Source organism: Lissotriton vulgaris, chromosome 2_1 (genome assembly GCF_964263255.1).
Source record: "Lissotriton vulgaris chromosome 2_1, aLisVul1.2, whole genome shotgun sequence".
Taxonomy (NCBI): Eukaryota; Metazoa; Chordata; class Amphibia; order Caudata; family Salamandridae; genus Lissotriton; species Lissotriton vulgaris.
In genome coordinates, this window is record NC_141687.1 from 431,284,946 (window position 1) to 431,357,034 (window position 72,089).

The window sequence follows — 72,089 nt, forward strand, 5'->3', positions numbered from 1 at the left end:
TCATGCAATGGTTTTTCATTGTGTATCCTAAAAAAGGTGGAGAGAGTTATGCAACACCCACCTCCTTGCCTTATCCTGTAATACTTGTACTGTGCATCTGGCAGGGCAGGGACTGAGGCGGGGAGGGCAGTGCTTGCGGGTTGTAGTGAAAGCAGGAGTGGTGATCGCCAAGAAAGGTGGGTCGGAGCCAGAAGTTGGAAGCAAAGCAGGGCTATGTGGTGGGACGCAGCACAGGACACGGCATGGGTGGAGCCCACCACCACCTGGCACAATAGCTATACCGGAGCCATGCTGCTTGAACAGCTACAGTTTCTTCACTGCTCAGTTTTCTGGCTGCTCTCCTCTGCTTCCTAGCTGCTCCTCTCAGGCCCCATCCCCACTGCAGCAGCACACTTTCACCCTTATGTCCGGTATAGCGTGAAAAATAGGTACCAAGGTAGCCAATATATATTTACGGAATCGGAATAAAATAAAGAGTTTAAATGAAGTGGTTATTTGCACATCTCCAAAGGTTTGGGTACCCACACAAGCATGTGAATTGGAGGTAAGTTTTCAAAATGCAAAGAACGTCAATGTTTTAATAACACTTGTTCTTCTAGTCTGTGTTCCTCCCGATAAAAACACTACCTCACTTGTGTGGGTAGTCCGCAACAGGAAACAGCCCAAAACGCAACATGGACACATCAAATTCTTCCAGTGAAAATGGATCCTTTTGTTGCAATGTGCCTAGCTGTGGTTTTTAAATCCTAGCTCAGCCGGCACCTAGGGAAACCTAGAAAACCTATACAATTTTGAAAATTAGACACCCATTGAAAGCCAGGATGGTGTGACTTGTGTGGCTCTCCCTGAGTTCTCTTACCCAGAATACCTTACACATCTAAACATTTGTCAAAAAAACACATTTCTCTCACATTTCTGTGACGGAAAGTTCTGGAATCTGCCTGGATCCCCAAAATTCCACTCCCCCACATTCCCTGAAGTCTTCCAATAAAAATGCTACCTCACTTGTGTGGGTAGGCCTAGTGCCTGCATCAAGAAACGGGCCAAAACCCAACATGGATAGACCACATATTTACAGTAAAAACTGACCCTTTTTTTGCGATGTACCTAATTGTGGAATTTGAACCCTAGCTCAGCCACCACCTGGGAAACCTGGTAAACCTATACATTTTGGAAAAACATTCACCCAGGGGATCCAGAATGGGGTGACTGGTGTGGTTCTCACCAGGTTCTGTTACCCAGAATCCCTTGCAAGCCGAGAAAAAATACACATTTTCCTCACATTTCTGTGATGAAAAGTTCTGGAATCTGTGTGGATCCACAAATTTCCACCCCCCGCATTCCCCAAAGTCTCCCAATAAAAATGGTACTGCACTTGTGTGGGTAGGCCTAGTGCCCCTGACAGGAAACAGGCCAAAACGCAACGTGAAAACATCCCATTTTTGCAGTGAAAACTGACCCATTTTATGCAAATTGCCTAACCATAGCTCTGCCAGCACCGAGGGAAGCCTAGCAAACCTATACATTTTTGAAAACCAGACACACATGGGAATCCAGGATGGATTGACTTGTGTGGCTTTCACCAGGTTCTGTGCCCCAGAAGCCCTTGTAAACCTCAAACTTTCTGAAAACAAAACACATTATCGCTTATATTTCTGTGATGGAAAGTTCTGGAATCTGTGTGGATCCACAAATTTCCACCACCCCCGCATCTTCCGAAGTCTCCCAATAAAAATGGTACCTCACGTGTGTGGGTAGGCCTAGTGCCCCTGATAGGAAACGGGCCAAAACGCAATGTGAACACATCCCATTTTTACAGGGAAACCTGACCCTGTTTTTCATAAAGTGCCCCGCTGTGTATTTTCAACCCTAGCTCTGGCGGCACCTAAGAAAACCTAGCAAACCTATACATTTTGGAAAACTAGACACCCAGGGGAATCCAGGATGGGGTGACTTGTGTGCCTCTCACCAAGTATCTGTCACCCAGAACCACTGCAAACCTCAACCTTTCCAAAATAAAAACACATATTCCTCACATTTCTGTGATGGAAAATTAGGGAATCTGTGTGGATCCACAAACTTCCACTCACCCTGCATTCTCCATAGTCTCCCGATAAAAATGGTGCCTCACTTGTGTGGGTGGGTCAAGTGCCTTTGGCAGTGAAGGGCCCAAAACGTATTGTGGAGACATAAAATTACCAATCACAAAACGATTTGGTTTTGTAAGAGGTGTCACCTGGCTTTTGGCCCCGGGCTCAGCGGCGATCTAGGGACACCTACCATATCCACACATTTCTGAAAACTAAACACCCAGGGAAGTCCAGGGAGGTATGGCTTGGGTGGACCCCCAACATTTTCCTACCCAGAATCCCCTGCAAACCTCAAACCTAGCTGAAAAAAAAGTGTTTCTCAAATTTCTGTGTGGCAAAGTTGTGGGATCACTGGCCTGACACAAATTTCCTACTACCCAGCATTCCCCCAGGTCTCCCGATAACAATGGTACCTTACTCATGTGGGTGGGCCAAGTACCGGTGACAGGCAAGGGCCCAAAACGAATTCTGGTGACATCAAAATGACCTATAGCAAAACAACCTAGTTTTGCGGGGGGCCTAGGTTTTTTACCCTGGGCTCAGCGCACATCTAAGGAAACCTACCAAACCTACACATTTCTGAAAACTAGACACCCGGGGGAGTCCAGGGAGGAATGGCTTGCATGGACCCCCTAAAGCTTCCTTACCCAGAATTCCCTGTAAATCTTACATTTAGCTGAAAAAAACACATTTTACTCAAATTTCTGTGTGGGAAAGTTGTGGGATCACCGGGCTGACACAAACTTCCTACCACCCAGCGATTCCCAAGGACTCCCAATACAAATGGTACCCCACTAGTGTGGGAGGGTCAAATGCTTTCAACAGGCAAGGGCCCAAAAGGTATTGTGGAGACATCAAAATTACCCATCACAAAATGACCTGGTTGTGCAAGGGGGGCACCTGGGTGTTTGCCCCCGGGCTCAGCGACCATCTAGGGAGACTTACCTAAATACACTAGAAGCCCAGGGAGGTAAGGCTTGCATGGATCCCCCAGTGTTTTTCTTCCCAGAATCCCCTGCAAACCTTACATTTAGCGGAAAAAATCAAATTTTCCACACATTTCTGTGTAGGATCATTGTGCCCGCACAAATGTCTTACCACAGAGCATTCCCCTCAGTCTCCCAAGTAAAATGATATCTCATCCAGATTTGTGGGAGTCCATCGGGTAGCTTTAGAGAGGGCCGAAGTCTGGCACTGTTGTCCCTCAAATACTGTTCAGCATACAAATTTGTCTGCACACACACAAAGCCAACAGTGGTGGACCGCAGGTGTTTGCACCTTAATTCAGTCTGATAAAAGTTTAGTGTCCTGTGCATGCGCTTCCAGCACTTGCCACCGTTCAGTGACACTGGAGACCAGAGAACAGGAAATTCTTCGAAAGGAAGGTGCACCAGGAAATAAAAGTTTTTCAATTTCGCAAGATTGAGTCCATAATCTTCCTTTATTATTCGAAAATATTGCACAAAATATATATTTTTTTTAATCAGCCAACGCGTTTCGTTCTTGGATGCCTAGTAACTTCATCAGGGATGAAACAATCACATAAAAGACAATAAAAGTCACCTCATATAAAACATGTAAAATGACATTACATACTTACACATAAAAAGACATTTGGAACTCTATGTGTCTCATAGAGGTCACACCCTAAATTACAGGTAATTGGCACATAACACACCACACACAAATCACATTGAAGATAGTGTACCACTAAGCAACCAACACGTAGATATATATACAGTCATTGTGAATCCCATAGCGTTCCCAATATGTATAAAAAATCCATACCAAGTACACCCACCAATATACAGGTATTAATAACAAATAGAGTTAAGTACAAAATCCTATCCCACCTTACAAGGGTGTGCAGTGAAAGCTTACTTCTAAATAGATCAGCAGCATAGTGATAGAGAGGGTGGAACACAAAAGCAGCCTGGTTGAAATGTATGCACATTTTGGCAAGACAATTATGCTCTACCAATTGTCCACAATAATAAGGATTCCATGCCACTAGCATAGTGTTACGGGCAATATATTTATGTTTGTGGACAGTTCTCACCTTAAACTGTAGTGTAGCGTATTCACAATATTATAGTAATGGTTGTGGTAACATCCTATGGCAATCACCATATCACAGGGTTATATTCATACCGTCCACAGATGGAGTGAGGGGCCTGAATCATGCACCAGCTCAAAACATATATGGGAAAGAAACCTTTAGCCAAATCATGTAAAACGCCTCGCATTGCGAGTATAATAGATACACTCACAATAGGACCATCAATCAGTGAGTCGTACCCATCCCTTTAATCTCTCACCAATGCCGTGGATGCCCAGAATAAATGGTTATCCCAGTTATCCAACCTTCCACACAGGCATTGCAAATAGAAAGTAGAATTCATCAACCTATTCCAACATATGACAGCCTATATCCACAAACTTCCCGGCATGCCTCCTTAAATTTATGAGTAATCTAAAACTGGTTCACAATTGGAATGGCGTAATCAACTCAAGCCATCAGTATGTTCTGCTTGATGAAATTTAGTCAATATAATTAATTGTCGCATTTCCCCAAACATCATATCACAGGGCATGTTTATATAAGATCACCCTACCACCATTAGGCGTACTAGAGTAACTTGTTTGGTGCGATTCTGAAAAACAATCAAAGCTGACATGGATATATATAAACCAAACCATCTCTCTGCATCGCAAAAAGAGACATAAATCCAACCAATCATAGTTTATCCCAAAGTTTGTGCTCAGCCACATCGGGACCAAAAGTGTCTCATCCACATAGTCACACATAATATGCCAAAACCGGCTTGATTTCCAATCAGTGTTTCCCCCAAAGATCATGCTTGTCCACACAGGGACCAAATATATCTCTTTCATGCGGTCACAAATAATACTCTAAACAGCCTGATGTCCCCACTGCCGTGACCCATTCCAATACTCCTCCCCTTTACAGATATTGGGCCTCATTATGATATTGGGCTGGTATGGTAACCCCCCGACCATGGGTCGGAGGTTCTGCATGTCTAATTACAATGCAACCACACTTGGCGAAGTCGCAAACGTCCATTTCCCTACGGGAGTTTGTGCTGCGGCCGTAAAACGGCCGTAGCACAAGCTCCCGTAGAGTAATGGAAGTTTGAAACCTTGCACTGTGTGGGAGGCATCTCATGGTGCCTGCCATATGGTGCAGGGATTCACAGGGGGTCACCGTAGGTGCCCCTCGTCCCCCCAGTCGGAGGCGACAGGGTGGAGCGGGCCCTGTTAGCGCCCCACAATTTCGCTTTTCAACAGGCTTTCCATGATGGAAACCCCAACATGAAAATTCTATCGGAAACCGGCATCGTAATGGCATCAGGGGAAACACCGTCCTTTGGTATCACGTGCCAGTCTCCGACTTATGTAATCAGTGATACAAGTACACACTCATCCATACAGCCAGTCTCACAATCTCTGACTATCATGTAGAGTCATTTATATACTTCAACTCTCACATACACTGCCTTTTACATATGTCGTTACTAGGAAATGTACCACTGAGACATCCATTCACTCATCAACACACCCATACACACACTCACGCACCCATACAACTGTTTCCACATGCACTCTTGAACCCATACACCCAGTAAATCAACCACTCACACATCTATGCACAGAGTCTCACACCTCCCACCCTCCGACACACACACTCAAGCTCCCCAAAAAATACTCAGGCAACCAATCAATAACCTATATAGACACTCGTGGAGCTACTAACCAACTCATGCAGCAGCTTGCACAACAACAGACAAACTGATACATTCTCACAGTTTAGTCACTAACCCGTGTTTTCAGTAAGGCACATTTAATCACTCACTTATACAGTCACGCACCTACTAAATCCTCCATCCAGACACTTATTTATATTTATTTATTTTATTTTTTAAACTTGTAAGGCGCAGCAGCTACCCAAAAAGGGTTTCCCGTGCCGAGACACTGCACAAAAGGTAGCAGGGGGTTTCAGGTCATTCCAGTTATTGTTTGAACAACCAGGTTTTTATGTTCTTCTGAACCTAGCATGGTTTTCCTCTTTGCGAATGTAAGGAGGGAGTGCGTTCTAAAGGGATGGTCCTAAGTGAGCAAAGGATCTGCCTCCCATTCTTGCAAGTTTGAACCTTGGCACACATAAGTTGGCAGCTGATTGTGACCGAAGGTTGCGTTTGGGAGTGTAGGGATGGGGAAGTGCTAGAAGATATTTGGGTGCAGTACCTGCTCTGATTCTGAACATATAGGTCAGGGCTTTAAATCTAATTCTGTTTTCTACCCTGAGCCAATGCAGCTCACGATGGTAGCTTGAGACTGGAAGTTTTGGGAATCCTGCACAGTAGTCTAACAGCTGAGTTTTGGACAAGCTGCAGCCGCTGAACTACAGCTTTGTTGGATCCAAGGTATAGTATGTTTCCGTAGTCAAGCCAGGATGTCATGAGGGCATTGACTACGGTTTTTTGGGTGGAGATGGGCAGCATCCAAAGGATTTTCCTCAGCCACTTAATGATGGTAAAGCAAAGGCCGACGACTTTGCTGGCCTGTTGTTTCATGGAGAGAGAGCTATTAATGATGACTCCAAGATTACGTACTTGGGTGGCTGGGGCTGGGAAATTTCCCATCTGGTTTGGCCAGTGGGAGGGGTTCCAAAGGTCACGTTGTTTCCCTAGAAGGAGGATCTCAGTTTTTTCTCCATTTAGCTTTAGCTGGTTTCTAGTCATCCAGCTGAAGATGTTTTGTAGACCTAGTTTGAGGAGAGACAGGGATGAGGGACTAGATTCTGATAGAGAGAAGATGATCTGTGAGTTGTCGGCGTAGGTCATGAGAGTGAGTCCTGATTTATCCGCTAGGTCAGCCAGAGGTCTGAGAAACAGGTTAAAAAACAGGGGACTTAGGATGGATCCCTGGGGCACTCCGTGTGGGGCATTGAACATTTCGGAACATTCCGAGGAAGATGTAATTTGGAACGTCCGTTGTGTCAGGAAGGACCTGATCCATTCAAGTGCCCTACCACAGATACCATTTATTTTTAACGTCATAATGAGTTTTTCATGGGATATGGTGTCAAAGGCCGCACTCAAGTCTAGAAGAATGAGCGTGACCGTTTGACCATCGTCAAGGAGTTTCCGGATGTTTTCGGTGACTCCCAGTAGAGTTGTTTCTGTCGAGAAGCCAGCACGAAAACCCGATTGAGACGGATGGATACACCCACTCATTCTTCAATACACCTTGAAATATATATAAAACATATTTAAACTTTACAGAAACACACAGTCACTGGATGATGTCATCAGTGATATCCTCAGTGATGCCATTTGAGATATCATCAGTGATGTCACTGACCATGTCATGAATGATGTAATATGTGACATCATGAGCAGTGCATTGCGAGTGCGCAAGTTATTGTTAGCTGCACTAACTATAACGGCCAAATTTCTATGGTTTTGTAAGAGTGAAATGTCCAGTTAACTATAACATCCCTGAAACCTATGTTTTTTTCAGTGAATCTATATATAGATGTATATCACACAGATTAAAAATAACTTGGAGACACTCTGAAATCGCATTTGACCCCTGAAGGATCATGACCCCCCAAATCACAGTACCATCCACCTACACCAGATCGGGCAGCATTTCAAATAAAACAGGTCTTGTGGCTTTGTCAAGGGATCACCACATCAATATGTAAGGCAAGCCTTTTGGCTTTGTCAAGGGGTCATATAACTAAAAAAGAGTAACTGTGGGTCTGAGCAAAAAAACTTATAGTATGCCTAAATATGTTCTGACTTGCTGCCTATATGCATCCTATGTGTCAATATGGTATGCAACAGGGTACTCACACAATGTGTCAGGTTACCATCAGTTAACCATCCTATACCGCCCTTTCCATCATTTGGGCCACTTCACAGAGTGGAGAGACTTTGTTGCAACTACTTCACTAGAGTCTAGCTGTGAAGTGTTGAGGACTCACAAAGTTGTTAAATAGGTAAGGGTTGGTTACTAGAAACAGTGCATAAAAGAAAAGTGAATGAGAAAAGTGCTCAATTAAAATTGGAGAGTGGACGCAAAAATTAATTTATTCTATAGCCGAACACTTCCAATAGATAAAAACATAGTTGGTGCAAAGGGTCAATGGGTTCAACAAATAACTACTGACAAGATGTTAAGGTCGACATGTTTCTGCAGTTTTATGATCCTCACAATGTATCTACTGCTTCATCGGGACCATTTAGAACTTTGCTACTGCTTCAAAAATATATGTAGGTGAAAGAACGAAAAAAATTATAAAGATATAACCTGATTCGTCCTCTCAGTTCTCCTGTGTAAAGGGAAGGTGTCCAGGCGCAGGAGACATCAGGTCAATGACACAACAAAGACATACAAAGGGTAAAGATAACAGTAAACTCATTAGTACAGGTCATTTCGACATCACCCAACTTAAGCTTGTGGGTACTCCTCCTACCTCACCTTAAGTGCGAGAGGAACGTGCTTCTCCTAACCTGGCTACAGCTCAGGTTCTAGGGGCACCGCTCTGTTAAAGAGAGATATGTGTAACAAGAAAGAAGTGCTACACGACAGCTAAAACAATTTTTTTTAATTTATACATTGGCTTGACTCTGTCTATAGTATATGTGATACTGCACGCTATTGGTATCAAAATCACAGCGAGAGAAATAACCAAACATTGATCACAGTACATTATGGTCAACTGTCGTTCATGGTACAAGAACTGCTGGTATTTACATATTAATGTCACAAAAAACTGTTAACAGAGAGTGACATGTACGTCAGGTAACCATGGTCTCTTAAAGAAATTGCCAGGCTGGTCACTGTTAGAAATATAGACCGTACGTTCAAAGCAGAGTAATAAACCTCCACAGCTGCGTGAAAGCAAATACAGATATACTTTATATGGTTAGATTTCGTGAATAAGTCTAGCGAGTCAATACAAGCCCCTTTACACTTAATTAGAGTATGTGAAGCATTGACTACCGGTTTTATTTCCTGGACGGTTAACGTGTTGTTCGTACATCAACTCGCCCGATATGTACAATCTAGTAAAACCGGGAAAAATATATATGTCAGGCTATTCAAAGCCACCATTCACACAAGCGATACTCAGAGTTAGAATCCAAACATGCAACAAGGACAACCTCATAGTACCCACGTATCCATTGGTACTCCGCGCTGCCATCTGGGCTGTTTGGGGAGGTACCGAGACGTTGCTGGTGGCCATACTTGTTTATCGATACTGCGATCTGGCCCACAATTACTCTTTTGTAGTTAAAAATTCTGACTTCGTCAGAAGCGGTCGCTCTCTTCTGCTCTGCTCTCTCCTGACTACGCTGGCTGGGTATCGTTAGCGCTGCTCTGCTGACCTTATTTAGCGCTTGACCATACCTGCATTATTATTTCATTATTTTCATGCGCCCGTTGTATCTGGTCGATAGTGCCTGCATTGCTTCACTGATTCAGAGTGCCTGTGTTTAGCTCGCATTACCGCTTCGTTTGTTTGTTTGTTGCTGTGGGCCATTGCTTCTGCGCTCCGCTCCTCAGGCGCCCCGTTACCCACCACATAAATAAATAATTCAGTCTCCCCAACCCGGTCTGCACTTCCCTTTTAGCCGCCATTACTACTGTAGTTGTTGTGCCCGGAGCCCGCCCCCTCCACCACGCACCCGCCTCCCAGCTGCTCCTCCCTCCCACTAAGAGGCAAGGCTTCTCCCTGAACACCAAAGCACTGTGACCGTCCTGACTTCGTCAGAAGCGGTCGCTCCCTTCTGCCCTGCTCTCTCCTGACTACGCTGGCTGGGTATCGTTAGCGCTGCTCTGCTGACCTTATTTAGCGCTTGACCATACCTGCATTATTATTTCATTATTTTCATGCGCCCGTTGTATCTGCTCGACAGTGCCTGCATTGCTTCACTGATTCAGAGTGCCTGTGTTTAGCTCGCATTACCGCTTCGTTTGTTTGTTTGTTGCTGTGGGCCATTGCTTCTGCGCTCCGCTCCTCAGGCGCCCCGCTACCCACTACATAAATAAATAATTCAGTCTCCCCAACCCGGTCTGCACTTCCCTTTTAGCCGCCATTACTACTGTTGTTGTTGTGCCCGGAGCCCGCCCCCTCCACCACGCACCAGCCTCCCAGCTGCTCCTCCCTCCCACTAAGAGGCAAGGCTTCTCCCTGAACACCAAAGCACTGTGACCGTCCTGACTTCGTCAGAAGCGGTCTCTCCCTTCTGCCCTGCTCTCTCCTGACTACGCTGGCTGGGTATCGTTAGCGCTGCTCTGCTGACCTTATTTAGCGCTTGACCATACCTGCATTATTATTTCATTATTTTCATGCGCCCGTTGTATCTGCTCGACAGTGCCTGCATTGCTTCACTGATTCAGAGTGCCTGTGTTTAGCTCGCATTACCGCATCGTTTGTTTGTTTGTTGCTGTGGGCCATTGCTTCTGCGCTCCGCTCCTCAGGCGCCCCGCTACCCACCACATAAATAAATATTTCAGTCTCCCCAACCCGGTCTGCACTTCCTTTTTAGCCGCCACTACTACTGTTGTTGTTGTGCCCGGAGCCCGCCCCCTCCACCACGCACCCGCCTCCCAGCTGCTCCTCCCTTGCCCCTCCCCCTCCACTATCCATATATGTCAGATGCTATTGCGTGCAGCGTTCACGAGCAGCGATCGCGCCCCTTGCGCGCCGAAGGTGCGCCAAAGGTAAGCCCGTCTACGCCCGTCCGCGCCTGGACCGCACCCAGCGCCAGACCCCCTGGTCCCCGCCACTCCCAACCCACTAGAACCACTTATGATGCCGCTACTCTCCTCGCCCTCAACCCCGGACGCACACCACAATGCTGCGAAGCTACCTCAGGACGTACCCACGGCCCATTCGCCTGCCTCTCCTGCAAGTTCAACTGCTTCAAGACCCGCACCAAACCCACTTCCTCCACACACATCTCCGAACCCAACCGCCTGAAATGCATCCTACTGAACACCCGCTCGGTCCACAGACATGCAACAGAACTCTGGGACCTAATCGACACTGCGTCACCTGACATCGCCTTCCTTACTGAAACATGGATGAACGCATCTTCTGCTCCCGACATCGCCATAGCCATACCGGACACTTACAAGATTATTCGAAAAGACCACACCAATCAAACTGGAGGAGGCATCGCCATCGTCCACAGAAACACCATCAAAATTACAACCAGCTCCGACGACAATCTTGCAACCGCCGAACACCTCCACTTCCAGATCCACACCGACCCCAGGACCACCCTTAGGGGCACCCTCATTTACAGGCCTCGAGGCACCCGCACTCAATTCAGCGACGACATCACAGACTTCGTCAGCCAGCACGCCTTCGCCTCCGAGAACTACATTCTTCTAGGAGACCTCAACAACCACCTTGAAAACCTACTTGACAGCAACACCACCACCCTTCTGGACAACCTGGCCAATCTCAGACTCAAACAACTTGTTGACACCCCCACTCACACAGCCGGACACACGCTCGACCCTATCTTCACCTCCAGCAAGCACATCTCCTTCGTCGCACTACAGCTCTCCACTGGACGGATCACAGCTGTGTTCACTTCAGCTACATAACCACCCTGTCCCACAAACGTCCACAACCCATTCCCCACAGAAACTGGAACTAAATCACCACCGACCAAGTCCTCACATCACTCAACCATAACCCTTCCACCCTCTCAATGGACCCAGACCAAGCGGCCACCAACCTCAGGCAATGGATTACCCACAGTGCGGACGAATTAGCACCCCTGAAAAAGCACCAGTTGAAATCAGCCAGCAAAAAGGCTCCCTGGTTCAATGATGAACTTAAAAAATCCAAGAAGCTATGCCGCACCATGGAGAAGAATTTGGAGAAAAAACCCAATCTCAGACAACATGGCCTCCCTCAAGACAGCCACCCGCAAACACCACCAACTGATTCGATCCGCCAAGAAATCAGCATTCAAGGACCATCTCGACAACAATTCTCATAACAGCAAGGAACTCTTCAATATCGTCAAAGAATTCACTAACCCCACCGTAGCATCCAACGACATCACTCCCTCCCAAGACCTCTGCGACGCGCTATCCTCCTTTTTCTACAACAAAATTGCAGACATCCACAACAGCTTCGAGAATACTCCCAGTGATCAACCCACCCCCTTCAGATTCCACTCCTCCAACTAACAACCTCAGTGCCTGGAACCCAATAACCACCGAAGACACCATTCGCCTCATGAACTCAATCCACTCTGGCTCACCTTCTGACCCCTGTCCCCACCACATCTTCAACAAAGCTGACTCCATCATCGCACCCCAACTCCGCGATGTCATCAACTGCTCTTTCAACTCTGCCACCTTCCCAGAAATCTGGAAACACGCCGAACTCAGCGCCCTTCTGAAAAAACCCACAGCAGACCCCTCAGAACTGAAAAACTACCGACCCATATCCATCCTCCCTTTCCCGGCCAAAGTCATCGAGAAAGCCGTCAACAGCCAGCTCGCCGCCTTTCTTGAATCCAACAACTCCCTTGATCCATCTCAATCCGGATTTCGAGCCAAACACAGCACCGAAACCGCCCTCATTGCAGCGACCGACGACATCCGAGCACTCCTGGACAACGGAGAAACAGTGGCCCTCATCCTACTCGACCTCTCCGCCGCTTTCGACACAGTCTGCCACAGCACCCTTATACAACACCTCAGCAACATCGGCATACAAGGAAAAGCCTTGGACTGGATCATCTCATTCCTAGCTGGGTGAACTCAGAGAGTCCGACTTCCCCCATTCTACTCAAAGGCCACCGAAGTCATCTGCGGCGTACCTCAAGGATCCTCACTCAGTTCCACCCTCTTCAACGTCTACATGAGTCCTCTCGTCTCTATTGCGCGTCAACACAACCTCAACATCATCTCTTACGCCGACGACACCCAGCTAATCCTTTCCCTCACCAAAGACCCCAACACCGCCAAAACCAATCTTCACGAAGGCATGAAAGAAGTAGCCAAATGGATGAAACAGAGCCGCCTAAAACTCAACTCAGACAAAACGGAGGTGCTCATCCTAGGATCCTCCCCCTCAGCTTGGGACGACTCTTGGTGGCCTTCTGCTCTGGGCACAGCACCCACACCCACAGACCATGCACGTAACCTTGGCTTCATTCTAGACTCCTCTCTCTCAATGTCCAGACAAGTCATCGCCATCTCGTCCTCCTGCTTCAACGTCCTTCGCATTCTCAAAAAGATCTTCCGCTGGATCCCCCTCGAGACAAGAAAGGCTGTCACCCATGCACTGGTCACGAGTCGTCTGGATTATGGCAACACACTTTACGCCGGAATTACAACAAAATTACAGAAAAAACTCCAGCGCATCCAAAACGCGTCAGCGAAACTCATATTAGAAATTCCGCGCCAAGATCACATACCAGACACCTAAGAGACCTCCACTGGCTTCCCGTCAACAAGAGAATTACTTTCCGCCTTCTCACCCACGCACACAAGGCCCTTCATAATCTAGGACCCGAATGCCTCAACACTCGACTGTCCTTCTACAAACCCACCCGCCAACTAAGATCATCCAATCAAGCCCTCGCCGCAGTCCCGCGCATCCGAAAATCCACCATGGGTGGCAGATCCTTCTCCTTCCTGGCTGCCAAGACCTGGAACTCACTCCCCACCCACCTCCGCCTTACTCAGAACCACATCTCCTTCAGAAAAGAACTGAAAACCTGGCTATTCGACAAATAATGAACCCCCCTCTCTAGCGCCTTGAGACCCTCTGGGTGAGTAGTGCGCTATATAAATGCCCGAACTTGAACTTGAACTTGTTTATGGGGCTGTAACTGGTCTTGGGTCTATAAAGATTCCCTTGGACCCTCCTTTCAAAAATTGTTTTGTTCTTTGTCAAGGGGTCACCATTTTAAAAAGACAAGATTAAAAAAATGCAATCATGATACCATGATAATACTTAAGTGCAATCAGTATAGCTAATAAATGACTCACAGTCAGACATATATGCTCAACAAAATATTGTAAATTAATAAGAAATTTGCCTGTGTCTCTTAAGCACGCCTTTAAGCCACATAAAATGAAGCCATAGAACCCACCCCTAGAGGGCATTGTACTCTCAGCTGAAGAATAAAAACTTCAGTCTTAGAAGCACTTTGAAATAATGGTAAAAATCCAAGGGGGGTCATAATTTCCTTGACCCCGCAAAACTAGGATCACTTTTGGAAATTCTTTTATGGGGTCTGCCGCACTTCTACAGCCCCCAAGCACTCCCTTAAAAATATTGTGGCACCTCTACTGTTCTTGGGGCACGACTACAAATAGGAAAATAGGCAATTAATCTCTCTTCTGAGACATTATGGGGTGTCTCAGCCAGGAAGCAGTGAATATTTCATGAATTTTAGAAAGAGACGCTTATCTTTTGCTTTTTTTATCTTTTGCTTTTTTGTTTTATTGCTTTTTTCAGTGAGGGGGTACCCAGTCACATTGGCATGGCTCCCATGTTTGGGCAGCGTGGGGTGCCCACTCCTGTACTGCCCAGCCGGCACCCTGCCTGGCCAGCTTTGTCCCCATTATTGTGGGAGCTGACTTTTCCCTGCCTGTGCAAGAGGGCAGGGCTATGTGGTTGCAGTGGCTGCTCCACTCCCCCAAACATGGGCACAAAATGCAGGGGTGAGGCAATCACCAATATCGCGGGAAGGCAAAACCGTCCTCCCCCTTCCTTCTCTGTGTGTCAGAGGCCTGGAATTGGGAACCTGGGTCCTCTTTAGTGAATAACCAAACCAGGGGATGGGGTGTCTGGGTCATAGAGAGTTCTGAGGAGAGGCACCCATGCTGGAAGGAAAACATTTCTCCTCTTTATGCCTGACTCAGGGAGGAGTGAAAATTTGGTGCAAATCCCTGTGTATCTATATTTGTAGGTAGGGATTAGTCTAAAATTGAATTTTCCATGCATCACCCTTGAAACGCCCTATTGATGCAAAATAAAGCAAAGTAGCGCATAGGACACCTTTGCGTTGATTTGGAATAATATCCGACCCGACACAAAGTGTTAGAGTGGAGTTTACTATTCAATGCAAATCAGGATTTGCATTGGATAGTACATCCCACTTTAACACTTTGTGCTGGGTTTGCACCTCACAAGTGACGAAAACTTGGTGTACCCAGTAAGCATGAGTGAGTGAGAACGAATGAGATTAAGAATGAATGCAAGTGAGTGAGTGAGTGAGATAGAATAAGAATGAGTGTAAAGAGTATAAGAGAGTGTGTGGAAGAATGGATAATTGGGTGTGAGTATGAGTGAGAGAATATGAGTGTGAGCGAGAATGTCACGTGATGCTTGTGAGTTTGACTTTGGCCCAGAAAGTAATAATTGTCCTATAGAGATGTCCAAGGTAAAATACTGGTGCTGGCATACTTGAAGCAATTCTTAGCATGACAGACAGCTGTGACAAAATTGCTGGAACTGGCGGTAATTCTTGGCATAAGGGGCACCAATGGTAAAATACTGGTACTAGTATACTAGATGTAATTAACATCATATAAGGCTCCCTTGGAAAAATACTGGCATACTTGAGAAGATTCTTGACATGTACACCCTAGTGAGAGAATGCTGATACTAGCACAATGGAGGTCATTTTGAGCATAAATGTGGACAACCCGGCATATAGGAGGATGGCAACCTTGACAGAACGCTGGTTTTGTCACACTGACATGTGTCACTCATGGTATATGACCGTCAAAAATTGCTAAATTCTGGCCCTGGCATATTTTATATCAATTTTGATATAAGGGGTTGCCCCTGGAATATACAGGCACCAATGACAAAATTCTGGCCCGGGCACAATGGAGGTAATTTTTGATATATGGGGTAACCCATACTACATTTTGAAAAGAATGGGCTCAACTCGTAGGGAACGTCCGGTTTAATTGGCTTGACAGACCATGAAGGGATTTGAATATTTAATTAATGCCCTTTCAGCGCATATAAGGAAACCTAGGGGGTTATCATCCAAAAGGTGCCAGGTATAGGCGTATATATGACTTGTAAAAGAGAGAAAACAACCTGGCTATCAATTTTTGTACCGCTGTTTATTTAGGCGGACAAAAGGCAAAGACAATTAAGGGCCAGATGTAGGTAGCCAATACCAGTATGTAACGGCTGAAAATCGGTATTTTCGGCCATTACCGACCGGTATTGAGCATTTGGGATGTAGGAGTCCGAAAATCCTCCGAATCTGTAAATTTACCGAGTCGGTAAAGTTACCGAATCGGTAAAATACAGATTCGGAAAATGTACCGAATCGGTAAAGTTCCAGAATCAGTAAAATACCGATTCGGAAAATATACCAATTCGGTATATTTACCGATTCGGAAAAGTTACCGAATCGGTAAAATTCCGAATCGGTAAATAAGAAGTAGTAAAATTGAATATTGAGATGTAGGTAAGTACTAAAATACCGAATTTGGCTCAAATTCGGTATTTAAGAGTCGGTATTTACCATGGATTGGAATCAGGTGGTAACCAGGTGCAACCCATAAAAATGGACCCAAAATGCAATTCTTCTTGCACAGTGGCGGCATTTTATGTCATTGCAAGACGGCTACCGCTACAGGAGGAAGGAGAGAGGGAATGGCAGAGAGAGGAGCAGGTCTACAGGGAGAGGATCACCCTGTTCATGCTCACAGAGGCAGAGATTCTCCAGAGGTACAGGTTGGACCCAGACACCATCTTGGAACTCATCAGGGACCTCCAACCACTGTTGGAGCACACTACCCCAAGGGCACATGCAATTCCACCACACGTGCAGGTGCTGTGCAGCCTACACCTGCTTGCGTCTGGTAGCTACCAGTGTGTGGTTGCTGCGGTAGGTGGGGTGACCCAGAGCAGCCTGTCAAGGTTTTTCCACAAATTCCTTGACGCCATGTTACAGAGGATGGACCATTACATATCTTTTCCTGCAACCCATGCGGAACTGGTCCAAACAAAATCAGACTTTTACCAGATGGCACGATTCCCCAATATCATTGGCTGCATTGATGGCACGCACATTCCCATTTGTCCCCCTGCTGCCACCGAATACATATACAGGAATAGGAAGTCAACGCACAACATCAATGTGCAGGTGATTTGCAATGCAAAGTGCGCGATCACTGACCTTGCGGCAAAATTCCCTGTGAGTACCCACGACTCCTATATATTTCAAAACAGCGGCATCTATGCACGGCTGACTGCAGGGGAATTTGGTGAAGGATACCTCGCACAGTGTGCGACCCCCATAACACCTATTGCATTTAGAAGTACATGTATGCATGCAAGTAATGTGTTCCCATTTCCTTTTAGGAGACAGTGCATATGCCCTCCGCTCCTTCATACTCACCCCCTACCTCAACCCCTCAACAGCCAGCCAAAGGAGATATAACCGGGCCCACAAGAGCACAAGAAATGTAGTGGAGCGTACGTTTGGTATCTGGAAAAGTAGGTGCAGGTGCTTGCACAAGAGTGGAGGTGCAAGGCAGTATACCTCCATCACCTGCTCTAAGATTATTTCTGCCTGTGCGATGTTGCACAACCTTGCTGTGAAGAAGGGTACTGAGGTGGAGTTGTCAGACTATGAGGATCATGACGACGACATTGCTGTGCCTGAAACACAACCTGCTGTAGTGGCAACACCAAGTGATGGCAGATACAGACGTTATGAGATTACACACAACTATTTCTGAGTAAGTAATGAGACACAGACAGGTTGTGTATGGGAAAAAACGTAATTTAATGTTGCCACAACGTTCAAGCACGGAAGTGCAACAAAACAAACATTATAAATGTGGGGACTGTATGTCCCGGGTTAATTCACCCATGCCCGGTAAAGTCACTTTCGCCCGCACTTGCCTGAGCCACTAGGGTGTTTCTCGCTCTGGTCGGCATTCTCTGCAGCATCAGCTGGGTGCCTGCTACTCCTCCATAGCTCCAGAACAGCGCTTGCCATGCTGCTCCGGCTGCTACTGTCTTCAGCCTCTGCCACGTCAAGGGCTGGATTCTGTGCAGTGTGTGAAATGAGCATAGCCTCCAGTGCACAAGTGATTCTGGCCATGCCCCTGGTGACCTCAGCCGTTTCTGGGTCAAGGCCTCCTGCATAATTAGGCCCCTACGGCAAAGCAGGGGTGTGGCAGTGGCCAGACGATTGATGGCCGTATTGTGGACACGGGACTCCCTGCGCCTTGTGTGGGACAGACTGTCTAGTTTTATGCAGAGCTGTGTTATTGAGTTGGTCATCTGCTGCATCCCAGCGGCAATATCCGCATTTGTTTTTGCAACCTCCCTATTTGTCACTCATGCCCTTCCCCATGTCTCCTATTTTCTCATTCAGGACTCTGAATTGGCGATGGCAGGCTTGGATGGATCTGCCCTGCATTCATTGTGTGCGCACCCTGCTCCCTTCCAGCCCACGGAACACAGTGCTATCTCCACGTCCACCTGCACTGCTGGGAGTGCGTTGTGATCTGCGCGCTGTGACTGGCTCATTAGTGGACTGCAGTGCTGCAGAACCCACATGTACATTGGTATGAGCCTCACCCTCACCCTCTGCTGACTCCATGACTGGTAGTGGGGCCACGACACGCCTCCTGACTGGTGGGGTTGCAGGAGTGGACAGGAACAGTGATAGGGAGGTTTCTGGTGAGAAAACCAGGGGAGGGGATTGTGACAGCTGTGTTGAGTGCAGCATCTCTGGGGTCTGTATTGTGTCATCTTCTTGGGAGATGCCAGTCGTGTCACCTTCCTCTTGCAAGGCCTGTACTTGGCTTGGCCCTGCTCCATCACTCTCTTCCCTCGCTGGTGCAGTCCCTTCTGTTGCTGTGGGTCGACTTGCTGATTTTGCACCTAGGTATAAATAAGCGTATATCAACTGTGTGCTACTGTGTCACAGTGACTACAATAAATGCTTTACACATTTCACTTTCATTTATCTGCATTACTTTCAGTGACTTGCTGATGTCTGCGCAGTTACACACGGTCTGACATTAGCTGACTACATTTCCCATAATGTATTGCTCCTGTATAGTGCTAGCAGTACTGGACTGGGGTTGGCTTGTCCACAAAGGGTAAAGGGAAGCAGGTTGCTATGGGGTGTCATGCTGCGCATACGTCTTACCTTTTTTTGTTGCTCTGGCTGAGCTGTCAACATCTCCAAGTCCCGAGACGCTCTCTGGCTCAATGGTTGAGGCCACCAACTCCTCCAGGTCAGTCAGGGGGCGCTGGGTTCCTGCCTCCATCCGTGACACCAGCCTGCTTCTGTATTTCAGACATCTTCTTCTTGGTGAGGCTCCTGGTGTCATAAAATCGTTTTTTTTAAATCCTCAATATTCCTGGGTGTGACTCTGCATTGACTTTTTCTGAAATTGCCATCCAGATATTTCGTTTGGCAGACTCAGGAACAGTGAGGGAGTGCCTGCCAAAAAGTTTGTTGTGCACTCTCACAACCTCCTCCACCAGTACCTGCAGCTCCATGCTGCTGAACTTCATTTTTCTTTCAGCCTCCTGACTTTCACTGCTGCTTGCCCTTTTGATTTAGAAGTAGTTTCAAAAACACTCTCCCTGCTGCTCTGTGTCTCTGCTCTGCTCTGACTGCCTCTCCAGAACCTTCTAATTACTTGCAGCTGCCTGGGTAGCCACTTCTTGGTAGGGAGGGGGGGGGGGGGGTTGTTGCACCTGATTGGCTGTTTTCTTAAGTTTCACTTTTGCTTGCTTTTCGATTCGGTATTTACCGAATCGGTATTTCCCATTCATTCCTATGGGCTTTTTGGCCCATAGCAATGAATGGGAAATACCGATTCGCAAGATACCGATTCGGTAATTACCGATTCTGTAAATTCTGAATGTCCGATACCGAATTTTACCGATTCGGTAAATAATACCGATTTTTCCCCTACATCTTATTTACCGATTCTGGAATACCGATTCGGTAAAAATCGGTATTTAAGAATCGGTAAAATGAAGTTACCTACATCTGGCCCAAAGTTCTTATGCTTTCAGTGTTTAAATCACAATCTTTAACGTGTTAAACACATCGTTTATAGACATTTAACTCATGTCTAGGTTGAATACATCACAGATACACAATACATGAAATACATAAAAAGTGTTTGGTTAAAAATAGACAAATTTCACAATACAAATGTGCAATCAAAAATCATCAACAGCATAAATACACATAATACAAGAAATTCAAAAGAATTACACCAGTAGAAGATTAGTACAACTATTGATACAGAGCAATTCCTTTCAGCGCCGATGGCAAATGTAACAACTTTATGTGAAAAAATGTGATATTTCCTCTCATTTTTTCAAAATTTTCTCAGAGGAGATACCCCCTAGAAGAGGTCTGACTTACTCCATTGCTCATTCACTAAGTTCAGTACAAATATTCTGCCCTGGAACTCTCAAAGTTCAAGTCACCACCATAATATACATGGTATTTAAAATAGACATTTGTCTGTGTTAATCTAATCATGCAGCTATTTGGATCTTCAGCAATGTCAGTTGTGAGGTTAAGGTCACGTTACATGCCTCTCTGGACCAAATCAGGGTCAAGGGTCATATGATGTTATGTGTGATGTTATTAAGGTCAAATGGTATACGATGTCAATTCTACTACCCTTGAAATGTTGGTGAATCAACACTTTAAAGCTGGACGGACACATTCACAGATGGGTTGACTGGACGAGTGGGCCCGGTAATAAAATCGAACTGTGCAATTTTAGCTCGTTTTTAATTGAAAACAAACCATTACAAATGTATAAAAGGAGAGGAATAATGAAATTCAAGTGAAAATGTTTAACTTTGCAAAATGTTAATCCAATCACATCAAAACCGGCTAGGACATGGTTCCACCTTTGTCCTAGTACAAGGCAAGTTCAAACGCGTATGTGTGGAGTAGAAAAGAACTGTGTTGCATATATCTATTTTTGGTCTTATTTAGTAATAGCACCACTGTATTTATTACCTGCTACCCGTTCATTTATAGCTAAGGCCAAACCTGGCACAAATGTTGTCAGCAAATAATGCACAATAACACTCCCGTCAGACCCCTGTTCTGGAGTGCAGGTTTTGTCTGACAATGCCATTGAACCATCAGCCTCACACCCATTATTAACACAAACAAAACCAACACAAACAAAGTACAAACGTCCCCTAGCACAATTCAGGATGAATAGGGGCCGGCATTCTCCGTAGTGGGCAGAAATGCAAACCCTGATGAGCTTGCATTCCTGGTGTGAGTGTGTGTATATAAAGGCTTCGTCTATGGGCAGCGAGGTACCACATCCAGCAGCCAACATGGGAAAGGTAAGACTACGGTTTTCGTCCTAAAGAGTCCAGTCCAGAACCGTGTGTGTGTGTGTTAGTGCGTGTGTTTTTGGAGCGAGTTACAGTTAAGTTTCACAAAATTAAATTAAGTATACAGAAACACATTTGTATAAGATTAATGAATACAGAACGTAGAGAAAACTCTGCCTGCTTACATGTGTGTACTTCTGGAAATCTAAGGTCGGCACAGATATCTTGGAGATTCTTCTGAGTTTTTTGTGAATATCATGTAATGGACTCAAATGTAGGTTCATCTCTACTAAAGCAACTACCCCACATGTAGGATGGAACCCGATGTGTGCTGTATCATATGTGGCCTAACTACGTGCTTATTCAAACCACCATAGAATGGATGGTCAGCCTGGAGATGATTGGGTGAAGATTCTCTTGAGGGGACACGTGATTATAAAGCACATGATCCACGTTGTATTTAGCTTGTTACACATCGTGGCTAATAAAAAGTGAAGGTTAAATAGTGAGTTTATTTATAAAAAAAAAATGGCACCGCTCAGGGGGTAAATCTGTGACCACGTAATTTAAATAGACTAAAATGACTAAAATGTAATTTGGTTTTGAGACGAAGGGCGCATTTAGAATATTCAGTAAACATATTGTTGCCTAATCTTCCTAAATGGACATATTTTTAAAGACATACATTCCTAAACGCACATTAGGAAATTCGCATAGTTGTAAAAAACTGAAGGTTTACAAAGGTTTGCCATAAAGTAAAGTTTAATTATTTTTAAAAATGATTGAAAATGATTGGGAGACATTTTTCTGACTATAAGCCTGTAAATAAAGTCTTTTATAATGTTCAGGCTTGGGGTTTAAAGAAATCAACGCAAAATGTACAAACATAATGGGAGGAAAAATGAATTAAATTAAAATTAGCTACATAGTGTACAGGTAGTTTATGTCTATTAGATTCACTTATCGTCTTTCATATTTGTGTTAGCAAAGGGAAGAATCAAAATACATTATCATTTTTAGATTGTTCACGACGAAGATAGACTCTGTCTAAATGGGACAACATAGTGAAATCATTAATGCAAAAGTGAAAATGTTTGAAGGAATAAAAGCACAGTTGAAAAAATTAAAGAATGTAAGAGCAAAAGCACAAATGGATATATGAGGCAGCATCTCAAGGTGCTTTCGGGTTGAAACAGTGGTGAAATAATAATGTTCAGAAATTGCTTTTCTGGAGTTTCTTTCTAAATAGAAGGTAGTCACTGTTTGTTAGAAATTGAGTTTCTGGTTGGCTAGGGTATGCACCTAAGCCAGGCAGAACCCACCACTCGAGTCAGGGCAAGGGAGATACACACACAAAATAACCCCTGCTCACCCCCTTGGTAGCTTCGCAGAGCAGTCAGACTTATCCAAGAGGCAATGTGTAAAGCATTTGCGCAGCACACACATTCACTAGTGACACATTAGGCACACCACAAAAAGAAACACCACACAAGGTTAGATAAATAATATCCTTTGTATTGTACATAAAAGACTTCAGACCATAGTCACATAAATCACTTTGCCATTCAGGCGGTTGTAATTACGTCATTTAGATCAAAAATCACTTGGACATATGGCAATGGTCATAACTGCATCGGTAGTGCAATCTTATAAACACTTTATAGGTTGCAAAGGTTGCAAAAACACCATCACTGCACATACATGGCAATTCCTGACGTAATGCCTGTTATTCGGAAAAATGCAAGGCATACACAACATAAATCCTCACATCAGTGCATGGGCACCAAGCGGCTAGAGAATGCACAACAGCAGAATAACTCCAGGCATATCCACATTACCACGTGTCACAATGAACAACAGCAAGAGTGATGGGTTCTGGCTCATGTTCTGGCTCATGTGCATACCCTAGCCAACTAGAAACACCATTTCTATGGGTATGAAACGTTCAAATGTGCAACTGAGGAAGTTTGGGGCTTCACCCTGAACTCATGCTTGTGTCAGGAAAAGTGCTCAGAAAGTGACACAGGCTTTAGTTCTGCAGTGGAGTCACTTCATAGCCAGAGTGATGGACTGCTGGATAATCTAAATAGTTCATTGAATTCCACGTCACATTAGGCAAGAGTTTTGGTCTACTGGTTTGGTGAGGTAGATAAATGGGTCTAGTGCTTTCTTTTCTGCTTGTCCATATTACCTTCTGCTAATGGTGAAATAAAAGCATAACAGGGGGAAGTAGTTTTATCGATTTACAGCTGAATCTCAGCATCTACTTGCTATTACTGCAGAGGGTATTTACACACAAACGTAGTGCCCTGAAAAACATGTTCTGCCCCTGATCGCAAGTGAGCTGTGTGGGGCTGAAGGATTGACCACACCCATTCCTATGCAACCCAGCCAGCTCCATGCCTGGCCGGGTTTGTCCTCACTGGCGCGGAAGCCAGCAATCTCATGTTCCTAGCCCGTGCTTTAAGGGCTGGAGTATTGTAGTTGCGGTGGCTGCACCACTCCTCCAGACATGGGCACGGGAAGTAGGGTTGAGTGGCTGATTACAAGTAGACTGTATGGGGTTGAAGGATTGACCACAGTCAATAAATCTCATTACCCAGGAGGAGGTATTTACTAGGTGTACCACCTCCTTTATCTACATTTTCAATTACAAAATCAGTATTTAAATCACCAAAATCCTCATGTTTTGCCTTCTTTCTCAGCCTTTTCTCATAGTATATTTCATCAGGTTGCACCTACAGAAATTTGTCAGGGGAAAACAGGAGTCTTGTGATAATTATCACATACCTTGAAACTCCGAACCCGGCGCAAACTATTTTACAGACACTCATGAGGATTGTGGTGGTGCTCAGTCAGTTTGAAGTAGTTGCAATGTGTAAGCAGTGTCAATCCCTTCTCACCTCGAACAGTTATGAATCACACAAGGGGGGCAGATTTCCTATTGGCTTTCATTGCCCTTGTGTGATGCAAGTCAACACTAGGCAACACAAGCCCTTAAGTGGGATTTACTAAACCCTGCAAAGCCACATTGCGTGGTTCTGCATGAGTCAGTAAATGTAAGGTAAAGCAAGGCAGCACATTTCGTGCCTTGAGTGACATTGGGGGAGGTAGGTGTTCTATGGGTGGATCGTGGCCATTCTCGTGCATCCATCCATGGATTTTGGCACATTCCCAGATTTACAAACAGTTGTAAACTTGGGAATTCGTGAAAATGGTACACACCCAGACTCAGTCATAACAAGAAGAAATATCTTTATTTCACCACAATTTCTATGTGGGTTGCATTCAGCATTACACATAGATACAAGAAAATGCCTTGCGTTATTGTTTTTGTGCAGGAAGGTATTCCTTTCTGCTCAAACAAATCCTACACCTAACACAGGTACCACTGCACCAAAGTGCAAGGGTGCCTGCACACTGTTGGCCAACATTAGGAGATAGCAGAAAGGCACCATATCTTAGTTTGTTGTGGAGCATTTCTGATGTCACCCTTTCTCACAATGCAGCACAGGAGATTGCCTTGCTGCACTGTGTTGCGTGAAATGTTAGTATCGCTGCCCCAAGGTTTCCAAACTAACAAGAGAAACCTTTGCAACATGAACTGTGTTTCATAGTGAAAACTTGCATCAGAACCAGCAAATAACATTCCAATTTTCTGACTGTGAACACCACTCTTGCCTGATGAACAGAGCGATCTGTGATGCAACTAAGGTCCAAATCCTACTATCAATTTCTCCTGCAGATCATCTTCTACGAGGACCGTAACTTTGGTGGGCGCTGCTATGAGTGCAGCTCTGACTGTTCTGACCTGCACTCCTACTTCAGCCGCTGTAACTCCATCAGAGTACAAAACGGGTGCTGGATGCTCTATGAGCACCCCAACTACAAGGGGCATCAATACCACTTAAGAAAGGGCGAGTACCCCGATTACCAGCGGTGGAATGGCTACAATGACTCCATCAGGTCCACCCGGATGATCCCAGAAGTAAGTTTAGATTTTATGCCATTACATGATTTGCTATTTCATGATTGTGTATCAAGTAATGATTTTCTTATGCATTAATTTCTTCACAAATGGCATTGGCAGATTCTATTTTGAGCAGAAGTACCAAGCTGTTATCATATGCATTTTTTCTTGAAAGATAATATACTACTTTATTAAGTACCCCAGCACAAAACCCAGATCGAAACCATTTTGCACTGGTTCCTGTATTTGGATTAATGTGGCCTCATAGATCTTCCATGCCGAAATTTCTCAAGTGGTTGTCATAAACCGCACCTAACCTCTGTATGCAATAAAATGAGCTTTTCAACAAAGAATAGGTTGCAAAGATACCAGTGCACATTGAGAGAATGTGTTGTCAAGGGCTTGTTACAAAGGTCCAATTCACGTAATAACACATCTTGCAAAATTGTCCTCCTGAACAATACATTTGGGATTGTACCTGCTTCAGAAGTGAATCAAGCCCAGTTATCTTAATGTGCTCTCTAGCAAAAAGAGCTTCCATTTGACATGCAAGTTATACGGTGCACCCAATGAGACCATCTAAAATACCAGAATAATAAGTAATTTCCTTCTGCACATCTGTGATTGGCGTTTGGTGGAAGGGACCTTGTGAATGATAATTATTAGCATCTTAATGCATCAAATCTCGGGTGAAATTCTTGGATTCTTCTGCTGAACCTCGCAGACCAATGTAAAATGTGAATTGTTTATGTATAGGATTGAATCAAAATAAGAGTTTTATTATTTTGCGTGCAGCCTACAACATTAAAATGGATATCGCCTCCCTGTTTGTGAAATTGCAGATGTCTAGAAATTACAGATTTTTTACTTTTACTAAGTTTGGAAAATGTAATAAAGAGCACAAGCTTTTTGTATCAGTGAAGGTTTAGGATTTATTGTTAATAGAAGCTGAAATTCTTTCATCTTACCTAACTGTAATGTTTTCATAGGTTTTCTCAGTGAATTTCTAGGGATTTTCCAATGTAAAGATATTATTACCATACCGAGCCATAATGGCATCTTTGTTTTTTCCAGTGAGTTTCTGTAGTTTTTTAATATTATTTAGCCAACGCTCTGCGATGCACAGTCTTCGGCCACATACAGCGCAGGTTTGCGGTACATAGCTTGAGTTAGCTGCATGGCCTGGCCTGCGCCTGATCTGCAGCAAAAGGCCAAGTCCCTGCTGGGCACATCCTTCAGCCCTTCATTTCATCCACAGCCATGTATTTTTGCCCAACCCCTCTGCTGGTGCCCAACTCCCCACCAAGCCCTGTGCCCAAACCCTTTGCAGGCACCTATGGCCAGGCCCTGCAACTAAGCCCTCAAGGGCCCCCAACCCATCCATACACCCTTAAGATGGCGAACCTCCGACGACACACAGCCTTTGGCAATGTGCTTGGTTGGGTTGTTCTTTACATATGTTTATTATATTTCTCACCATCCAAAATTATTAGTGATTCAGTCATATCCCTTCTGGATCTTATTTCACTTGTTGATAAATAACTGAGTTGGATGGCTCTTAACAATTTCATCATATAGTCCTTAGCATGTTACAGAGTCACGAACACATTCCTTACTCCTCCTAAGTACCTCTGGCCCATGTGGGCTCTCAGATAATATGGCACCATTAATCACATTTGGTATAATTTGTCTCTCTACTAACACACCTGTGTATAGACATTTAAGTTATTGTTTAATTAAATGTCACGTGCTTGAATACAATTCCAAGTATAGTGCTTGAGATAGAGCAAATGCCCTTCAACATCACCTTATCAATCATGTGGATCATGTAGTCATCAATTATGAAGAAGTGTGGCTCACTGGTTAGAGCAGGCAGACCCTGAAGCAGAGGTCAGACCCGGGACCAGGGTTCAATTCCCGATGGGCAGGGTCTTGAGCTCAAAATGTCCACAGACTCGATAATTCTCGCTTCGGTGCCTGACCTAATCATGGGTTCACACTCTGCAACTCTGGGCATTAAGCTTGCTTAATCTCCACAACGGCCCCCCAGCGGCGGGATGCCTGGCTTTCACCTTGGGGATACCCTGTAGGGGCTATCTCACAGGGAAAAACCAGGACGGGTTCCCAAGGCAAGCGCGGAGATACCCCTTCGGGGGTCGATTCAGGCGCTATATAAGAAATATAATAATAATAATAATGTGGAGGAGGGACAGATTCGATTCCTAAATTCAATCAGGGTTCTGTGTAGAATGAGCGAGGCTCACATTATCAACCAGGTATATTCGCTTATCAGCATGTGTCCATGCCATTTGAAACATAAGGACATACTGTCCTTGCTTTAGAATTGTCTTCTTCGTTTCCACCACAGTTATTAAAACTGATTTATTTCCAGCATGTGTTTTCAATTTTCAGTCTTCAGTGAATATGTTTTTCATCCATTTCTGTGCACTGATGTTCCCAATGAACTTAAGTAGAGGAAAGGCCAGGGCTTGACAGAGGCCACTTAATGTGGCTTTCAAAGGAGCTTGGAAGAAAACATACAACAGGGAAACTGGGAGGAAATGAAGATAACAATAACAGAGACATTAAAATGGGGCACCAGAAGAAATAAGAATAAGAAAAAGTGCCATAATACCTTCCAAAGTCCAGCGATATATTTAAAAGGTATTTTCTTGTTCTATTTCGTTCCCCAGTATCAGGGTTCATTCAAGATCAGGCTTTATGAGAGAGACAACTTTGGGGGTCAGATGATGGACTTCACAGATGACTGCCCAAATGTTAATGAACGGTTCCACTTCAATGACATCCACTCCTGCAATGTGCAAGATGGCCACTGGATTTTCTATGACGAGCCCAATTACAGAGGACGTCAGTACTACCTGAGGCCAGGAGAATACAAGAGATACAACGACTGGGGAGCCATGAGCCCCAGGGTTGGTTCTTTCAAAAAAGTAAATAATATCTAAAGTGCTGAAAGCCTTTGTTGTAATTTCATCGAGAAATAATGAATAAAATATTTTAATAAAAGAAGTGGTCTCTTTTTATGTTTCAAAAGTATAGTTCTTTGAAAATTTTTAAAATACAAATGTGTATTCTTATATCAGACAATAGATTGGTGAAGTAGGGGAGAATCACCTGCAGGGGGGTCATTAACTCCTCACTTAAGCAGCGTGAGCGGGGATCAGATATGGCCGGTTTATCTTGTATCCGACACTCTGGTCTCCATGAAGCTAGAAAACCAACTTCTTGCAGTCGAAGGAGGAAAGGTGGAGAGTGGAGAGATGGTGGATTGATGCACTGATCGGTGGATGGAGAAGTGGACGGAGGCATGTATGTAAAGGGTATGGAGAGATAGGTGGATGCAGAGGTATATTGAGAGGGGTGAAGGGTTAGATGACGAGAAGGAAGGACAATAGGTGGCTGCAAAAAAAGATGACAAAAGTGTGCCATTGATGGAAAGAAAAGAGAGTGACATAAAAAAGAAGGAAGAGAATATGGATGGATGGGTGGATGTGTAGATATATTATAGGAAAATGATAGATGAAAAAAGAAGGCAATACAAAGACAAACAAGGATCAGATAAGGATGAATGGATGGAAAAGACAGGAAGAATTATGGATGGATATATGGGTGGAAGGACGATTCACTGTCAGACGGAATAAAGTAAAGAAACCGATGGACACATTGAAGATAAGAAAGATTGAAAAAGACAAAAAGATGGAGATAGGAAAGGTAAAAACCGGAAAGAAGGATGTAGAACAGGAACGAAGGAAGGAAATGTAGGAGTTTCAAAATTCCCTCCATAGGAGCAAACTTACCTTAACCCTTACCTCTCATCTTGAAACATGGTTCAAAGTGTGGGGTATTTCGTGTGTGTGTGTAAGTGTGGATGTGTGTGTGTGTGAAATTCACTTACAAAACCAAAGGGTATAGGGGTGTTGTAGTATGGAAATAAAATTTGAAAAAATTGAGAAATTTACAGAAAAAACTGAGATTACAGGGGCATTATAGTTGCGCTCACATTTCACTCAAACAAAACCAGTGAAATTCAAAAGGTATAGTTACCTGACCTAACTATAACTTACGTCCCAACAATGCACTGCTTATTACCTCCCATACTACATCACTTACGATATGGTCAGTGACATCACTGATGACATCATTGGTGGCATCACTGATGACAACATCCAGTGAGTGTGTTTTCTAAGAATTTATGATTGTTAAACATACATACTAAGCTACTACAAAAGTTTAATTAGTATACTAGGTGTAATATTAATGAGTGTTACTACTTTTAGCATATAATATGTAAGTGCCTGTGTGTATCTGTGTGTGAGTGGGTGTCTGAGTGGCTGTATGGGTGTATAAGTAAGCGTTTGAGTAACTGTGTGTGAGTGGGTAGCTGTATTGGTGAGTGAGCGGGTGTGACAGTTGTTGTAGAAGTGAGCGAGTGTGTGTGAGTGACTGGGTGAGTGAGTTGGTGTCTGACTTGCTCTATGAGTGAGTAACTGGGTGTGTAAGTGTGCTGCATAGGCGAGTGGGTGGCGCTTTGCAGGGAAGTTTGGTTAAGTGAGTTGGTGTGTGAGTAGCTGTATTGAAGAGTATGTGTCTGCCTGAATGGCAGGATGGGTGAGTGAGCAGATGTGTGACTACTTGTATGGATATGTGAATAGGCATGTAAGTGTGAGTGAGTATGTGATTGGTTGTATGGGTGAGTGAATGGCTGTTTTGAAAGGTGTTATCTCCTGACTTCAATGTTATTCATGCCTGTATTGGTGAGTAAGTGGGTATGTGAGAGGCTGTATATGTGAATAAGTGAGTGTGTAGTAGTTTTATTGGTGGGTGTGTGGCTGTGTGAGTTGCTGTATGGATAAATATGTGAGTGTGTAAGGAGCTGTAAGTGTGTGCCTTTGTGAATGGCTGCAAAGGTGAATGACTAGTTGTATGGGTAGCTAGATGGGCGAGTGACTAAGTGGGAATATGAGTAACGTTATTGATGAGTACGTGGATTTATTTTTTAATTTTTTAATATATGTTTATTGATTTTCAGCAAAGAGGAAATCAGAAATAGGCATATCAAATATTGCAATAGGAGCCAAACAAGATCAAACCCCCTCCCCTGCTCCCATCCCAAAACTGAGACAAATATAATGCCAACTCGATGGGATATAGACATTTGGCATAGACACACCATACAGTAATAATAAACGCCCTTACCTGTTGTTGTCTGGCGAAAATAATCCACCTCCCGGATTCCCTTGCTGCCCTGTAGCTGTGCCCTGCGTGGGTGATGACTGTTGCTGCCCCTCAGATCCTGCCCCCGCACCTGACGCGGACCGCCGGCTACCGAACTACATCATCCAGGAGGCAGCGCGGTGTGGTCCGCGTGAGGAGGAGGGGGCAGGCCATAAATTCCACGGCGGGCTCCCGCGGTGCGGGACGACATTACCTGTTGTTGTCTGGTGAAAATAATCCACCGGCGGATTCCCTTGCTGCCCTGTAGCTGTGCCCTGCATGGGTGAAGACTCTTGCTGCCCCTCAGATCCTGCCCCCGCACCCGACGCGGACCGCCGGCTGCCGAACTACATCATCCAGGAGGCAGCGCGGCGCGGTCTCGCGTGAGGAGGAGGGGGGCAGGCCATAAATTCCACAGGCGGGCTCCCGCGGCACGGGACGCCCTTACCTGTTGTTGTCTGGTGAAAATAATCCACAGCCCGGATTCCCTTGCTGCCCTGTAGCTGTGCACTGCGTGGGTGAAGACTGTTGCTGCCCTTCAGATCCTGCCCCTGCACCCGATGCGGACTGCCGGCTGCTGAACTACGATTTACAAAAAGGGGGTGGTGATGAACAGAGTGTCTGAGTTAAACAGACCACTCTTACCCAGTCCAAAGATCAGGGCTTGATCCATCACCGTTATTTATCTCACTGCCCCATCCCAGTTCAGAACCTGGCTATATGCAAATCAGTCTGTCCCTGGCCCAGTGCATCATGGGAACAGGGCAGACTAAACTACCAAGCCAATTCTTCACCAGAAAGGAGACAAGCTACCGGGGACCGGTTTCTGGCATTTCAGCCTTCTTCGGCCCGGCTTGCTTGAATCCTGATGGAGCAGTGAGAAAGGGACTCATGTCTGTGTATACCCTGCCACACCTATAGTGGCCAAAAACGATTTACAAAAAGGGGGTGGTGATGAACAGAGTGTCTGAGTTAAACAGACCACTCTTACCCAGTCCAAAGATCAGGGCTTGATCCATCACCGTTATTTATCTCGCTGCCCCATCCCAGTTCAGAACCTGGCTATATGCAAATCAGTCTGTCCCTGGCCCAGTGCATCATGGGAACAGGGCAGACTAAACTACCAAGCCAATTCTTCACCAGAAAGGAGACAAGCTACCGGGGACCGGTTTCTGGCATTTCAGCCTTCTTCGGCCCGGCTTGCTTGAATCCTGATGGAGCAGTGAGAAAGGGACTCATGTCTGAGTATACCCTGCCACACCTATAGTGGCCAAAAACGATTTACAAAAAGGGGGTGGTGATGAACAGAGTGTCTGAGTTAAACAGACCACTCTTACCCAGTCCAAAGATCAGGGCTTGATCCATCACCGTTATTTATCTCACTGCCCCATCCCAGTTCAGAACCTGGCTATATGCAAATCAGTCTGTCCCTGGCCCAGTGCATCATGGGAACAGGGCAGACTAAACTACCAAGCCAATTTTTCACCAGAAAGGAGACAAGCTACCGGGGAACCGGTTTCTGGCATTTCAGCCTTCTTCGGCCCGGCTTGCTTGAATACTGATGGAGCAGTGAGAAAGGGACTCATGTCTGAGTATACCCTGCCACACCTATAGTGGCCAAAAACGATTTACAAAAAGGGGGTGGTGATGAACAGAGTGTCTGAGTTAAACAGACCACTCTTACCCAGTCCAAAGATCAGGGCTTGATCCATCACCGTTATTTATCTCACTGCCCCATCCCAGTTCAGAACCTGGCTATATGCAAATCAGTCTGTCCCTGGCCCAGTGCATCATGGGAACAGGGCAGACTAAACTACCAAGCCAATTCTTCACCAGAAAGGAGACAAGCTACCGGGGACCGGTTTCTGGCATTTCAGCCTTCTTCAGCCCGGCTTGCTTGAATCCTGATGGAGCAGTGAGAAAGGGACTCATGTCTGAGTATACCCTGCCACACCTATAGTGGCCAAAAACGATTTACAAAAAAGGGGTGGTGATGAACAGAGTGTCTGAGTTAAACAGACCACTCTTACCCAGTCCAAAGATCAGGGCTTGATCCATCACCGTTATTTATCTCACTGCCCCATCCCAGTTCAGAACCTGGCTATATGCAAATCAGTCTGTCCCTGGCCCAGTGCATCATGGGAACAGGGCAGACTAAACTACCAAGCCAATTCTTCACCAGAAAGGAGACAAGCTACCGGGGACCGGTTTCTGGCATTTCAGCCTTCTTCGGCCCGGCTTGCTTGAATCCTGATGGAGCAGTGAGAAAGGGACTCATGTCTGAGTATACCCTGCCACACCTATAGTGGCCAAAAACGATTTACAAAAAGGGGGTGGTGATGAACAGAGTGTCTGAGTTAAACAGACCACTCTTACCCAGTCCAAAGATCAGGGCTTGATCCATCACCGTTATTTATCTCACTGCCCCATCCCAGTTCAGAACCTGGCTATATGCAAATCAGTCTGTCCCTGGCCCAGTGCATCATGGGAACAGGGCAGACTAAACTACCAAGCCAATTCTTCACCAGAAAGGAGACAAGCTACCGGGGACCGGTTTCTGGCATTTCAGCCTTCTTCGGCCCGGCTTGCTTGAATCCTGATGGAGCAGTGAGAAAGGGACTCATGTCTGAGTATACCCTGCCACACCTATAGTGGCCAAAAACGATTTACAAAAAGGGGGTGGTGATGAACAGAGTGTCTGAGTTAAACAGACCACTCTTACCCAGTCCAAAGATCAGGGCTTGATCCATCACCGTTATTTATCTCACTGCCCCATCCCAGTTCAGAACCTGGCTATATGCAAATCAGTCTGTCCCTGGCCCAGTGCATCATGGGAACAGGGCAGACTAAACTACCAAGCCAATTCTTCACCAGAAAGGAGACAAGCTACCGGGGAACTACATCATCCAGGAGGCAGCGCGGCACGGTCTCGCATGAGGAGGAGGGGGGCAGGCCATAAATTCCACTTCGGGCTCCCGCGGCGAGGGACGTGCGCTGGCTCGCCCGGGCCAAGGGCGGGCCCGTCCTTGCCTGTCAAAGGCCGGAGGAGGCCGGGCAGGGCTACCCCCCTTGTATTTGAAATCAGGACACCTTCCAAAGGGACGAATGCTAGACTTGGAGAGGTAATAAGCGGTGTTATATGCACACTGTGGACGCGCCCTGTACTGATAGCAGGATAATCGGTGGAAACAAAGTTAGAACATATTAGTTTATACGTGGATTTGGAGGCAGTTCTTTGTAGACTTTACTCCAGCTCTAGTGCTTTGCGCATTGTATGTAATGTAAGATTTGATTAAGTCTAAAGTATATCCACGCTGTTTTTTGCAGGAGTTTTAAACACCACTAAGTATGAGTAAGCGGAAGGTGATTCCCGGGGTAGAGGGTGGGGTTAAGGGGACTCTTGATGCATTTCTTCAAAGAGCAGTGTCGCGGTTAGTCCACGAAATTCAGCTCACTGAAAAAAGATTGTCGCTAGATACACTGCTAGATCATAAGCGATCATCCATGGGCTCCATAGCAAGGTCCAAATCACCAAGTAAAGGTATCACCCAAGGCCAATCAAAACAAGATAGTGGTAGTAGCACCAGTGCCACAGTTCCTGCTTTCCACATGAGACAGGAGGATGGCTTACCTATGAACCGTAATGATCCGCCCATTCCTGACTCTGACCCCGATTTGTCCCACATTATCACTGAAGAGGTAGAGGGGTATCCCAACCCAACCGCACCAGTGATCAGTGGGTCAGAATTGGGGGAATCAGAGCTAGCAGCTCCTAGGGCTAAACTCGGTGAAGGAATCACAGCCAGGGAGGATGGAGAGGTGGTTACAAGATCAAAAGGTGCAATAAAAGCTGCATGCACCACACAGTTGATATCACCTTTAGCTGATTCAAGGACTCGGGCACAAGAGCGAGGGGGAACAGGCCGAATCCGCCAAAACCCAAACCAAAACAGAGGGGTGCGGTTAAGTCGAGTAGGGTGAAAACATCTGTGGGATCCATAGGCAGTACACAGTGCTCAAATTGTGGGAAGATGGGGATTGACCAGGGAGTGGAAGATTTATTATGGCCTAAGTTAGAGCTTCTTTTTACCACTCATTTGGGACCGGTGCTGGAGAAAATTAAGGTTATCGAGGAAAAACTCTCCTTGTTATGTGATCAGGGCAATAACGTGTCCGGCAGAATCATGGGGCTAGAGGAGGGGGGAGCAGAGGCCACATTACAGCCAAAGCCCACTACTAGTTACGACGGCCAGGGAGGGGGGCATTGTGAAGGTGAGCAACTTGATGAAGACAGTGAGGGCAATAATAAGGTGGGCACAACGAACTGGACCACTCTAGGCATAAGTAGAATGGGGCCAACTTATACGTCTTGCCCTGACACAGCCTACAGGTGCCCGGAGGGAAGTAGGGTAACAGACAGTGATAAAGAGCTAATAATGGTCGACTCTGTGCAGAGCACCAGGAGCCTACCGACATTGGACCTCCCCCCAGCCTCAAGCCCCTATACAGTAGTTTTAGCAGGGGTTCCCACTAGTGGGGATGACAGGGAAGAAACCCAGCGCACCCTAATTAATAAGACAGCCCATTGGTTAGTCAAAAATACAGGTTTTAATATCACACAACACAGGCATATTCTCATGGCAAGGAGGGTGGCATGGATCAGAAGTAGTAGGAAGAGTTTTGCGGGCGATTGAGTGATCTTAAATTTCAGACATCCAGAGCTAGTCAAAGAGCTCCTTTATAGTCAATCGAGGGGTCAATACCAAGGGGAGGGAGGGTCTAGTACTAGATTGCTCCCCCTCGCTTTTTTCTATAGGGATACGGTACATAGGAACATGCAAGGTGACCATAGGTGGACCCGGATTGCACCACAAGGGGAGGGTCAGATAGTTCCACTTACTAATCGATCTGCACCTCTCCATTGTGCTACAGCCCTAAACAAAATAGATTGACTGACAGGGGAGTTGTCAGATGAGAAGGAAGTCATGCGGGAGGGGTCGCCCCAAACAGGAGACCATGAGGGGTCAGGCCTTTTACAGCTAGATGATCCTAATGCCAACGCGAGAGACACAGAGCCCGGTGGGAGAGGTCCAAGGGAAAATGCTGGTAAATTGGGTAAACACCCTGCAATGCATAATAGCCCACCAATTGATATGGCAGGTAGCCAAACAGTGGGAGAGATTAAGATAATATCCTGGAATTTTGCGGCTTTGGCCTCAAAAATTAAAAATCATAATTGGCTAACTTACATAAAGAAACATCACATAATCCTCCTACAAAATACATGGGAGGTATATAGCAATACACAGGTAATAGAAGGATACAAAATGTGTTTTGTCCTAGCACGTAAGTCAGCGCCGGGGAGGGCAAAGGGTGGTCTAACCATCTATGTCGACCTTAGACTTTCAGGAAGATGGGGTGAACTAAGTTGGGCCTCGGATTGCATACTGGGAATTACGTATCGCAATAAGGGTTTTAATTTAACTCTAGTTAATTTTTATAACGCCATTACCCCAGGACAACCCCTCCTATGTCTAACTGAACTGGGGGCTCGGCAGGAATGGAGGAGCAAGGGGTATTAAGTTCCCAGCTAGTACTAGCTGGGGACTTTAATTGTCATCCATGCCCCTTTTTAAGAATGAATGAGGGGGAACTGGTCGGCCTGCCCGATGGCAGAGGGGTGGCACCTGAATCCCACAGGGGAGGGAGGAGTGCTGAATAAGATCTTGGGTAGTCATGCACTCATACACACCATGGATCTGATCGGTGGGGAGGAAAAGAGCACGGTCACCCCAACTTTTAAAGGCAGAGGGAAGGGTTCTATAATTGATTTTATTTTTGTTACAACCATGTTAAAATGTCAGCTCATAAGGTTTAAGATAGAGGTCAACATTTTTAGTGACCATAACCTGCTCTTCCTGTGTATTAGAGACCCAAACTCGGTAATTCAACCCCACCGAAGGGAGGCCGGAGGTCGGAGGTCTAATCAAAGCCACCGACCAGGGCAGGAGACTAAGGTGGCTCAACACTGACAGTGAAGCATTCTATAGAACCTTATTGACACAGGATGAACCCAATGTCTGGAAGTGTTTGGACCCAGAGGTCGAGGGGGCAGACCTGATCAAGGCATTTGAGGGTGCGGCACAACAAACTTACTTAGGGGTAGAAAGACCAATAAGGAATGCAGCGCCCCCGGGTAGTTTGATCATGACTGCACGCTCGCCCTGAGGGATCTGAAGTCAGTCCTGAAATGTGTACCCAAGGATAAAGTGAAGGTATCGAGCTGTAGGGCAAGGTACAATAAGACACTGAAAAGTTGCAAGACCACACTGCAGAATCAAGCATGGGAAAACCTGAGAGAAGCGGAGACTTATTAATGAACCATGCTTCCAGGATTTAAACAAACCCAAGCTGGCCTGCCATATTCTCCCAGAAACTTGGCTTGAGCATTATCAGGGCCTTTACAACCATGGTAGTATTAATGATTTGACTACAGTAGAACTAGAAAGTGTCAACCCATCTCAGATAATATTTTCGTTAGGAGAAAAAAAGGCTGGGATTGAGGGGCTATCCTGTAATAAGGCGCCAGGCCCTGAAGGGATTCCCCTAGATCTCTTCCTGAGCCAGAAAGAACTCTGGGCGCCCATACTCACAAGAGTAATAAACACTGCAGTACAGACAACAATGCCAACATCCTGGTCTATGGCCACAATAGTCCCCATATTAAAAAAAGGGAATAGAAATAGCCCACAATGTTACCGGTCGATCTCACTCATTGATGTTACAGTGAAAGTTCCAGGTAGGGCCATTCTTAACCGATTGATTGACTGGGAGGAGGAACATGAGATCATCACGGACACCCAGTATGGGTTTAGGCATGGCCGCTCCACTACAGATCAATGCCTCAATTTATATCTACTGGCAGCCAAGTACACTGTAGCCAGTGAGGGGACGGTGTACTTGGCTTTCATGGATCTCACTGCGGCATTTGATCGAGTAAATGGAAGAAACTGTGGGAATTATTGGATACTTTGGGAGTTGACCCTGGTTTGGTAAATATATTAAGAGTACTGCATCAGAATACCTCTGCCCAGGTCAGATATGATGAGGAGGGAAATGTCACTGACCACTTCACATGTTCAAGGGGAGTGAGGCAGGGGTATATCCTGGCCCCCTTCCTTTTCACTTTATATATAATATGGCTTGACTCAGGCACTGGCAGCTTTAGGGGTGGACTGCCCGCAGATAGGTAGGAGAGGTAGGAGAGGGATTCCCGTGTTATTGTACGCGGATGACGCAGTACTCTTGGCCCGCACTGCACGTGGATTGCAGCGCCTCATAGACGGCTTTGTCCATTTTATGGCTAGTCTAGACTTGTCACAGAACCTCACTAAATCATATGTTATGGAGGTAGGGAAAGGACCATCCAGAAAAACTAAGTACACAATAGGCACATATGGATTGGAAAAGGTCAAGTCATTCTTATATCTGGGGATCTTGTCTGATAGTCGCCTCAGCTTTAAAGCCCTCGTGGAGAAGAAATGCCACACACTAATCAACTCAACAGGGGCAACCATGAACTTTGCAAAGAGATTAGGCCGATGGTCCCCGGAACAAATTTTGAACCTCTACAGTTCTGTAAGTTGTGCCAAAGTCATATACGGGAGTGAGGTCTGGGGCTTTATAGACTCACATAAGTTACAAATAGAAGAAAATAAATACTTGAGGCGAGTATTGAAAGTCCCACAGAGCAATCTTCCTACGTGGTTCATGAGGAACTGGGAATAATCCAGCTGTGTGACAGGCTGCAACGGAAACCCCTTGCATGCTGGATTAAAATATGGACAAACCCAGAGGCGGCGCTAAGCCAGCAAATAATATTAGACTGTATGGCACGGGCCCAGGGCCATAACATTCCTTGGCTTAAATATATCAAGGAAAACCTGACGGCCATGGGTTAACCTTTCACTCACCCAACAAAACTGTTATCTAAGGACAAGGGCCGCATTAAGTTAGAATTTTTAAATAGAGCCATATCAAATAGGGAAGCCAGAGAGCTGACCAAGCTATCAGTGAGAACTCACCAGTTAACAAAGTTGTGTCTGGGCCTGGAACCTTATCTGTGCCTTATTTATAATCCCCAAGACAGATTTCTTATGACCCGTTTCAGGCTAAATTTGTTACATCACACTTTGGCGGTTTCAGCAGGGTATACAAAGCATCTGGAGAGTAAGGGTCCTTGCAGCAACGACCAACGGTCCCTACAGGACACGCTCCACTTGGTTTTACTATGCCCATTTTATGCTTACCCTAGGCGATTATTTTTAAAGGTATTTTAAGGAAAGCCAAGTTTAAACAAGCTAAGGTGGCCCTATTGTTTCTGAAATTGTCAGCAGAGCCTTTAACGCTTTTTTGTACAGTACATTTTTTAAGATTGGCGATGAAACTTAGAACTAGTAGAGGGGAGAAAAATGGCCTGTGTGCCTAATATTTGTTACTTTGAGAAAGAATGGGTATCCCTCAGGTATTTATTACTGACTTTTTTTGGTCGGGATTCTGTATCTGCTCATTGCACTATATCATGGATGAATTATTTTTAATTCTTGTTAGTATCATAAGATGATCCTTGAGCTGAATCAGTTATACTTTATGTATTATAGGTAATTAGAATTTTAGCATGGTTTTTAAAATGTTTGAGATACTTTTTTTAACACTGTACTTTTATGGTATTGTTTTATGCCGAATAAAGTATATTTTGATTTGATTTGATAAATAAACATCAGATACCTCAAAGACCTGGAAGTGGGCATGCAGCAGAGCCATACTGAATCCACCAGCAGTGCAAATGACCATAGATATACCCTCACCGTGGATCTCTACCGAGTAAATCCTGCAAGCCCGGACAGGGAGCTGGCACTCACCCATACCCAGGAAATCAGTCTGAGTCTGAACAAGTAAGCAAATAGGTCGTAAGTGGGGCCCAGAAGTCTTTTGGACGTGAAGCTTCAGGAAGTTTCTCCTCATAAGTTTGAAGTTGAGTTTTACAATATAGCAGATCCTGGAGCCACTTTTTTTGGTCGGAGACCCTCTCGCCCCCCAACACTGCGCCACAGCTCTCTTTGCAAACAGGGTAGACCGTTCAATTATACGCCTATTGGCTGGTATGAAACATTTTACATATCCTAACAAGCAAATGTCAGGGGTGCATGGTACTAGTTCCTGGATGACCTCCGCCAGCATCTCCGTCACTTCCTCCCAGAATGTAAACACTCTCCCACACTGCCATGCCACGTGCATGAAATCCGCATCTGTCATTCCACACCGCGCACAGTTGGTATTTTCTCACGAAGCCCATATTTAAAAAGCAAATTTTAACAGGAGGGGGGAGAGAGAGAGTCAGTGGATTCAGTCTCCCGGGTCATATGAATAAACAAAGTGGAATCCACTCAGAGTGATAGTGATCCCTAGAGTGATGGGGAACACACAGTGTTGTTTAAATGCCCCTCACACACCAACAGGCCCCTTGGTGTCATGCTTCATCATCGGGGCCTTCGCACCCCTCTACGGGATGCGGCGTGCTACGACTCGCGGATACGCAGGAGCACTTGAAGTGAGCTATGTGTGGGGGTGTGTGTTTTATACAAAGGTGTGAGTGAGGTGAGGTGAAAAAAGTGAACGGTTAAAAAATACCTGGCACGTGGGAAAAAAATACTTTATTAAATCCCCGGCTGGTATTATTAAAATAAAAGTGCAGGGCGTGGTTTAAATAGATACGTATTAGAGTATCCAGACCACTGTATCAAAATGTCAACATGTTTCGGAGGTCAAAGCCCCCTTCTTCAGGACAAGGGTTAATGTACTTACCCTCCCCTTACTCACATGTAAAATGTAAAAGTGTCAATAAAAATTACCACAATCGCCTGCCTTCCCTCAACGCGGCTCCGATCGGAGCCGCGTTGAGGGAAGGCAGGCGATTAGCTGTTGCAGTAACCGTTTTCTGAATAGAAAGGAAGGATTCCCCAATATACGCTTAGGCTCATGAAGTCCTGTAATTGGGAACTTTAAGTTCTTCCGCCAATTGGGCGCAACGACATTCACTAACATATAACATTGTTAGGAACATTACACATTGTGGTAATTTTTATTGACACTTTTACATTTTACATGTGAGTAAGGGGAGGGTAAGTGCATTAACCCTTGTCCTGAAGAAGGGGGCTTTGACCTCCGAAACATGTTGACATTTTGATACAGTGGTCTGGATACTCTAATACGTATCTATTTAAACCACGCCCTGCACTTTTATTTTAATAATACCAGCCGGGGATTTAATAAAGTATTTTTTTCCCACGTGCCAGGTATTTTTTAACCGTTCACTTTTTTCACCTCACCTCACTCACACCTTTGTATAAAACACACACCCCCACACATAGCTCACTTCAAGTGCTCCTGCGTATCCGCGAGTCGTAGCACGCCGCATCCCGTAGAGGGGTGCGAAGGCCCCGATGATGAAGCATGACACCAAGGGGCCTGTTGGTGGGTGAGGGGCATTTAAACAACACTGTGTGTTCCCCATCACTCTAGGGATCACTATCACTCTGAGTGGATTCCACTTTGTTTATTCATATTTAAAAAGCTGCATCGGGTGTAATATAGTTGGTGCAAAAACTTAAAATGTATTATTCTCAAGTTGCAATTAGCTGTCAAATGGGCAGCAAGAGCACAGCACGCATTCCACACATCAGAAGTGAGGGCTCCACCCAGAACCACCTGCCATTTCACAAAAGAGGGGTGCTCTTGCTGTTCTCATTTGTGCATCGATGCATTATAAAGTCTGGTGATGAGACCCTGTCACTCTGCACTCGCCAGCATCGTCTGTAAAGCCCGTAGAGTAGTAGGTTCAGCTGGGAAATCAGGGTACGCAGTCCTGATGGCCTAGCTCACACGTACATATGTAAACCCAAACATAAACCCCCTATTCACACCTTTTCTGCACCTCCTGTAGGGATTTAAAACTGCCCTTCTCATACAGATCCCCAATCCGTGTAATTCCTACCTTGGCCAATTCTCCTAGGGCCTGTGGTTCGCTCGCAGCCAATATATCCGGATGGGAGGCCAGAGGCAACAATGGGGCATAGAGATACGTTAACTGCGCTCGTTCTGACAGCTGTCGCCAGGCCCAAGCAGTACAAAGTACAGGATTGATCCCCGACCGAAGACCTCCTGCGCCAACAGACAGAGTCGCTGCCTGCACCGCCATCGGGAGCACCGCATCTGCCTCTACGGTCACATGGGGCTGATATTGCTACGGGAAGTGCCAATAATGAGTTAACTGAGCTTGAGCGCAGAGATAATACAGTCGAAAGTCCGGAGCCTCAAAACCCCCCATTCAAACGGCTGCACCAGTAGATCCCATTTACACCTTGACCTTTACCCTCCCCAGACGAATGTCGTCAGGACAGACTGGAGAGTTTTTAAAAAGGCCATGTTCAATTTGATCTGGATATTGATAAAGAAATACAATAATTTGGGGAGAAAGGTCATTTTTTACAACTGCAATTCTATCTGCTAGCGAAAGGGGCAAATGAGCCCATCGCTCAGCTTTTTCTGTGATACATGTGATCGCCCGCCCATAATTGTCCAATATCACAACTTCTGGACCCCCAAATATTTTACAGGGTTAGACGTCCAAATCAGCGGGAATTCCAGTGCAATCTCCTTCATGTGCGCCGTAAGGGGGAAAACTACCGACTTCAACCAGTTAATCCCCAGACCTGAAAAGTATTCAAACTTAATATACTCCCGAAGCAGCCCAGGTAGGTGCACCTCAGGGTCATGGACATATAGCAGCGTATCGTCCGCGTATAATGAAACTATTAGCGGTGTTTGACGAAATTGAAACGCAGCCTCAACATGCAACTGCCGAAGCTTGCAGGCGAGAGGTTCAAGGGCAAGCAAGAACAACATAGGTGACCGTGGGCATCCCTGTCACGTGCCGCCCCCGATTGGAATCTTTGAGGACACCCAGCCATTCATGCGCACTCTGGCAACCGGCTTTTCTTGGAGCACCCTAATCCATTTTAAAAAGAATGGAGGAAAGCCCATCCGAAGCAAGAACCTATAAGACCATTGGAGAGAGTCGAAAGCTTTTGCCGTATCTAACAGCACAGCGACTGCTTGTGCCTCAGGATCAAAATAATGTAGAGTGGAAAAAATTGTTCGAAGATTGTGCGTAGTGGAGCGCGCCGTGACAAAGACAAACTGGTCAGGTAGGACCAACAAAGGAACCAACGGCTGCATCCATGTTGCAATCATTTTTGCAAGGATTTTGGTATCAATATTTATTATTGAGAGTTTCCTATACGATTCGCAATTAGTCGGGGTTTGTCAGGCTTTAGCAGGGTCACTAATAAGGCCTCCCTTAGCAACGGTGGCAGCTTCCCCGTATCATAAGCCTCAGAAAAGACTTCCAGTAGATGCGGGGCCAACTCTGATGCGTATGCCTTATAAAATTCGCTAGGCAGACCATCCAAGCCTGCTGCCCTGCAGGTGGGCAAGGCCATTATAGCCATCTTAACATCCTCTTCATCAAATGGTAACACCAAAAATTCCCGATGCATGTTGGAGAGCCAGCCCAAGGCCACATCGTCCAAATACGTGCCTATCTCCTCAGATCAAAGGTGAGAGAGCCCTCAAGGGATCTTATTTGACTACAGAATTAGTATTAATTGCAATTTGTCGTGACCCTGACTGCTGCAGGTCTGTTTCGACGCCACGTGCGTATATACATGAACATACATGAACAATAGTACAGCTGTTTGTTAGTGCCGACTTCCCTACTGGCCTCTTCCTCTACTAGATATAGGAGTGCCACACCTACGATTCCAAGTCCAGATAAGCCACAACATTTCAGTTATTAGCCCTATACTGGACCTAAGTGGATTAATAGAGTCTTCCTTTGCTTGCAATATCTTCTCTCCTGATGATGGTCTGCAGGACTGACGCCACAAGACTGAAACGTCGACCTTGCCATCAACTCCAAAGAAACTTGTTGTTCTGAAGTGACGTCTATTCTCATTAGGAGATCTGTTGCTTTATTAATCATTTTGGAGCTGATGTTTTCTGTTATGAATTGTTTGACTAATTTATTTTGACATCTCTTCATGACATATTGCTGATTGATTCCTTTTAATGTACTCCTTTTTCAATTCCTGATATATATAAAAAATACATATATTTTCATAGAACTAGGATTTCCTGTGTTTTTTGTCCTTTGTATATACATTTAATGCGATTGTCTAAAGACACTTTGGTGTTTGTTCGTATATGACTCACCTCCTCAACAAATTGCAATTAATACTAATTTTTTAGTCAAATAAAATCCCTTGAGGGCTGTCTCACCTTTGATTGTTTATTGCCCAGCCTCCAAGGGTTAATTGGGTCTCCCCCACTATTTACTATCTCCTCAGATGTCAAATCATGCTTGGTAGCATATAACTGGGTATAGAATTGCACAAATGTGTCACTAACTTCAGAGACAGAGTAATGAGCCACCCCTTCTGAATCTCTCAATTCCACAATATATTCTTGGGACCGAGGTGCAGGTAATTGCTGCGTTAGTGATCGACTTGGGCGCCACCCTTCCCCATAATAGCGAGCTATCTTCCGGTGAGTACAGTGCAGCAGGTCCCGCTCCCCCGTCTCATTGTGCTCAGTTACGTGATCGTATAGCTGCCAGTGTTGCTGGCGAGGGTCTGATCTCATACTCCCGTTCGAGTGCAGAGATATCAGAAGCTAGCTTTGCAATGCGGCGCCGGATATCTCGAAATACTCCCGCCTGGGCCCCAATGCACACCCCTCTGATAGTAACATTAAAGGCGTCCCAAAGCACCCCGCACTATCAACAGTGCCCTCATGTTCTCTGAAAAAGGTCCCTATCGCCTCAGTGACCGTCTGCTTAAATACTGGGTCCGCTAATTCCGTTGTCTGTAGGCGCCACGAATATGGCGGACGTTCGCACGTGGGAACACGCAGATCCAGGGTTACCGGAGAATGATCCGACAGCGTACTCGCTTCGTGCTTCACCAGAAATCTATTCGGGACCAGGACCCATGAACTGTGGATATGAATGTACTCTCCCGACTACCAGGATGACGCACCTCCATACATCATATAAGTTCCCTGCGACACATATTCCCCGTAGTGCCTCAGATACTTTTTTAGAGCACGCCTCGCCACTAGCCGTTTTATCTAACGTTATGTCCAGCCATACATTAAAATCTCCACCCCAAATGAGCGCCGGAGAAGGAAACGCAGCTATTCTACGCCACACATCAGAATAGAAGGAAGGGTCGTCCACATTAGGCCATATACATTTACCAGTAGGACCTTGCTCATCCGTCTCCTCTCTAATCACTGTAAATGGGACCCTTTTTTAACAAGCAACAACACTCCTCTCGAATAAGAGGAATAGGAGGATGCCACCTTAACTCCCGCCCATCGTGTTCCCAGCATTCGCACATATTCCACAGTAAGGTGGGTCTCATGCAACAGAGCCACTTGCACCCCCATAGGATCTAAATAAGCAAAACAGACCTAATCTTCTTAGGATAATTAAGCCCTTGCACATTCCAGGTGAGAAATCAAAAATATTATTCATGGTTAGCGGTATGCAGTAATGAACAAAGCTGCCACTCTGCAGGATTACACATTCCAGGCTTAATAGACATAATACAGCATTTTGAAGAGTCATCCAATGAACAAAAATCATAGAACATTCCCATCTCAGTATACCCTCCCCTACAAGAGAAGAACCCGATTCGCCCATTCCCACAGCCCCCTCCCACATCAGTACCTCCAACTCACCAAAGCCATCCCATCCCTGAACATCCCTACCCCCACCCATAACAACAAACAAGATACAAATATGAGGTTCACCCATTGAGGGGCGTAGAGAACTTCCGCCCTCCAATCTACTAGGAGGTGGCCGAGCATACACCAATAGTGCCAAGAATACAACAATGAATCAAAATTCTTGAGGCCACAGAGTGAGGCCATAAACAGTACGGTGGAACACAGTGCCCATTGCGAGGCAGGTTGCTAGGTCATGGCGGTAAACATTACAGATACAGCACCTGGAAAACCAATGCGCCAAGTGCATACAAAGAAGTGCAGTTTACCATACCACTGCCCTCATCAGTCCTCAGTCTCAGAGTTCACTTGGGATTTGCGCGTCTCTTCTTCAACTGCTTTGCGTGTTCCATGGCAGCCTTAGGAGTAGTGAAAAATTTGTAGGCATCCTCGGACCCTATCCGCAGGCAAGCGGGATATAACATTGCATATGGGACCCCTTCATTTTGCAGAATTTGTTTTACAGCGCCAAACTCCTTGCGAGACGCCTGCACAGCCACAGAAAAATCAGGGAAAAAAGTTAGGGTGTTTCCTTGATGTTCAATAGTCGTCTTCTCCCTTGCCATCCCTATAATTGAGCACCCATGCAATGATTGGGCGTGGCGGCGCACCCGGGACCGGCTTAAGAGCAAGTGAGCGATGAGCACGCTCAATGATGAACAGAGGCGACAGGTGAGTAGTGCCAAAGATCTCAGTAATCAATCGCTCAATGAAGGACTCCATTTTACTCACATTAGTGGATTCCGGCAGGCCAAGAATGCGTATATTGTTCCTCCGGGAATGGGCCTCTAAATCCTCATTCTTTGCTTGAATGAGGGAGAGGACCTTCTCCATATTCAGGGTCTTTCCCGCAACTTCACTTAGGTTATCTTCAGCCGCTGACACCCGCTGCTCCACCTCCTTGATACAGGCGTTTTGTTTTTCTAGCTGGAAGGACATGTGGTCTAGCTGATGATTTAGCGCCGCCATCGTGCCCTTCAAAGACTGGAGGCTCTGTTGCATGACGAGGAGCGTGGTTTTCCAAGGTGGATTGTTCTGATTCTGCCCTTTGGGGAGGCTTAGGGGTCTTGCGCTTCTCAAACGTGAGGCGTGACTGCGAATTATCATTCCGGCCCATATTGTCCACAAATAAAAGAACTCTCCCACCTAGAAAGGGGCACACCCCCTATACTCGAGGCAGGATGAGCAATCAGGTCCAGTCCACTACGATATCAGGCATCAAATCACCACTCCACCAATATCAATGAGAGGCCCAGCCCGATAGCACAAAGCACAGCAGGACACTCAAGTCTTAATGGTGATCCACCACCCCACGCATCAGTGTCTATTGTGTGGCGGAGCACTCACTGGCAGTAGCAGGCCTCAGAGCAGCAACTCGGGTCTTCAACTCCACCAGGCCAAGTGGGAACCAGCACAAGATCTGCAAGGCAGCGAATATGTCACAGCAGGGAGAGCACTCCACTTCAGCCAAGACTCCCCCTCTTATCTGAGGACTCCATTCAGGGGCCGCCTCCCCACAGGAAAACAGTGTCAGTGAAATATATAGGCCCAGGGCTCAAGCAGCGTAGGCCGCAGATCACCGATAGAAACCTCTCCACGTCGCAAGCCCAATACTCACACATCACAGGCTGCTGAGTATTATAATCGTGGCGGATAGCTCCAGGGGGCCACACAGGGTGAGCAGGCAGCAACTGGCAAAGTCGTAATGGCCGCCGGGCCTAAGAGTAAAAAATCTGCGGTCTGGGTGGATTAGCCCCCCGCAGCCGCCCACGGGCCACCAGCACCTAGCAGCAGAGTCCGGGCAGCAGCGAGCACCAGGACCGCCCCACCTCCACGGACACAGGCCCCTCGCCCGCTGCGTCCCAACTCACCACCACCAGTACCGGAGCCCCAGTCGCATCAGTCCAACAGGGCCCTCCACTCTGCCGCTAAAAGTCCCAGCCAGGCCGCAGTCTGCTCGTCTTTACCAGGGACAGCAGTCAGTGGCAGCCCGTTGCCTCATCGTCCAGAGCCGCATCCAATGCTCCTGACAGCCGGGTGCCAGCAAGAGTCCAAGCCCCAATCGTACCGCTACCAAGAGATATACCGCCAGGAGGCAGTCAGGATTACAGCCTCGTGGGCGCTGCCATTCCAGCCGCCGAGATGGTAGTGCCGGGTTTCAGGACCTCTATCCACCCAATATTACACGTCAATCACAGCAAGTAGACCGGGGCACTGTCCCACGTCCGAGCCACCGCACCGGGCCCCAGATGGCAACGATTAGAGGCAAATAATATAGATTGTTGCTTGGCCCGGCAGAGCCTCACACAGGTGCGGCCATCTTGCCGTGCGCCCTCTAGCGCCCCGAGTACGTGGATTTATGAGTACCTGTATGGGTCTGTCAATGGGTATGTGACTGGTTGTGTGGGTATCTGAGTAGGCATATGAGAGGTTGTATGGGTTCTTGGTGGGTGTGTGAGTGGTTCTATGGATGATGTCATCATTGATGTCACTAACCATGCCATGAATGATTTAATATTCGAGGTCATAAGCAGTGTATTGCGGAAACATAAGCTGTAGTTAGCTCAGTTAACTATAACTGCTGAATTTCTATGGTTTTGTTCAAGTGAAATCTAAGCCTAACTATAAAACCCTGTACCATTTTTTTTAAGTGAATTTCTTAGGTTTTTTACATTTTATTTCCTAACTATAACGTCCCTGTAACCTTCCCAGGAAAAAAGTAAAAAATAAAGATATGGGTTAAGAGTAGGAATAGGCTGGCATTCCCCAGATATGGAGGGGTCCCAGAGGGAACCCGCTGGGGTTTAAAAAGCTGTTCCTATTTATTTTGCCACAGACTCGGAGGTCACCTGCGAATCCGCTGTAACATTAAAAAAAAGACGCACAGCCTCTCATGTGTCTTTTTTTTAAAGTCCCTGGGTGGGCCAAATCCCAGGGCCATGAAGTTAACAAAGGAGTGGCGATCATGGGGCCCTCCTCCTAGGCTATTGTTAAGCACTGGGAACCACTACCATCCCAGGGCACATACGTTAATTAATTGATAAAACAATGCAGGGAAGGCCCAAGGCCTCCCCCTTGACCCCGGGTACTTCCACCTCCCTGGGGCACAAACGTTAATTAAATAAAAAACAATGCAGGAGAGGCCCTAGGCAAGAATATACCTAGGTAAGAATATGTGAGGGAGCCGAGCGGCTCCCCAGCTGCCCCAGGGACCACTATCTCCCTGGGCGAAAACATTAATTATTGAAAAAATCTATGTGGCAGAGACTCTATGGCCTTCCCCGCAGCCCTGGGGACTGCCACCTCCCCAGTGCTAAAATAAATATTCATGTGTAGGGCTCTTGCTGCCCATGCACCCTGGGGCACCACCACCTCCCCGAGGCACCAATTTATTAAGAAAGGTGGTACGTTGCAGAACCCGGGAACCACCACCTCTCTGGGGTTAACTTAACAGAGGAGGGGGCTGCACTGCTCTCCTCATGGAGCCCTAGGTGGCCCTGGACACATCCACCCCTAGGGCTGGCTCCCTCAATGTCCTAAGGGTGCCCACCCCCAAGGACATTGCAGTTTGCTATGGCTTGGCGGGGGTACTGCTCCCGCCAATCCATAGCATAGTGCTCTACTTTCAGCAGGCAAGAGCACAAAATGCTCTCGCTTGCTGAAAACAGAGCAGGTGTCTGTTTCCCTGCCCACTGTGAAGTGAGCAGAGAAACAGACACATTGCTTTGGGATCCTGGGGAGCTGCATGTTAGCAGCTCCCTAGATCTCAAAGCAATGCTGCTTCCCACAGGAGGTGGGGAGGTGGCAAGGTGGCCGGGAGCGTCGGGGTTTTGAGGCTCCTCCTGTGGTCGCCAACATTTTAAATGTGGGTGCCCTGGGTGGACCACTCAGTCCCCCTTACTTTTTAAAATATTTTTTTTAAAGGGTTTGACCCGGGGATTGCGACACCGGAGATGAAAATGGCCCGTGATAGGGGCCTCTCGGCCCTCCTTTCCTTTAAATAAGAAAATCATTTTAAAAAGTAAGGTCGTGCCTGGGGTTTGGGGTCCCTAGGGCCCAAATCAGGGCCCAAAACAGTCCAGGGAAGGAGAGACACATGGCCCGCCTTCCTAAAAAGTAGATAAAGAAAAAAGTAAAGCCGGCAGCTTGACGGAGGCCCTGCCGCTTTTCTCCAGCACTCTGCAAACACACCACCTGGCATGCTTCTGGTTGGAGGATTAAGTCCACTTGGCTGCTGAAGGTCCTTATAGGCCAACAAGACCTCCTGTTACCTCCATTAAGCCCTACACAGTGGGATTGATGAGAGGTGGTCGGCGGCCACACCCCCTTTCTCCAACATTCGGCAATTACGCACTTTCTGCACACTGCTGGTGGGGGGATGAGGTCACCTTGCCTCCTGAGGGCCTCAGGACTAAAGTGAACTTCTTCTCCATGCAACAGTGAGCCAGCAGGTGCGTTTGCAGAGTGGTGGAGAAAGGGGACGTAACCCCTTACGACCTCTCAGCAATACAGTTGTGTGGGTCTTACTGGAGGTAACAGAAGGGCTAGTTGGCCCTGAGGGACCCTCAAGAGCCAAGGAGACATCCCCCAACTAGTAATGCACCAGGAGGCACGTTTGCAGAGTGCTTGAGAAAGGGGGCTTGGCCTCCTACCAGGTTTCAGCAATCCTTGTGTGTCATCCTTGGGGGGCAACTAACCCTCCTGTTACCTTCAGTAAGTCCCACAAAGTGGGATTGCTAAGTGGTCTTTGGAGGTCACTTGCGGGGGCATGAATTATAGTTAGCTCACTAACTATAATGGGTGATTTTCTCTGGTTTTGTATGCGTGAAACATCAGCCTAACTATAATGTCCCTGTAACCTTTGTTTTTTCAGAGAACATATACTAGTATGTTATGTTATGTTGTTATGTTATGTTATTTTTACTTATACCGCGCACATCTGCCCCAGCGAAGGGGCGTCCTGGCGCTTAAGTAGGTAGTTATAGTTATAGTTAGGACCTAGTTTCCATAGGAAAACCATTTTTTAATTTTCGAATATCTTTGGCGCCATTTGATGAATCTTTATGAAATGTCCAATACTGATGGTGCGCTCCGGTCAGCTCCTGTCTTGAAAGTTTCGGGGTGACTTGTCAAGTAGGGGTTGAGAAAAACAGGTGGTCCCAAAACACGTTTTCTCCATGTTGATTTCATTAGGAAACGTTTGTCACAGCCAGAGCCCAAACTGCTAAACGGAATTACACCAAATTTGGCAGAAAGGTAGCTCTTGGTCTAGAGTGCACTCTTTAGTTCAATGGTATAAATCCGTACAGTAGTTCCTGAGAAATTCATGTATTTAGAAATATTAATATCTGGTGACCGCGGGGATAGGAGAACCCTCCCGATCTCGAGCTTGACTCTGATTGACTACCAACAGTTCCAACCAGGAAGTGTTGGCAGCCAACTTGTGCCTCGGTTGAACCAAGTCACTAGCAAAAAGGTGTAAAAACAAGAAAAGCGGGCAGGGTAGAAACACTCTGACCCCCTCGGCCTGCTTTGTTTTCTTGAAGCCCCCGGGTGGACCAGGTCCCAGGGGCAATGTTTAATGATAATGCGTGGGCCTGCTTGGGCTCCCACAGCCCTGGTGACCGCCACCCCCGGGAGCTATTCTAATGATATGGGGGTGGTGTGCAAGCAGGCCCCCTACAGCCCCAGGCCTGCCACCTCCTGGGGGCTTTTTTAAAGAAAATAGCATTGGGGAGGACTCCTGTCTGCTCTCACGCTGCCCCGGGGACTACCACCTCTCTGTGGTTTTATTAATGGGTTGGAGGGCCTCGCTGGTCCAACCCAAGCCCAGGGACTGCCACCTTCCTGGGGCTATTTAAAAAAAATTAAGTGTGAGGGGGTTCAAGCCCCCCACACTGCCCCAAGGACCACCACCTCCCCGGAGTATACATCAATTAAGTGCGGGGTTCTACTCACAAGATTGGAGGGGTGCCAAGCAACAGGAGCCCTCCTTGGCCCTGGGAACCAACACCTCCAGTGCCGGCTCCAACAATGTCCCGAGGTGCCCACTCCCGGGACATTGCAGTTTGCTATAGAATGGTGGGAGCACTGCTCCTGCCATTCCATAGAAAACTTTGCTTCACTCTATGGAAGCAAGAGCAGGAAAACTGCTCTCTCGCCCATGAAGCAAAGCAGAATTGCTTTTGTGCAAACGGAGCTGCATGTATACAGCTCCCTTTGTCCAAAAGCAGTGCCGGCTCTCGCAGGAGGCGGGGAGCCGTCAGGGACCGCGGTGACATTGGGGCTCCCCCACGGTCTCTAACCGTGGCCAAGCCCAGGTAGAAGGGCTGCACAGGACCCACGTTCATTTTGTTGTAAAGAAAGAATTGGGAAAGACCCGGGGGATCGGGTGCCCGGTGCCAAAAATGGCCTGAGATGGGTGGGACCAAGCTGCCACTCTTCCGTTTATAATTGGTTTTCTTAAATGGCCGGGCCCGGGGTATGGGGTCCCTGGGGCCAATATGGGGCAACGGAACTGGGGGGCATTTTTTTCTCTCTCGTAATAGAAGTTGCAACCCTATTGCGGCTCCCCAGTGTAACGTCGCGATGGATTCGCGGATCCATCTTAAATAAATAATTAAATAGTATATAATTCAGAAGGTAGTGTTGCATTTAAGTTTTTTATAAAGCCAGTGTGATTGAAGTTAATAATTACATTACATTTGATAGAGTGAGAAAGAATATAAAAAAATAAATTTAACGTTAATTTTGAAAAATGTATTGTGTTGAAGTACATTGAATTCAAGAGTATGTATGCTAAAAAATAAATAAGATTTACTGTTGGGGTATAGGATGGCTCTAAAAAAGAGCTGTTATTTTATTATGACTTTGTTGGAGTTACATATAAGTGAGGATGCACAGCTTAATGTTGTTGAGAAACACTCTGTTTCCTTCATCTGTGAAATTAATTCCATCACTTCTGTAGATGTCATGCATATCAAAACATAGAATATTTTCATAGATGGAGCCCATCATATGGTCTCTGAGGTAAGCAGAAACAGCTTTACTGACATTCCTCCTAGCTTTCTCAATCTGTGGACAGAATTGATTTGACCACTTCCATTTCTGTCTTAGTGTTAGACCGGGCACCTTGGCGTGGGTCTCCCTTCCATTTTTGCTGTTGCCTCATGTGTTTTTGCTGGTGTTAGATGCTTAGGGCACTGTGCCACTGCTGTACAGTGCCACAGTGAAAGTGCTCCCCATTTTAAATTCTTGAATGGATTAGTGATTCCATGTTTGGCTGATTTGGTTTACTGGTCAGACCCTAGTACAGTGCACTGAGTATGCCCAGGGCTTGTAAACCAAATACTGCTAGTAGGCTTGCAGCACTGGTCATGCCACCCACACAAGCAGACTGTAAAAGTGTGTCTCAGGTCTGCCATTGTAGAGCCTGTGTGTAGTTTGGTACTGCCATGTTGACTGGGCAAGTGCACCCTTTTGCCAGTCCCTAAACCTTCCCTTGTCTTCATATCAGACACCCATATGGTAGACCAAGGGCAGGGTACATTGTAAGTATAAGGTAGGACAAACCCTGATGTATGTGGCATGTCCTAATAGTGAATTACTATTCTCCTTGCCTCCTCATGGTGAAGTTGGTTGCTTAGATTCGGAAGCGAAGTTCTGTCATTCGTCTGTTTAAGCTCTTCTGTTCGAAAATGGAAGCCCCTTTCAAGTCCTACGGAGTTCTATTTTCGCGGATCTCCACGAGTTTCCCTTGATGTATTGTTATCCTGCGCCATATTTGGTTTTAATTCAGTAGCGCATGAGGACTTCGGCCGTGCGTCGCACTGCAGGGGTGGTTAGTACGTCTCAATCCATATTCAGGACTCAACAGTCATTCGTTATTGCCTTACTTTTCGCAAGGATCAGGCTCCCAAGATTCCAGTGTTTGCACGAACTATCAGTGTTGTGCAGGACAACCGCCCTTGTATCTCCGATTTCTAGCAGAGCACGTGATGAAAAATTCATGTTTAAATTGAATTTCAAGATTGAGCCCCCTCTTGTATCTTGTTGATTGATTTCTTAATATTAAGGAAAGCTTCACCAACCAAGAATTATATTTACTGCGCCCTGACAAAGGGTCCTTTCCGAAAAGCGCGTCAGCGCCTTCTTTTGTTGTAATGCTGTGTGTACTTTTTGTATTTTTCTCACTGTGATGTCTTGTCTTATTTGCTTCACTGTGGCTTAGTTGTGTATGGTAGATTGGATGAATGCGAGGACGTGTGGCATTATTAGATGAATGAATGACATTTTGGTTTTGGGGGTTACTGTTTATATAAAATATGTAAATTTAGAAATTGCATATATAGAATGAGAATTTGGATGACACCATTTTGTTATGATTATATTTTTTCTGCCAAATAATAAAAAATAATAATGTTTTTCAAATAATTTTTGTGGGATAATGTTGATGTATATTAGATGAAGGATATACTACCTATATACTAATGTGTTACCTAGGAGAGGTTTGTTCTTGTTCGAACACTGAATTACAGCCATTTTCGTTTCTCACTAATGCAAGGCTACCTATTCCCCATTGGCCAGAATGGGCAGTTAGATTATTACATTTTATAACCCAGGTAACTCAGGTAACAAGATTGAAATTCGAGTTTAGTATGCCTGAACTCAGAATGATAAAATACATATTTTAGTGAAGTTGGTTTTAACATTCAGTTTTTGAAAATACCACTTTTAGAAAGTAGGTATTTTCTTGTCTAACTATCCAAGCCTGCCTCTGCTAGATTGTGTATTCCTTGTCTGGAGTTTGAGTGACAGGGGTTGGGGAATTCCTAGAGACAGGGTGAGTCATCCTAGTGGTGAATAGATAGATCTGCATCTAGATGGGAGGGAGGAGTTCCACCTGGGACCTGAATAGGGCTGTGCCTTCCCTCCACAATGCTCCTGTGGTGCGTCTGATGTCTCTGCCCTGCAATGTGAAAGGAAAGAAGGAGTCATGCAAACAGAGTGCTCCAGGACTGACCAGAATTGCCTTCAGAGAACAAAGAGAAACTGTGTATAAAAGAGGGGACCCAAACCCCAGAGAATTAGATCACTTTGGACAACAACAAGGAACCTTTGCTGAGGAGTGAAACCAGAGAGACTGAGGAGAGAGTATCCCTAATCTGAAGTGCTGCTTGGGGGATTGGCCTGCAGTGGTTGCCTGACTGCCAAAGAAAGGAGAGAGGAACTTTGTGTACTTTATTTCAACTTGTAAGGATTTCCAAGGGCTTAAGAAAAGAGCTTGCCTCCTGCTTAACTCTCAGGGACAACGGACTTCACCCACCAGCTCCCCAAGAGTTCTTTGTAAGTGCCTGCAGTTGTGCTGGACTTTCTGAGGAACTGCATGTCGCAAGGGGCTGGAAGCGCGACTCAAGAATAGGAAGCATGTCGCAGAACTGACGCTTTACAACACGAAGCACCTCGCCGGAGAAGAGGATCGATGTCGCAGCCGATGCCGCCGCATCACCGGTAAGCGTGTCGCAGAAGAATTGTGAATCATCGTAGGGCTACCGAAGAACCTCGCATCGCCAAGGGAGAGGATCGACATCGCATCAGACGCTGCCGCATCCCTAGGAAGTGTGTCGCGGGGCCTGTCGCAGCACATCACCGGAGAATAGGATCGACATCGCATCAGACGCTGCCGCATCTCCGGGAAGCGTGTCGCAGGCCCTGTCATGGCCAATCGCTGGAGAAGAGGATCGACATTGCAGCAGACGCCGCCGCATCACCGGGAAGAGTGTCGCAGGGCCTGTCGCGGCTCGCATTGTTGTGGAAGCAACTCGCATCACCAGGAGAGAGGATCAACGTCGCAGGAGACACCGCCACATCACTGGGAATATTGTTGCAGTCCTGTGGTGGCTTGCATCATGGGGAAACATCTCACATCTCCGGAGAAGAGGATCGATGTTGCAGCAGATGCCGCCGCGTCCCTGGGAAGCATGTTGCGTCACGAAGAAAGCTCCATCTTTGTTTCTTTGTACCAGACCTTCAACGCATCACCGTCCTTGCGACACTTTCATTGTAATGCGCTACGCATCTTAAGGTACATTGACTCAAAGTGTTGCATATTAAGATCTAAAGAGAACTGAGCTAATTCTACCATTTTAAGTACAGGATTGTAGATTTTTGTCGTTTGTGGTCTTGTGTTAAATCTATATAAAAGAGACTTATTTTGAATATACAACTTGTGTGGTGTCCATCTGTAGTCTTGTCACTTGGCTACTGTATGTGCTATATAACAACAAGGAGAGAGACAGGGAGAGTTATGGGACACTCTTATTCCCCGGTTATGTCTATTAAACAAGAAAAGAGTGTTCTATGGTTTACAAAAAGACCACAAAAGGAGCAAAAGAAACTAGCCTCACTTAGGTTAGTTAGGAAAGCCCTCACTCACCAACCTGGTGGTGACATGCTTCATCATTGGGCCCCACTAAAGAGGCAGAGTGCCTCTTTAAAGTGCTTCGACGCCAGGTCTACTGCGGAGCGGGTTTTTTTGTGAGTTCAGACGTGCAGTGAGAATACATAAAATAAAATGGTGGTGAGGGATTAAAAAATGTCTTCAGTGTATCCCAAAAATATTTATTAAATGATCACGAGGACATAAGTAAAAACATTAGTGTAGGAAATTAGTCCACAATTAGTTGTGTGGTTATTTCCAAGATTATCTACTGTCAGTCAACATGTTTCTGCCTTGAAACGGTGTAATTTTACCAGACACTCATCAGGACTATAGAAGTGTACTAAACCCTGGCGGTATGAGCGCGCTAAGGCCCACCCTTGCCTAGGGACGTGAATAGTGAAAAAAGGAGTGACAAAAAAACATACACAGTCCTCCTAGTTACTCCTGGTTTAGAAGGCTTACCAAATTTGGTTTCTGCACTTTTTAGGTGTATTCAGGGTACACCATGGGTTTCGGGAGGGGGGTGGTAGCGTAATTGGCACACCACCCTCAACGCCAGGCACCCTCAGTATACCTGCTGCACCCTCGACCGGACCCCGTAGAAGCCTGTCTGCTCATGCCAAGTTACCAAGGGGGTGAGCATGTGTTATTTTAGGAGTATACTCCCTTACCCTGACTAAACGCAAGGGTCCCTATTTGTCACAGGTACCTACCTATGACAACTAGAGACCCCCAAATCTAACAATTAGAGTATACAAATACAGTTTGAGGCAAAAGCAACATCAATTGTGCAAAGGTATCCTTCATTAGGATTTCCAATCCTACCCCAGTCAACGTGCCTAGGTCATTGCCACTACAGTGCACAATCATGAGGTCAGGGGGTTAGAGATGAAAAAAGGTTTTAACCAAAGGTATCAATTGGTGCCACTTTAATCCTCTTTGTGCAATCCATTTAATAAACCCATTTTGTAAACCTAGGTCTTTGTCAATACCTCTGTGTTCAGCATACCTTTTGCACCAGAAAACATAGCTGTGCCCTACAATCCATACTGTAAGCTACATAGGGAAAACATGGCGGCAGCCTGCTGAGCTGCTGTGGTGCTCCGTGACGAGCTCCCGCTAGATCCCATCCCGTCCCCTCCTTGAGCACCTTTTCTTATGGGACCCCCGGGTGTTTTCATTTCGTGAAGAGGCCCACCCGATATTTTACCTGCTTTTTCACCATTTTGTGCCTTTCCCCCGTTGCTGTTTCTGTTTGACGTTTTTCTGTCCTCCCGGGTGTTCCCGGGTGCCGAGGCTTGATGTTCGCCGATGTCTGTCTGGAGGTGCCGCTCCTGGGCGTCCGCTTTCTATGCCTATGTTTGGAGGCAGCGGGAGGGGGCCGCTGTAATCACTTTCTTCCTGCTGCTTCTTCTATCTGGAGTCCTCCCGACGGCCCGGCTGCTGTTTCTTCACCTCTGAAGACAATTTCATACAATTTTTCACGGGGGCCGGGGCTACGGCTGTGGTTAGCCGCACTGGAGCTGAGAAGAGGGAGGAGGGTACGGAGCCTTGTTCACTCTTCCTCTGGCTCGCTTTCAGGCACGGCAGTGCTTCCTAAAGATCAGAGTGGCAGATTATCCAGAGAGCCCAGGAGCAAGCTGCAAGTTCGGTCACAGGTACAGGTACAGGTGGACACAATGGTCGTGACGGTGGAGGGATCAGAGGCAACTAGCGCTACTGAAGGCGGTAAGGCTCCTGAGTCTATCTCTGCATCTATCACTGCACTTACTACACTATCGCCTGGGACAAGTTCATCTGTAGTTCCCATTGCAGTGCCACTGGTATCACCTTTACCCTCAATTCAACACGATAAACTTAAAAACAAACGCTGGCGGAGAAAGAAAGAGGTGGCAATTAAGGCAGTCAAGGAAGTAGTTGAGTCCGTGCCCTGTGAGCGGAGCCCTGAGGTATCAGTCAGGAGTAAGACCTCCTCCTTTTTATCCACGGAGGTGAAATCAAAGCGGACCTGTTCCTCCTGGGGTACTAAAAAGTATAAGGTTGGATTAACTTCAGGGTCTAAAATCACCCCGTCATTACGCTCATATTTTAAAGCACCTTTCAGAGGATCGTATGATGTAGTCTGTTGGGGTTATAACTACTCCTCTAGAATCTGCGTCCAATATGTTGTTTCGCTCTCAAATCTCTGAATCTGGAACCGTGGCTGAAGCTGAGGTACCATTGTCTGATGCCCCCGATTTAGGAGTTATAGTGGAGTCGCTGGATTCCTCTGACGGTGCAGATCTTGATCCCTTAGTGATGGGAGCAGTACAGGATCTACCGCAAGTTGCTGTTACAATGTCTTGGTCTAGTAATGTTTGGGGGTCCTCTGAAATTGTTGATAGTTCTCCGGGCCAGTCCTCAAATAAGATTAAGGGGGCCTCATTTGTCTTACTCGATGTGGGTGCAGGATTGGGAGCTGGTGTTGTCGAGGATGTAGGGATCGACATGGAGGAATTGGGCGAACAGCTTGCTTGCTCTGCCGCTCCCTTAATTCCAGATGGATAGAGGGGAGCTTTCAATACAAATGATGGCTCGACCGTGGTTTTGGGCATAGACCCTACCATTACGGCCGCTTCCTTATTGGCAATGTTCTCTTCTCTGTCCCTTGACATAAAAAAGGGTTTCATGGAGTCTTCGGCTAACCAAGCAGAGATAAGAAATTACTGTGAGTCTATGGACAATAAGAATGATGGGCTTACCTCAAGTACTGGATTCCTGGAAGAGACTGTAGCGGCATTATCAGTACATTCGGATCAGGCTAAAACAAACATAGATAAACTGAAGACTTGGCGCTTAATGAAATGATGGAGACATTGGAAAATAACACCAGGCGTGGGAACATTCGTTTTCTCAACGTTCCTGAAGGATCAAAGGGTTCTGATATTAAACAGTTTATTACTGCATTACTGAAGGACTCCCTGGGCTTAGATCATTCAATTGAATTGCTGGCTACCGATATTCAGCGGGTACATAGGGATCCCTTTAGGCGGAATCCGCAAAGGTCTAAACCACATAAGATCTTGGTGAACTTCCATATTTATACTCTCAAGGAGCAGATTCTCAACTTGGCCTTAAAGCAAAAATCACTGGCCGGGGAAGGGTTCACCTTTTTAATTAGGTCTGATCTTTCCAGGATTACCTTAGAGAAGCAATGGGAGTTCGGGAGGCGTCTGGATGCATTTAGGAAGCTGGGTGCTACCGCCCAGCTCATGTTTCCAGCCGCTCTGAAAATCATGCACAACAACAAGATGTTTAATATCAGATCTGTACAGGCTGCTGATGAGCTGTTATTGGAGCTGGGTAACAAGGGCAATTAGGGTTTGTCACCAAAACTCATAGTATAAACTAAGGAAATCTCATGAGGGTGGAAATAAGGGTTAATCAAATTATTTAATAATTAATAATAGAATGGAAAGTAAAAGAATGATCATAGAAAGGGGAAGAGAAGGAAGGGAAAAAAAACCTTACTCTCAAAAATATACCATTCTAACCCAGTTGCACCTTTTGTTGAGGGGGGGTCTTCTTCATTTTGTCTTAGGTCTAACCCCTATAACTCAGGCTGCCGGATGCTGCTATCTGTTATAAACATAGAGTATTATGGATGAAGGACGGGTGGGTCAGGCGGGAGCTCGAGGAAGGGTGCTTTCTACTGGACTTGTTCCGGTTAGATAATGCAAGGGTTTTCCGCGGTGAGGGTGATGGGGGGCGCACAGGGGTTATTTCGGTGATGGGTGTTGGCAAAAATTAAAAAATGTGCTCTTTTTCCAATTGTGTTTTATGGGAGAAGGTTTTGGGCAGGTAATCGAGGTTGGTTTAAGGATGCATTTAGGTTTTCTCCCTTCTTGTCTTTTTATGGGAGTTAAGAGGTTTGGTCAAATTTGGGTTGACAGTAATGGGTAAGTTGAAGTATATCTCCTGGAATGTTAATGGCCTGCTCACCAAGCCAAGAGCTAACAGAATTTTGCAGTATCTGCGTGACTCTGATGCGCAGGTCATCATACTCCAGGAGACCCACCTCATTCAGAATGAAATGCTTGCCCTTGTTAAAAAAAATAGGTGGATTGATTTTGCGGTATCCTCTTCACAGTCAATGACTACTAGAGGTGTGGCAGTTATCTTCAAGAAACAGAAAAAAGCGAGGCTACTATCCCAGGCTGTTGACCCAGGTGGCAGATGGGCCATAGCATCAGTTGTTATAGCTGGCTCACAAATCACAATCGTATGCTATTACGGTCCCAATCAAGATGACCCCACAACCCTAGAGATCATCTTTTCGCATCTGTTGCTATTCCCGAACCTATTTTAATCTGGCGGGTGACTTCAATGTTGTCTTGGACCCTGTACTCGATAAGTCTCCCACTAGTCGCTCACTTGTTCTGTCCAAAACTAGGTCCCTGTTGCATAGTTCCATGAAACAATATGGATATGTTGATATTTGGAGAGTAAGGTCAGGGCAGCAACAGGGTATTTCTTTTCGAAACTATAATTACCACCATCAGTCTAGGATAGACTATATTTTAGTCAGTCAGAGACTGGTGAATCTCGTTAAGAATGTTTCATATCTTCCCCTACACTTATCTGATCACTCTGCAGTAATCATGGAACTTGACGGGCCTACTAAGAAACCACCTAGGGTGTGGTCTTTTGATCGTTCCCTTTTGACACATTCGGACGACATTGGGTTTCTTAAAATTGATATACACCATAAGAAACACAGGGGGTCTATTAGCTAACTATTAGAGCTATGTTATCACTACGGAGTCACCTAGATCTCAACGTGTGTGCAAAAGAATAACGACAAAGTAAGAAAACAAGTGGATACACAGGTGAAAAAGAGATCGATACATTATAGACTATTCATCAGTGACTGACCAGTCCAAAAGAGTGATGTAGGGTTTCCATCAAAAAAGACTTTTGTGATCAGTCATATCATCTGGCCAAACCCTGGAGTGTGAACGGCTAGTCCACTGATCAATGGGACTGAACCACACAGTGTTGATATCTTAGGATTTGGTCCACCAGTACTGATGAAACATCCGCAATGACTGATCTATTGATGGTTTTGAAAAAGGTGCAATAGGGAATTTTTTCAAGTAATTTACCACAAAGATAAAAAAATTGACCCAGGTTTTATTAGTGGCTGGCTGAATGAGATCTCTCTTCCTTCTCTGTCCATCGAGCAGTGCGTATTTTTGGATAACACTATTTCTGAGGAAAAAGTCAGGTCAGCTATTAATCATGGCAGAAAGGGCAAGGCTGCTGGACCCGATGGACTTCCCTCAAAAGTCTATGTAATCCAAGAACAAGAAATAGTGTAATTCCTGACAACCATGTTTAATCAAATCTTGTTAGAGGGCCAGCAGCCGCCAGCATCGTGGGATAGTGCCTCAATCTCCCTTATTCTGAAACCTGGGAAACCAGCGGGCGCGTGCGGCTCATATAGGTCAATATCAATTTTGAACGTGTATTATAAGATCTTTGCCACAGTTCTTGCAAATAGGCTGGCCTTGGTTGACCCCTCTTTCCTACAGCAAGATCAAAAGGGATTTGTGAAGGGGCGCCAACTCTATGAGCTAACTTATGACCTCATAGGAGCCATTGATATGGCTTCAGTTGAATCCCTTCGTTTGGCGGCCCTGACGCTGGATGCGACCAAGTCCTTCGACAGGGTTAATTGGGTATACCTGTCGGGGGCTTTGGCTAGGTTCAACGTGGGTGAAGGTTTTCGCCGTACCGTAGGTCTCCTATATCGGACTCCATCTGCGCGTCTCCTGGTGAATGGAGTGCTATCAGACCCCTTAACAATCTCAAGAGGGACACGACAGGGCTGCCCTCTCTCCCCTCTTCTTTTCATTTTTATATTGAACCTTTTGCCCAACAACTTAGATAGAATACTTCCATCAGACCTTTTGTTTATAGTGTGGGGGAGAGGAAAGTAGCCCTATACGTGGACGATATCCTTATTTTTACATCGGATATCGGAACTGCACTCCCTGCAGTTTTAAAAATAGCCTAAGAATTCGGGCAAGTGTCGGGCTATGAGATTAATGCTGCAAAAACCGAGATGCTTGTATGGAATGATGACGCTGGGTCTATTAGTGTGCAGCCTGCGGTACCTGGGCCTGAACATTGTGAAAAACATAAATGTAATTGCTCCAGTAAATTTTTCAGCAGTAGCAAAAGATTGTCGTAACCTGATGCGAACATGGGCCCATCTTCCGCTCTCATTAATAGGGAGGGTAAACCTTGTCAAAATGTCTATTTTACCTAAAGTTTCCTTTTTATTTAATACCATCCCACTTAACTTTGACCAATCTTTGTTATCCAAGTTACAGTCGGAAATTTCATCTTTTATCTGGGATAGGCAGCTTCCAAGAATTGCTTGGAAGAAACCTAGACGGCGCAGAGAGAACGGGGGGGTTGGCGGCCCTGGACTTAAATATATATGCATGGGCGTTCCAGCTATCTCACACTCGCATGTTGTTAAAAGTGCCTTCGGATCACGGGGTGGGGACCTTGTTTTCAGCTTTACTTAAAGGGGAAGGAGTCAGCCAGTCTGGCTTTTTATTTAAATTTGGAAACCCAAGATTAAAAAAAAAAATAAGCTGAAGGTCCTGCAAGGGATGGCCAAATCATGGTCAGAATTAACAAAATCTATAAAGTTGGGCTATTTCTGCAGTAGGACCCCTCTATGGGGCCTTCCTGAAAGTCCCGTCTGGTAAGGAGATAGCTTAGCTGCTCCCCTAAAAGATGCTGGCCTGGAAGTATGGGGGGATCTCTTTTTTGAGGGAGACGTACTCACATGGGAACATCTTAGGAATGTGATCGGCCCCAATTTTGCAAGGTTCAAATATATGCAAATTGTTAGCTGGTCACATTCCTATAACTCCTCACCCGCTCGTTGGAATAAGTTTCCTCTTGGAGGTTAGAGTCAGCTAGTTTCTAGCTTAGCGGATATGGCACCAGCAAAGAAAGAGATCTCTCACTGGTATAAACTTATACTGGAGGAAATAGATGGAGATTTTAAGCTTCCAGACCAGTTGTGGGGATCTTCTCTTTCTGGCCAGAACCTGCAAGAACTGTGGTCTGCCTCATTTGGACTTTTATGGAACATTGTGAAGCCTGCTTGGTTACGAAGGAACCATCTTTTCACCCTACATAGGGCATATTATTCTTCACTTAGACTCTCTAAATTCACTGAGGGAAAGTCGGTAGCATGCGCCAAGTGTGGGTTGGTAGCTGCCTCGGATGCCCACATGTTCTTTGAATGTCTTTGTTTGGCCACTTTCTGGGATGCTATTTGAAAGACTCTCTCGGCATCGGTGGGCTCCCAAGTTACTCTAGAGCTCCCCCTTGTTATCTTCGGGGTTTTGCCCGGGGTCCAGACTGCAGCAAAATACTTGGTGTTAAATTCTATTCAACTGGCCAGAAGAGAGATCTGTAGAAAGTGGAAGGACCCTCTCCCCCCTTCTCTAGATGACTGGCGGACATCTATCCTGCAAGTTTCACGGATGGATCTGGCTAGGGAGGGTAACCGTAGTAGAAGGTCATTTTGGCATCTTTTGTCATGGCACCACTAGGTACCCAGGTTTTTTTTTCTTTTTTTTCCCCCGGGTCCAATGATTATGCTACTATGGTCTGTCCGCCATCTGTAGAGCCTCTGTCCGGTCCTAAGCCCGGTTCCGATTTGGCTGTAACACCCACCAATTTTTACCCATATTTGAGTAACTTGGTTTTCATGATGCACGTTATAGTGGGAAGTAGCGGTGCTGAGGGAATACTGTTCTCACCTTGTTTTATTCCCTGCCAGTTTGTTAAACTGAAACAGCATGTCGTAACCCCCTATTGAGTTGGCATCTGTAACCATGGTGGTAAATGAGGACTAAAAAAAAAAAACTAAAAAAAAAGCATCTTGAAGGGATGTCTGGAAGGATGACTCTAGCTGAGGTAGTCAGTTGGTAGAATGAGAGTTATCTAAAATGGTGGATAACATGCTGCTTTTGAGAAAACCGATAACTGATTGGCTGTTCATCAACACTGTGCACTCAAAAATATAATGCATGTAACTTTCCTGACAAAGTATGTTTCTGATTGGCTATTAAAAATATGTTTGAAAGGTACATTAGATAGGATAAGGTAATATTTTGCAAAGGTCAACCACACCTGATATTTGCATTTGTAAGCTTGTGTGCTGAATTTGAAAATGTGGTGACCTTGCGACCTTCTGGTACAGTTGAATATTGCAAAAAGTGTTACTATGGAAACTCGGATTAAACAGAATGGGGAAGGGTTGAAACGTAACTGTGGTTTAAAAATGCGAAATGGAAACTTATATATAAGTGATATGCTACTAAATTAGGTTTTCCCAAATCACTAGTATGTTTAGAAGTAGGGTGTTTTAAAGACATGATACTAGTATTGCTGAAAATAGGTATGTGAACTCCCGTAAGAGTTTGCAGCTCCATTGCGTATCTACACTGCGGCACTGCGGTGGAGTCGCAACTCCAATAAATTACAGAACCAGTTTGGAAACTTTTAGAAGACTCTTAGAAAGAGTTAATATGTCTAACCAATAGAAATGTGTTGCATAATTTGAAATAATGAGGGAAGAATTTTGATTTGTTATTTACATTTATTTGTGTGCAGAAAGAGAGGAAAGGTTTGCCATTACTAGTTTTACCTTGTTGAGCGTGGTGCATTATATTTATTGTGTGAAAAGGAAAATCTTTTATGAGTTTCTGATATTTTATATTCTGCAATACTATTTGAAAGTTGAGTTACAAATTTGTAAGGTGTGTTATGTATTATGTAGAAGTGCTTCACACTGTGTGGTGATATGTTTAACTTTGAAAAGCATTATTTTTAATGTTTGCATATTTTTAGACAAGTGTGATGTTTGAAATATGTTACAAAATGTATAAATGTGTATTGTACTTTGTTTTATTGTACTGAACAGACAACTTGAAATAGGTTGTGCATACTAATATGTGTATTTTGGTAGATGGATTAGTGATTATGGTAGTTTCTATGAGGTTTTGAAAAAGTATTGTTGAAGTACTCTGTATAAATGTAGGTGTCTGCTTGAAATGGGAAGTGCAGTCTATCAGGTTTAAAGGGCTGCATGGTCTTGTGACCCGAGGTATGTCTCTACTTGTTCATGTTTTCACATGTTATGCATCTATTTGTATGTTTCTTTAACATATGATGCCACTAATAAAAGGTACGGATACATGTATGCATGCTTTGAGGAATATGGTGAGACTTTCAACAGTGATATGTGAAGGGTTTCCGTTTTATATTTAGCTACACCCAACACTCTGAGCAGTTGCTGAATAGTGAAGCAGCGGCACAAAAGGGGGTGGTGATGGACGGAGCATCTGAATCAATCAAACACTCACACCCAGTCAAAAGATCTGGGTTTGATCCATCACCATTCTTTAGCCCACTCTGCCACCCCAGTTCAGACATGGCTATATGCAAATCAGTCTGACCCTGTGCCTCATGGGAACAGTCCAGCCCGAACTGCCATGCCATGTCTTCCCTGGACCGGAAACAAGCTTCTGAGGACCGGTTTCTGGCATTCCAGCCGTCTTCAGCCCGGCTTGCTTGAATGCAGTGGTAAAGTGAGCAAGGGACTCACGTCTGAGCACACTTATGGCAGCAAAATCGGTACGAAAGGGGGTGGTGATGGACGAAGCATCTGAATCAATCAAACACTCACACTCAGTCAAAAGATCTGGGTTTGATCCATCACCGTTCTTTAGCCCATAGTGAATAGTGAAGCTGCAGCATAAAAGTGAGGTTACAACATATTGGCAGAGTAATTAGTGATGAGTCTACTTTGTATGAGTCTGTGGAAAGGTACACTTGCAGTACGCTGCATAAATTTAGATGTGTGCTTCAAATGGGAAGTGCAATCTGTCAAGTTTAAAGGACTTCATGGTCTTGTGGCTGAGGTATGTCTTTACTTGTACATGTAATTTCACACGTGTTATTCATTTGAAGATGCTAGATGTATAAAACACTGGTATACATCTATTTGTATGCTTCTTTTATGTATTATGCCATTAGCAAAAGGTACAGAGAAATACATGCATGCTTTCTGGAATATGATGAGGCGTACAACAGAGATATGCGAAGGGATGCTGCTTTATATTTGGCTTGTTCCAACACTGAGTAGTTGCTGAATAGTGAAGCTGCAAGAGAAAAGTGAGGTTTAAGACATGTTGGCAGAGGGATTAGTGATTAGGCTACTTTGTATGAGTCTGTGGAAATGTATACTTGAAGTAAGCTGTATAAATATAGGTGTGTGCTTATAATTGGAAGAGCAGTCTGTGAAGTTTAAAGGACTGCATGATCTTGTGACTGAGGTCTGTCTCTACTTGCACATGTATTTTCACACGTATAATGCATTTGGAGAAGCTAGACGTATAAAACACAGGTATACATTAATTTGTTTGTTTCTTTTAAGTATGATGCCACTAGCTAAAGGTACAGACACATGCATGCATGCTTTCAGGAATATGGTGAGAGTTACAACAGAGACAGAAAAGGGTTGCTGCTTTATATTTGGATATGCCCAACACTGTGAGCAGTCGCTGAATAGTGAAGCTGCAAGAGGTTAGTGAGGTTTTAAACATGTTGGCACAGTGATTAGGCTACTTTTTATAAGTCTGTGGAAAGGTACACTTGAAGTATGCCACTTAAAGAAAGGTATATCCTTGAAATGGGAAGTGTAGTCTGTTAAGTTTGAAGTACTGCATGGTCTTGTGACAGAGGGTTGTCGCTTCTTGTATATGTATTTTCACACGTGTTATTCATCTGAAGATGCTAGATGTATAAAACACAGGTAACCATCTATTGGTATGTTTCTTTTATGTATGATACCACTAGCAAAAGGTACAGACACATGTATGTATGTTTTCAGGAATATGGTGAGACTCACAACAGTGATATGCCTAAGGGTTGCTACTTTATATTTGGCTATGCTCAACACTCTTGAGTAATTGCTGAAAAGTGAAGCTGCAAGAGACAAGTGAGGTTTAAGATTAGGCTACTTTGTATGAGTTTGGGGAAAGGTACTTGAAGTACACTGTATAAATGTAGGTGTCTGCTTGGAATGGGAATTGCATTCTGTCAAGTTTAAAGGTCTCCATGGTCTTGTCACTGAGGTATGTCTCTACTTGTACATTTATTTTCACACGTGGTATGCATCTGTAGATGCTACATGTGTGTAACACAGCTATACAAATATTTGTATGTTTCTATTATATGTGATGCCACCAGGAAAAGGTATAGGCGTCATGTATGCATGTTTTCAGGAACATGGGGAGACTTACAACAATAACATTAGAAGGATTTCTGTTTTAAATGTAATCTGTCTAATATTCTGACCAGTCGGTGAAAAATGAAGGTGCAGCAGAAAAGTGAGGTTTAAGACATGTTGGTAGAGGGATTAGTGCTTTGACTATTTTGTATGAGTTTCTGGAAAGGTCACTTAAAGTATGCCATGCAATTTTATGTCTCTGCCTGAAATGGGGATTGCAGTCTGTTAAGTTTAAAGGTCTGACTGCTCTTGCTTTTTTTCCACCTTTCTTCCTCTTTCTGCACTTCTCTTGCCTCTTTCTGTACTTCTCTTGCTTCTTTCCCCACCTTTCTTCATATTTCTGCATTTCTGTTGCCTCTTTCTGTATTTCTCTTGCTTCTTTCTGCACCTTTCTTCCTCTGTCTTCACTTCTCTTGCCTCTTTCTGTACTTGTCATGCCTCTTTCTGAAACTCTTTAGCCTTTTTCGGCACCTCTCTTGCCCCTTTGTGTTCCTCTCTTGCCTCTTTCTGCACTTGTGGTGCATGTTTCTGTAGTGTTCTTGCTTCTTTCTGTACTTCTCTTGCTTTTTTCTCTTCCTCTTTTGACTGTTTTTGCACCTCTTTTAGTTCTTTGTACACCTGAGATGCTTGTTTCTGGAGCTCACTTGCTTCTTTCTGTACATTTCTTCCTCTTTCTGTAGTTGTCTTGCCTCTTTCAGCACTTCTGTTGCTTGTTTTTGAACATCAGTTGTTTCTTTATACACCTTTCTTGTTTTTTTTGCTGCTCTCAAGCTTCTTTCTGTACCTCTCTTGCCTTTTTCTCTACCCGTCCTCCCTGTATTGCACTTCTCTTGCCTCTTTGTGCATCTTTCTTCCCTCTTTGTGCATTTCTCTTGCATGTTTATGCACCTTTGTTGTTTCTTTGTGTACCCCTATTTTTCTTTTTCTGCACCGCTGTTGCCTCTTTGTGCAGTTCTCGCATTTTTCAGTAGCTGTATTGTTGTTTGTGTTTTTCTTTTCGCTGTTTCTAAACCTATCTTTTTCTTTCTGCCCCTTTCTTTCTCTTTCAGTACCCTTTTTCCTCTTTCTGCAGTTGTCTTGCTTGTAGCTGCACTTTAGATTTTTTAATAGATATAAAAAGAATAGAAATGTAATTGTAATTAATTGCTTACTAGTCATTATGAATATTGAGATGTAGTTCATTTAAAATTGTTAATTAATGTAACAAACTATTGAAACAAATGTTTATTTTTTAGAAAATTATTTTGTTTGGATTACTAATTGAAGATGGCAAGAAAACATAGAAAGAGCAGACTACTAAGAAAACAGAAGTAATTAAACACAACTAAAAAGAGTGCCATAGAAAAAGATGAAAATGCTACTCGGGATAAAGACTGTTCTGGTAAGAACACTAAACAGTTCCTTAAAACAGCTGCAGAGAGATTTAAAAAAGACAATAATAATGAAAGGAAAAATATTTTTTTTACAACAAAACACAAGTAAAAGTATAATTGTAATGGTAAAAAAACATTCGTTTTTGGAAAAACAACACATGTTACAAGCAGACAAAAACAGTTTTGAGAGATACATGTATGACTGTTTCAATGTAGAGTCGTTCCAAATGTAATAAAAGATTATAAAAAAAGTATAAAAAAAGATCAGCAGCGTATAAGAAGAAGCAACACATTGAAAGTGTAGTAGATACTGGTTTTGAATTTAAACAAAATCTATTTATATCAGTATTGAAGAGAATGAGAACATTGGATAATACAATGGTATTTATGAAACTGAAAAGCAAAAGAAGAAGTCTTGTTAATGGAAGTAACTTTTGAAAAACATTTACTGATGAATTGAAGAACACTTCTAGTACTGTGCCTTTATTTAATGAAGAAAGTTATTTTCAATAGAACACATTAGTACATGTAGTTGATACTAGTGGTCGATGATATGAAATGAAAGATGGTTGTCTCATTCCAAAGGAACAAATGGTTGATAGGAGTGCGGAAGAAGTAATAGCTGAAGAAATTCAAGGAAATTGTACACAAGCTCCTGTATATGAGTGGGGATTGTAGCCGTATTTGCAGTATTCAATAGAAATCTATTGACATATTATGACTTTTTTAAACGAGATTATGCAAAAAAAGGTCTTAAACAGAAGATTAAGATATTACAAGGACTACATCCATGTAAAATAAGAAAATATACTAATTTATAAGTTCATACTCTGGCTTGATGATTTAAGAATGTTAGCAGTACACGAATCAGAAATGCGGTAGTTAGTAAGGAGACTCTAGTATGTAAAAAGTCTTGCATTATGTTTCAGTGAAATGAACACAGCTCTTTTGCATGGTCCAGTATCAGTCGTACAAAAAACTTGTGATCACATACAGTTCTGTTTTTTGGTTCACAAGAGGAGTGTAGAGAAAGTGAGAACTTGATAAGTGTAGGTAGAACACGGCAAAGAGATTAGTATTAATGAGTTTGCAGAAGAAATTACAAAGTTTAAGACAGTTTAATCTAAAAATTCAAACTATGTTTTCTATTTGTTATCCACATACTCTCTAAGCCAAACTAGGAATGTTGATTTATGTTTAAAAAGTGAAAAGGAAAACAATGATAAGTGGCAGCAATTTGGTGCCTATTTGCTGGTAAAAGTTCGGTTTGAGTTGGCTACTGATCAAGTTATTTGTTAATACTGTTACAACAAAGTAGAAGAAAACAAAATGCCATCTAGAGCAGTACAAAATAATTTAGAGTTGGAAGCTATTCCTCAGGAACTGGCAGAATGTAATGTACATGGGTCCTTTCTTGTTCAATCCGTACACCCATTTTAGGCCATAGTTCGTATGGAGCCTAAAACAGGTAAGCTGCCACCAGCAGCTTTACAAAGAGGTCTGAAAGGAAGAGTTGTGTACTTACCTTTAGATTTTAGGAAAAATATTGAAACTGTTAGTTTAGACAGTGAGGAAATGAGCAAGCAGTTATTCTAGTAAATGGTGTACCAACAAAGAGTCTAAAAATCTTGCAAGAGTTTGTAGATGTGAATAAACTTCAAAATGCTAAATTATATCTGGTACAGAATATTTATTTTAGGAATGTAAATGTTGATCAATAGGTAATATGCTTAGTAGATGAAACAGAAATTTCAAGTGGCCAAAAAGAAGAAGTAAACAAGTACAAGAGTAAAGAGATTTGTGAACATTATACTATACATCCTCTACATTCGAAGGAAATGATTTGACACAGTATTAAATTATTTCAAGTGAAGGAAGCAAAGGGAACTCTTATGACTGTATGGGAAAAAAGTTTAGAAGCTTGTTGTTTACCATGGCTATTCCCCACTGGAGAAGGTGGACGACTTGATGAGTGAGCTGTACGGATTCCAGCTTCAGAATGACGCTCAACAAGATTTCAACAGTGCATTCCATATATATTTTATCATCTGTTTGAAAGTGATTTGTCAGCACTTTGAACAGTGAAGCACATATTAAAAACAGGAGTTTATATTCCACATGTTTTTGCAAAAGAATTCATGGACAAAGTTCAACAAAGAGATGAAAATTTAGAATCTCAGTTAATTAATTAGATCGCATGTCAATGTGGTACCAATGAATATTGGTTTCATCATCACGGTGAACTTATATGTTACGAAACTTAGGTACCCGTACATGGTTGGTAACACTTAGCTGTACTGAATATGCGTGGTATGATTTACTTGAATTTTTATGAGAAGCAAACTCAAATGTTATAAACATTGAATTGAAGACAACTGGAGAACTGTGGGGCATGCTATCTACAAAAGGCGATACATTATCGTCGCTTTTATAGGCAGAAAACTTCTGATAAAACGGCGATAATCGGCTTGATAATATACCCTTGAGAATTCCCATAGAAGCCCATGATCTGGTGTGAACATGGGATTTTATGGGAATTCTCAAGGGCATATTATCAAGCCCATTATCGACGTTTTATCAGCAGTTTTCTGCCGATAAAAGTGGCGATAATGCTTTGCCTTTTGTTGATAATATGCCCCAACATTCCTTGAATCCTGTAAATGTGTACAGATATTTTATTCATAGGTTTTAAGCTATTATGTCATTTATCTGCAATAAAAATATTCCACCTCTTGGAAAGGTAACACCTTTCTTATGGAGCAATGAGTACAAAGCCAGAGGTGCTTCTCATATACAAATGCTATTATTGATAAAGAATGCTTCAACATTTGGAACTGATACTGATGAAAGAAACTGTTTTGTCTTTCATTGAACTTTATGTTACATGTGCCATTCCAAGAGAAGGAGGAGAAAATAGCTTGACACAACAGTTTTTGCAGTTTCAAAGTCGTCGATGTGGATAACACGGTAGACAAAAATACAAACGTGAAGGGAAATTTTCTACAAAATGGCTTTTTGGATTTCCACATCCAATAATTTCTTAAGAAAGAGTAAATCGTTTTTTGTCAGCAGTAAGGAATGCATTAACTCAGAAATCTCCAAAGAATACATACAGCTTAAAAAGAACCAAAGAATCAAAATATATTATAGACTGCATTCCAGTTATTTTGAAAATGTGGAATGTAAACATGGGTATTCAATACGTTCAGATAATTCAATTGCTGTTGCTCGCTATGTTACATCGTATATAACCAAATCTGAAAAGACAGAGATGTGAGAAGAGTCTTAGTAAGAAAGTGGACA

The 72,089-nt window shown here is 44.8% G+C and overlaps 1 protein-coding gene across 1 annotated transcript; it reads left to right on the top strand.

Moving 5' to 3' along the window:
• Positions 1 to 21,459: 21,459 nt before the first annotated feature.
• LOC147730526 (gamma-crystallin-1-like) lies at positions 21,460 to 28,492 on the top strand. The gene is made up of 3 exons (XM_086955337.1): positions 21,460 to 21,501; positions 25,238 to 25,480; positions 28,156 to 28,492. The coding sequence occupies exons 1-3, from the start codon at positions 21,460 to 21,462 to the stop codon at positions 28,426 to 28,428; spliced, it is 558 nt and encodes a 185-aa protein (XP_086811463.1). The 3' UTR covers positions 28,429 to 28,492.
• The last annotated feature ends 43,597 nt before the right edge of the window (positions 28,493 to 72,089 follow it).

Bases quoted from the DNA above. Each gene is read 5' to 3' on its own strand.
- LOC147730526 (XM_086955337.1), top strand. From the start codon at position 21,460: ATGGGCAGCGAGGTACCACATCCAGCAGCCAACATGGGAAAG. The intron at 21,502-25,237 runs GTAAGACTACGG...TTTCTCCTGCAG, and splicing joins CAGCAGCCAACATGGGAAAG to ATCATCTTCTACGAGGACCG. The intron at 25,481-28,155 runs GTAAGTTTAGAT...TTCGTTCCCCAG, and splicing joins CCACCCGGATGATCCCAGAA to TATCAGGGTTCATTCAAGAT.